The 60948-nt window shown below is 44.7% G+C and overlaps 2 protein-coding genes and 1 long non-coding RNA gene across 3 annotated transcripts; 1 reads left to right on the top strand and 2 right to left on the bottom strand.

The window, feature by feature from the left end:
* Nucleotides 1-7982: 7982 nt before the first annotated feature.
* LOC141134637 (uncharacterized) lies at nucleotides 7983-9076 on the bottom strand. The gene is made up of 3 exons (XR_012243250.1): nucleotides 8654-9076; nucleotides 8176-8617; nucleotides 7983-8138 (listed from the first exon to the last, which is right to left on the bottom strand). It is a non-coding gene; the product is annotated as an uncharacterized lncRNA (long non-coding RNA).
* Nucleotides 9077-9305: 229 nt separating this feature from the next.
* MANSC4 (MANSC domain containing 4) lies at nucleotides 9306-24816 on the top strand. The gene is made up of 4 exons (XM_073621686.1): nucleotides 9306-10245; nucleotides 15238-15501; nucleotides 18832-18966; nucleotides 22756-24816. The coding sequence occupies exons 2-4, from the start codon at nucleotides 15264-15266 to the stop codon at nucleotides 23472-23474; spliced, it is 1092 nt and encodes a 363-aa protein (XP_073477787.1). The 5' UTR covers nucleotides 9306-10245; nucleotides 15238-15263; the 3' UTR covers nucleotides 23475-24816.
* Nucleotides 24817-42519: 17703 nt separating this feature from the next.
* On the bottom strand, nucleotides 42520-59749 carry MRPS35 (mitochondrial ribosomal protein S35). The gene is made up of 8 exons (XM_073621685.1): nucleotides 59575-59749; nucleotides 58075-58121; nucleotides 56007-56174; nucleotides 54923-54983; nucleotides 50188-50327; nucleotides 48056-48165; nucleotides 47872-47941; nucleotides 42520-43402 (listed from the first exon to the last, which is right to left on the bottom strand). The coding sequence occupies exons 1-8, from the start codon at nucleotides 59687-59689 to the stop codon at nucleotides 43151-43153; spliced, it is 963 nt and encodes a 320-aa protein (XP_073477786.1). The 5' UTR covers nucleotides 59690-59749; the 3' UTR covers nucleotides 42520-43150.
* Between the last annotated feature and the right edge of the window lie 1199 nt (nucleotides 59750-60948).

Raw genomic sequence — 60948 nt, 5'->3', positions numbered from 1 at the left:
AATGAAGTACCTCCGTCCTAACATTGAATAGAAAGATTGGCAATTGAGGAGGCAATATGGACTTTCATGGTACAGTATAGATTTGCACAATGGAAATACAAAAATATTAATTTAGTGTACAAAACATAATTATTAAAACATAGGCAGATATACAATATACAAAGGATGCTACTCAAGGGAGGCATCCAATTTTCTGACACAATCTGGAAAAGAGAAGATCGAAAAAATTCCGCAATATATTTATGGACACAATTATCCAGTTGCAATCTCCACATGTTTCGCAGTGACCCGCGTCCTCGGGAGTATACTTTCAGAGAATATTAAATCTAAGAAGGAAAATATATATAATAAGCCAACATGTACACATCAAAAGAAATATATAGTCAGACAGCAGAAAACTGAGGCAAATCACAAATCCTTTGTATATCTGCCTATGTTTTTTACAATACATTTATATTTTTGTATTTCTGTTGTGTAAGTCTATACTGTACCATGAAAGTCTATATTGCCTCCTCAATTGCCAATCTTTCTACATCACACCAATGCCCAACATGATGTGAACCAGACCTTAGGATGGCCATACACTATATCATTTTCTTGTTCAATTTTCTTTAGATTTACCTTCAACTATGTAGTACAAGAGCCTGTCTGATTGCATACAAATTGAAAGTGTTTGGGTCTGACCTCAAATTACATGGTTTTTGTAAATCTAAAAGAAAATTGAATAAGAACATTGTAGAATGTATGGCCAGCCTTGGGGTCCATTTAGATTTGTGTGTTACTGTTACATACATTTCCTAGATTGTAAGCTCTAATGAGCAGGGCCCTCTGATTCCTCCTGTATTGAATTGTATTGTAAGTGTACTGTCTGCCCTCATGTTGTAAAGTGCTGCGCAAACTGTTGGTGCTATATAAATCCTGGATAATAAATAGTAATATATACACCAGAGACATGCAGTCACCTGCCATGAACATAAAAAAATAAATAATAATAAAAAAAAAATAAAAATTATTCTGCTTCAAGGGTCATAGCTCGGCAACCTGGTTTTCACAGAGACCCCAGGTCCTACCCCACCAAAATTTGGGGCTCCTGTCACCTATAGTTTACCGGAGATACGGGCCTCCTTGCGCAGCCTGTCAGAAGCTACATACAGTTTAAATACAAGCTTGCATACTCTGTTTCCAGCAGACTGAGAGGATGAGCTCACAGTGCCTCTCACTTCTTGTCAGATGCACTGAGCTTAATGGACACTGAGCTTAATGGCAGAGCCTTGGACCAATGGAAAAGCGCGCTGTCACTGCTGACAGGACTTCCATCTTCACCCAGTCTTCCTTCCAGGTTTGCATCCTCCGGTTGTCTGATTGGCCACGCCGCGATGACATCACTCCTTTGAATGCGCGTGGGAGTCACGGACCACGGCACGGTGCTCTGAAGGGATGGCATGGGTATGCCATTCTTTTGTGGCACACGCACCGGTGACATCACTGGCTGCATGCAGTGTGAATATCTAAACTGTGCAAGTTTAGGAGGTATTCACTGTACCTACAGGTTAGCCTTATTATAGCCTATTATAAAAAAATTGTTTACTACCACTTTGACTCTCCAGGTTAGGAATGTAATATAGACAAAGGGTATTTCCCTTAAATAAGAAACCTTTCATGAGTAAGACAAAGAAAATAAAAAACCTTGAAACTGAGCATTTATAATCTTGCAGGAGCGTAATCATAACTGGTTCATTGAAAGCCCATTGCGTTTATAATATAACGATAATATTGTTAGCATTCTTTGAAATGCAACAAAGCAATCAGTGATTAGCCTTCTTTTCTCACAGTGCTGGGGTCCAGTATTCAGCTTCCAGCTGGTCTCTGCATGAAGTATTTATATATACCATATATATATATATATATATATATATATATATATATATATATATATATATATATATATATATATATATATATATATTGTATATACATTCACCGGCCACTTTATTAGGTACACCTTGCTAGTACTGGGTTGGACCCCCTTTTGCCTTCAGAACTCTTTGTGGCATAGATTCAACAAGGTGTTGGAAACATTCCTCATTGATTTTGGTCCGTATTGACATGATAGCATCACGTAGTTGCTGCACATTCATGATGAGAATCTCCCATTCCACCACATCACAAAGGTGCTCTATTGGATTGAGGTCTGGTGACTGTGGAGGCCCTTTGGAGTACAGTGATCTCATTGTCATGTTCAAGAAACCAGTGGTGAGATGATTTGAGCTTTGTGATATGGTGCATTATCCTGCTGGAAGGAGCCATTAGAAGATGGGTACACTGTAGTCATAAAGGGATGAATGAATGAATGAATGAATGAAAGAATGAATGATTTGTATAGCGCTGCAAATGCGAACTGAATCGCCTCAAGGCGCTAGATCTGTCCTGTGTTGTCCAGCTTCTTAGAAGAGGTAGGTCTTTCTTCCTGAAGGCCTGATGGTTTTCTTCTAGGTAGAGCGTTCCATAACCGTGGTCTTTGGACTGCGAATCTTCGTTCTCCTTTTGTTTTGTAGCGGGTTTTTGGAAAAAGGAGGAGGTTTTGGTTAGAAGATCGTAGACTGCGATTGGGTGTGTAGTGCTTTATTTTCTCAGATAGGTATTGAGGAGCGTTTCCTTGTATACATTTGTGGGTGAGGCAGAGGGTCTTGAAAGTGATTCAGTTCTTTACGGTTAGCCAATGTAGGCTCCTCAGGGAATGGGAGATGGATTCCCAGGGTTTTTTTCCTGTTAACAGTCTTGCCGCCGTGTTTTGGATGAGTTGCAAGCGCGCAAGCTGATATTGGGGTAGTCCTATGTAGAGGGAGTTTGCATAGTCGAGTCTGGAATTGTTGATTGTTCCAACTACTGCTGCTTTGTCCTCTTCTGGGACGAAGGGGATGAGTCTACGTAGCAGGCAGAGGAGATGGTGAGATCGGCTGACTACTGATCCTATTTGTGCATCCATTGACATTTCTGAGTCAAAGATGACTCTGAGACTCTTGGCTTTGGTGCTTGGAGAGATGGTCTGTCCAAAGGTGGTGGGTGGTGTCCATGGGGGTCTTAGTTTTGGAATTTTGGTTTGTGTGTAGGAGGAGAAGCTCTGTTTTTGATCCGTTGAGTTTAAGAGAGCTAGTGGTCATCCAGTCGTCTATCAAAGTGAGGCATTTTTCTAGTTGCTGATGATGGTCTTTTTCTCCGGGGATGCAAAGGTAGAGTTGGGTATCATCAGCGTATGAGTGGAAGCAGAGGTCCGATTTTCTGATGATTTTGAGGAGTGGGCGGATGTAGATGTTGAAGAGCGCTGGTGACAAGGGTGAACCTTGAGAGACTCCACAAGAGATTGCGCGGGTTTCAGAGGTGAAAGCTCCTAGTTTCACTGTCTGAGAACGATTTCCTAAGAAGGACATGGTCAGCAACAATAGTCAGGTAGACTGTGGCGTTTAAACGATGCTCAATTGGTACTAAGGGGCCCAAAGTGTACCAAGAAAGCATCGCCCCACACCATTACACCACCAGCCTTAACCGTTGATACAATGCAGGATGGATCCATGCTTTCATGTTGTTTACACCAAATTCTGATCTAAATATCTGAATGTTACAACTGAAATTGAGACTCATCAGACCAGGCAACGTCTTTCCAATCTTCTATTGTCCAATTTTGGTGAGCCTGTGCGAATTGTAGCCTCAGTTTCCTGTTCTTAGCTGACAGGAGTGGCACCCGGTGTGGTCTTCTACTGCTGTAGCCCATCTGTTTCAAGGTTTGATGTGTTGTGCTTTCAGATATGGTATTCTGCATAACTTGGTTGTAACGAGTGGTTATTTGAGTTACTGTTGCCTTTCTATCATCTCTAACCAGTCTGCCCATTCTCCTCTGACCTCTGACATCAGCAAGGCATTTTCCTCCACACAACTGCCACTCACTGGATATTTTCTCTTTTTTGGACCATTCTCTGTAAACCAGAGAGATGGTTGTGTGTGAAAATCCCAATAGATCAGCAGTTTTTGAAATTCTCAGACCAGCCCATTTGGCACCAACAACCATGCCATGTTCAAAGTCACTTTCTTCCCAATTTTGATGCTTGGTTTAAACTTCAGAAAGTCCTCTTCACCACATCTAGATGCCTAAATGCATTGAGTTGCTGTCATGTGATTGGCTGATTAGCAATTTGTGTTACTACGTAGTTGAACCGCTGTACCTAATAAAGTGGCCGGTGAGTATATATTTGTCTGTTTGTGCTGATTTCTCCCATGTTCTGCAGTCTCTTCCTGTAATCCCAAATCACACTGGTGGGTAATTACCAAAAGAGGGCCTTAAGTGATTTGGTTTATACACTCTTATCAATATTACTATTGCACAAGGCTCATAAAATGGTGGGTGCTGCAGCAATTACCAGTTGGGTAGGGTTAACATCCAAAGGTTTCTTTTTTGCAATGTGAACACATCACCGAGATAAGTGCAACGTTTCAGAGCTGCGTAGGGCCCCTAAACCATGCCTGACGAAGGGGCCCTGCGTGGCTTTGAAGCGTTGCACTTATCTCTGTGATGTGATCACACTGCAATAAAGAAACCTTTGGACGGTGATTCTTGATCCATGGGGTGCTGGTGAATGTGTACACTGGGTTTCTACACTGACATATGGCATATATACTGTATATTTGCAACAGCTCAAGCCTTTGAAGGCACTTATAGTGTAACACCTTCACCTCATATACGCTTTAACACATTATTATAAAATTCCAGAAATAAATTCCACTATATTTAAATCTGCAGCTTTTATTAACCACTTGCTTACTGGGCACCTAAACCCCCCTCCTGCCCAGACCAATTTTCAGCTTTCAGTGCTGACGCACTTTGAATGACAATTGCGTGGTCATACAACACTGTGCAGATATAAAGTTTTTTATCATTTTTTTCCGAAAAATAGAGCTTTGTTTTGGTGGTATTTGATCACCTCTGGGTTTTTTATTTTTTGTTAAAAAAAATGTAAAAAAGACAGAAAAAAAAATACAAAACTATTTTATATTTTCTTAATAAATTTTGAAAACAGGTAATTTTTCTCCTTCATTGATGTACGCTGATGAGGCAGCACTGATAGGCTGCACTGATGGGAACTGATAAGGCGGCATTGATGGGCACTAATAGGCGGCACTGGTGGGCACTGATGAGGTGGTATTGGTGAGCACTGAGAGGTGGCACTGAAGGGCATTGATAGGTGGCTCTGATGGGCACTGATAGCTGGCTCTGATGGGCACTGATATGTGGCAGTAATGGGCACTGATGGGTGGCAGTGATGGGCACTGATTGGCACTGGTAGGTGACACTGATAGGCAGCACCGCTAGGTGACACTAATAAGGCATTGATAGGTGGCACTCGCGGGCATTAATAAGTGGCACTGATTCCTGGCACTGTGTGCACCGGTAGGTGGCACTGGCAGGCGGTACTGGTTGGCACAGATGAGGCGGCTTCGCCTCTTTCTCTTCGGGACCGAAGAACAAATCCCTTGCACAGAAGCTGGTGATCGGCTGACAGCATGAGGAGAAAAAAAAACGATTACCGATCTTCTGTTTACATCATGTGATCAGCTGTCATTGGCTGACAGCTGATCACGTGGTAAGGAGCCGGGATCGACCCCTTACTCCGTTCTGTGATCGAGTCTCTTCAGTGGATATATGTAAGGGTTTACAATCACTTTAAAATAATCCCTGCTGATCCTCCATGAAGGTCCTTGTTCAGGGACTCCCTGTCATGGGATGACAACGTCTACCAGTTTATTTATTTATTTCAGGTACTTATATAGCGCTGTCAATTTACGCAGCGCTTTACATATATATTGTACATTCACATCAGTCCCCACCCTCAAGCTTACAATCTAAGGTCCCTAACTCACATTCTTACATACTAGGGACAATTTAGACAGGATCCAATTAACCTACCAGCATGTCTTTGGAGTGTGGGAGGAAACCGGAGTACCCGGAGGAAACCCACGCAGGCACAGGGAGAACATGCAAACTCCAGGCAGGTAGTGTCGTGGTTGGGATTTGAACCAGCGACGCTTCTTACTGCTAGGTGAACGTGCTATCCACTACACCACTGTGCCGCCAGTTGTGCGCCTATATTGTCACAAGGGCTTCTGATGAAGGCTACAAGTGGCTGTTTTAAAACACATTACACAGTCGTGGTCCAATGTTGTGATTATTAGAAAAAAAAATGCATAACATTAATGCCATGCAGCCATCCCTGGAGTGTATATGCACAGGAAGTGGCTGCAGGGGGGATCCAAGGGACCAAAATGATTATGAAATCAGGATTTTATTTAAACCTTCACTTTGGGATTAGCAAATATTGTGTTAATACAAGACGTGGCTGTTTACTAAAATTAGTTATCTGATAAACAGGTTTTAAATTCATAGCAGCTCACAAGATAAACATATAAGCATAGGCTGTGCAGGGGGTGTGCCAGGTGTGCCTGGGCACACCCTAATCACTCTGTGCGGTGCCGATTCCCGCTACTGCCCAGGCTTCCCCCCCGTGTTGAGAAGATCCTCCACCGCTGTGTCGCTGGCTTCACGCCTCTCCCTTTGGCTGCTGCGGGGGATGTTTCAGGATGGAGAGCGGGGGAAGGGGCTAATCAATATGTCATTTACCAGCCTCTTCCTTTTCTAAATGAACACAGTGAACACACTCGCTGTGTTCAATCATAACTGAAGCATAGTAAACTGTGGGGTTTATTTACTAAAGCTAGAGATGGGAAAATTAGTCACAATTCTGCAGAGAAACCAATCAGCTTCCAGGTTTTATTGCTAAAGCTTAATTAAACAAGCTGAGGTTAGAAGCTGATTGGTTTCTCTGCAGAATTGTGACGAATTTTGCCCGCTCTAGCTTTAGTAAATAAACCCCTGTGTTTACTATGCTTCAGTTTGTGAATGGACAGAAAGCCGCTCAGCACAGAGCACTTCCCATTCATTCACTGTGCAGTGCAGCTGAGGCTGCAGAGAAAGGCATATGTGTTTGAGCTTTGGGGTGCACCCTAATGCAATAGGCTGCCTACACCTATGCACATAAGTGTCTTCTACCTTGAATGTTGGTGTGCTTTGTGTATTTCTTTCCGATTTGTGCAATAATCGAGTGTAAAACTTTCCCTCCTGTAATAAAGACCGGTCACTGCTGCTCTCTTCTCCTTGTGCAGGGTGACTAGTCTTGTCTCCACCCCTTTCTGTTTTTTTCTGCAGGCAGCCTGTAGTGGGTGGGGCTTGCTTGGCTCCTCCCTCAGTTTTGCTCTCTGCACAGACTATGTACAGCATAGTGATGATGTCACCATTACTTTCACAAGGTGATATCTGGCTTTGCAAAAGCATTTAATTTACTGTATATCCTTTGTGGTTATTGGTGAATATGATTAAATGAATGCTTTTGTGCCTAGAGTCTAGATTTAAATTGGTTCTAAAGGCAGAGGGTTTTTTTTTAATCTTAATGCATTCTATGCATTAAGATAAAAAACTTTCTGTGTGTAGCAGCCCCCCTCAGCCCCCCTAGGGTTGCCACTTTTTCTTCAAGCCAAACCTGAACAGTTTAGTGGCACACATATGTATTTTTTTTAGCATACATTATAGGATTGTAACAGATCTGGGACACCTTTGGGCTATCCAAAGACAACAGTAATGTGGTGTGCATAGTGCCCCCTCACTCTCCTACCAGGCCCTGTTCTGAGACACATTCCTGTCTGAATATTGTGTATGGTCAGGGGCGGATCCAGAGTCTAGTCTCGGGAGGGGCACTGCCAGAAAATACGTTTTTTGGGGGGAATTTATCAGGGAAATGGCTGGTGTTGGCGCTTCAATCATCACAGCACCATGGTTGTTATGGTGTCAGGATGATTGAAGCGCATTTTTTCTATTATTACATTGTTATATAAAATGAAATAGTTCAACTCACCATAATGCAGAATCAGTGGGAGCCCCGTTGCCTGCCACCAGATGCGGATTGTCACTTGCCACTTCACCTGCCACACGTTGCAGATTGTCACTTGCCATGTCACCTGCCCCCAGATGTGGATTGTCACTTTCCTGCTACAATTGTCACTTGCCACATCGCCTGCCACCAGATGCAGATTGTCACCTTGCCACGTCACCTGCCACACATTGCGGATTGTCACTTGCCACATCCCCTGTCACACATTGCGGATTGTCACTTTCCACGTCACCTGTCACCAGATGCAGATTGTCACTTGCCTGCTACAATTGTCACTTGCCACGTCACCTGCCACCAGATGCGGATTGTCACTTGCCACGTCACCTGCCACCAGATGCGGATTGTCACTTGCCATGTCACCTGCCACCAGATGCGGTTTGTCACTTGCCACGTCACCTGCCACCAGATGCAGATTGTCACTTGCCTGCTACAATTGTCACTTGCCACGTCACCTGCCACCAGATGCGGATTGTCACTTGCCACGTCACCTGCCACCAGATGCGGATTGTCACTTGCCACGTCACCTTGCCACCAGATGCGGATTGTCACGTCGCCTGCCACACATTGCGGATTGTCACTTGCCACGTCGTCTGCCACCAGATGAAGATTGTCACTTGCCACGTCGCCTGCCACCAGATGAAGATTGTCACTTGCCACGTCACCTGCCACCAGATGCGGATTGTCACTTGCCAAGTCACCTTGCCACCAGATGCAGATTGTTACGTCACATGCCAAACATTGCGGATTGTCACTTGCCATGTCGCCTGCCACCAGATGAAGATTGTCACTTGCCTGCTACAGCTACAATTGTCACTTTCTGTATCCCAGAGGGTGAGGCAGCAGATTACCAGTCAGGCAACAGAGAGATGATGTAATCTCTCTGCTGCCCGTAGCTACCTGCACAGTGAGGGCGGAACTGCAGGGATGCAGGGCGGGTGGTGAGAGATGATGTCATCTCTCTGCTCCCCTGCCCGCCGGCTCCCTGATTGGCCAGCAGCCCGGCCGCTCTCTAAATGTCACCAGCGGCCAGCCCGGCCGTCCTCTCTCATCCGCCCACCCCACTGTCAGGCTTAGACTGTCACAAGCCCCCCCGGCCGTCCGCTCTCTCACCCACCCACTGTCAGTGACTGACAGTGGGCAGGTGAGAGAGCGGATGGCCGGGGGGGCTGGTGATAGTCTGAGACTGACCGTCAGTCTCAGACTGTCACCCGTCCGGCCGTCCGCTCTCTCTCTCCCGTGGACCCAGCTGCCTGCCCTCTCCCCCGCATTCTCGGAGGGGGCAATTGACCCATTGCCCCCCCCCTGGATCCGCCCCTGGATCCGCCCCTGGTATGGGTTTCAGGGGAACTGAAACCTAGACACATGATTCAAAACCCACACTGTCCGCAGCCCCCTAATACTTACCTGAGCCCCATATCGATCCAGCGATGTTGCATAAGAATCTCAGCTGTCCGGGACTCTCCCTCCTGATTGGCTGAGACAGCAGCGAGTGCTATTGGCTCCCACTGCTGTCAATCAAAGTAAGTGAACCAATGAGGAGAGAGAAGGGCGGGGCCAAGATGTGGCTCCGTGTCTGAATGGACACAAAGAGCAGTGGCTCAGCTCTGGTGCCCCCATAGTAAGCTGATTGTTGTGGGAGCACTCGGCAGGAGGGATAAGCCAAGAGCGCCAGAAAGGGACTCAGAGAGAGGGGGATGGGGGCTGCTCTGTGCAAAACCACTGCACAGAGCAGGTAAGTAAAACATGTTTATTAGTTTAAACAAAAAAAAAAAAAAAAACTTTAATATCACTTTAATAATTTACACCTTCTTTAATGCAGGAAATAAATAAGTAGCAAGCAACAAGATATTAAATATCCAGATACTTACAAATTTGAAACATATGCACCCTGACATCCCATTGGCGCCCAGAAACACACACCCTTGTTTTTTTTTTTCATTACATCGGCATTAAAAGATTAATATAATAATTAAAAAAGGCAGCAGTACAGTTTCAAATTCCCTAGTCTGGTTTCTTTTAAAGTGGCAGCCAATCATCAGTCAGCTCCCCTCTCCCTGCCACCTGTCCCCCCCTTCTTCCCCCTTCCTTCCCAGGTATCAGTATTTCACCCTGTGCAGAGAAGAGGACAGGACTGTGTGATGGGGGGAGAGAGGAGACAGACGTGGGCAACTCTCAAGACAGAGAGACAGAAAACATTTTCCTGCAGCCGAGGGGCATCATGATCCACGGCAAGGAGAGCACCCTCTGGACACAGGTAAGTGAGGACATTCGGGTAGGGTTATACTGTACAGGTATAATTCAGTGTTTATGTGCCATCGTACAGCGTTGCTAGAAAGCTACTGAACAAGCGTAACACTGAAATCCAGTTTGCTCTTGCACAATAAAGCCAAGCTCTGATGAAGGGGGGATTTGTGCATGACCCCCAAAACTCATGGGCTGGTAACAAAAATTCATATCTGGACCCATCCTTACAGCTTGGTGCTGTAATCTTTACTCTCTGTAAAAATTGCACAAAGTCAGGAACATTGGTGTGACAGCCTATTGCATTAGGGTGTGCACCCCAGAGCACAAACACACATGTGTGTATATCAGCAGAGCAGAGATTGGTGTCAGTAGGGCAGTGGACGGTGTCAGTAGTTGTAATATTTATTATTTTTTTTACAATTATTTTTTTTTTAGGGGGGGTGTTGGTGAAATATCAAGGGTCTAAACAGAGAGAAAAGGACTGAGGACAGAGCTTCCCTGGTTTCTTTCTCTGCAGCCTCACCTGCACTGGACAGTGAACAAATGGGAAGTGCTCTTTGCTGAGCGGCTTTCTGTTCATTCACAAACTGAAGCATAGTAAACATTGTTTACTATGCTTTGGTTAAGAATGAATACAGGCGTGATCAGTACAGATCACTCATTGTGTTCATTCATCCATCCAACCTAAAACATCCCCGCAGCAGCCAGTGGTTGAGGGAAGCTGGTAGCACTACAGGGGAGAGACAGGGGATGCCAGGAAGCCAGGGGAATTGGCACCGCACAGGGTGATTAGGGAGTGCCCAGGCACACTCAGCACACCCTGTTCTCACGCCTATGGTCAGGAAATCCCACATGTACACCCAACAAACACAAAGCTATAGAACTCATTTACATGAGTAGAAAAAAAACACTGCCTTTGGATGTGTACAGCAGATCGTTTAGTACGGATCAAATTGTAATCAATGACCCCCAACACACAGCGGTGTTTACATACAAAAATGTGCGCTGCCTTTAGCTTGTACAATAAAAATTGGAAGACAGCTGCAGATTTTTACACATGAGTGCTTTAGGTGGGTCATTTACACAGGACCTTCTAGCTCTACCAGCAAGAACCTTTCTTTAATAACAGCTCATTCACTCTGGTATATGTGTATTTTCTGCATGAAAGAAAAGTCCTCCCTGACAAAGCTAGAAGATCCTGCGTAAAATACAAACCTGAAGTACTCATGTGTATGTGTCTAAAATCTGCAGATCTACGCACGTAAAATGTGTCCTACTTTTTTTTCTGCATGGATAAATGCAGGATACATTTTCGTATGTAGATGCAGCTGTGTGTACGGGCTCATTGATAGTGCTGCGTTTGGTTGTGTACAAATCTATCTGCGGTACGCATCTAAACGCAGCATTTTTTTTCTGCCCGTGTGAATGAGCCCTAATGCAGAAAATACACGTATACCTGTGTGAGTCAGCCCATACAATGATATAGGAACTTTGTAGCACTAAATGTTCACAACATTGTATTTCCCGTCTTTACCATAGCATGGAAAGACATCCTTCCACCTTCTCCTCCATTATGTTTTTGAAAAAAAACAAAATATATATATATATATATATATATATATATATATATATATATATATATATATATATATATATATATATATAGTGGGGATGATGGGGAAAAGTAACAACTTGCTGTATTCTTCTGCAAAATGTATTCTGAGCCCCAGATTGTTTCATCTTCAGAAACGCAGTTTGGTGCGTTGTGGGGCAGGACAGTTAGCTTCAGGCATCGATATTTTTGGCACAAGGTGCATTGTACGCTGATACTTAGTTTGAACAATTGGTTTGTAGTTGGGGTTGTCAGCCTTTAGCTTTAAGCTTCATGTACACATAGACTAGGTTGACCACCGGCCGTGGGAAAATGCAAAACGCTGCAAAATCGTGCCAAAATCGCAATGCGGTCAAAACTTTCCTATTTTGAACGCGATTCTTCCGTGATCAGGAGAGGGAGGTTAGGGGAGGTTGAACCTCTTCTTACCGCAGCAGCTTCTAAACACTTGTAAAAGCCTATAAGTACATCGACACATAGGGGTTTAATTACTAAGGGCAAATCCACTTTGCACTGAAAGTGCACTTGGAAGTGCAGTCGCTGTAGATCCGAGGGGAACATGCAAGGAAAGTAAAAAAAACTGCATTTTTGCTTGTACATGATTGAATAATAAAATCAGCAGAGCTTCCCCTGATTTCAGATCTGCCCCTCAGATTTACAGCAACTGCACTTCCAAGTGCATGTTCAAGTTTTTGCCTTTAGTAAATCAACCCCACAGGCTTTTATGGAGTTGAACTTAGGAGCTTTGGTAAAAAAAAATGGGAAAAGCTACTAAACTCAAGTTTAGAAGCTGCAGTGTACATGAGGTCTTGGATGGAGGGTAGATTATTTACCACCAACACTTATTCACACCAAGCAGTATTTCCCCAAGAACAAGGCAATTTGTCCTAAGGTTTTTATTTCACCCCAACACGTTGCAGCATTTTTGCACTGTGCGTTCCACATCTCAATGTGCCTCAGCACATAAAATTACATAGCCGCAGGGGCGTTACTAGGTCTGCAAAAGATCTGGGGCTAGAGCCCATAGCACTGCTCACCAACCTTTTTCTAGGCCCGGGGTGGGGGGCAATGGCTGCTGTTGGGGCTTTAATCATCATGGCACTATGGTTGATATGGTGTCAGGGTGATTGAAGCGCATTGTTTCTATTGTTACATTCTAATATATAATGAAGTGGTTCAACTCGCCATAATGCAGAATCAGTGGGAGCCCTGGGCGTGTCACTTGCTACATCACCTGCCACCAGATGCCGCGTGTCACATGCCATCGTCGCCTGTCACCAGATGCAGCTTGTTACTTGCTACTGTCACCTGCCACTATATGTGGATTGTCACTTGTCACTGTCACTTGCCACCAGATGAGGATTGTCACTTGCCACCTGATGTGAATTGTCACCTGCCACCAGATGTGGATTGTCACTTGCCACATCACCTGCCACCATTTGCAGATTGCCACGTCACCTGTCACCATTTGCAGATTGTCACTTGCCACATCACCTGCCACCATTTGCAGATTGTCACTTGCTACGTCGCCTGGCGCCAGAAGTGGATTGTCACCTGCCAACTGATGTGGATTGTCACTTGCCATGCCAGCCAGTGCCACCAAATGTGCATTGTCACTGTATTAGTGACAGGCTGGCAGCACTGGTCCATTTAGTGAGGGCATGATAGCGGTCATGCGGGGCGGACAGTGAGAGATGATGTGATCTCGCTGCTCCCCGCCGCACCTCCGACATTAAAGAGGCCCGCACTGTGAGGGCGGAAGAACACTGATCTGTGGTAGGCAGTGAGAAATTATGTAATCTCTCTGCTCCCCGCCGTGCCTTGCTCCCACATTGAAGAGGCCCAGCTGTGAGGGCAGAAGAGTGGTGATGTGGAGCGGGCGGAGAGAGATGATGTCATCTCTGCTCGTCCACCCGCTCACTTCTCTCCTCTTATCCACCTCTCTCATGCAGCCCGTCTGCCACAGCCATGGCATACTGTCCAGGCAGGGATCCTGCAACAAGAGACTCGGGGCTATGGGCCCTAGATTTGGGGCTATAGTCCCAATAGTCACCCCCTAGAGACGCCACTGGTAGTGGAAGTGTCATGGTCTGGGGCTGCATAAGTGCTGCCTGGCACCGGGGAGCTAGAGTTCATTGAGGGAACCATGAATGCCAACATGTACTGTGACATACTGAAGCAGAGCATGATCCCCTCCCTTCAGAGAATGGGCTGCAGGCAGTATTCCAACATGAGAACGACCCCAAACACACCTCCATGATGACCACTGCCTTGCTAAAGAAGCTGAGGGTAAAGGTGATGGACTGGCCATTGCCAAGCATGTCTCCAGACCCAAACCCTATTGAGCATCTGTGGGGCATCCTCAAATGGAAGGTGGAGCAGCACAAGGTCATCCACCAGCTCCGTAATGTCGTCATGGAGGAGTGGAAGAGGACTGGCAACCTGTGAAGCTCTGGTGAACTCCATGCCCAAGAGGGTTAGGGCAGTGCTGGAAAATAATGGTGGCCACACAACATATTGACACTTTGGGCCCAGTTTGGACATTTTCACTTAGGGGTGTACTCACTTTTGTTTCCAGCGGTTTAGACATTAATGGCTGTGTGTTGAGGTATTTTGAGGGGAAAGCAAATTTACACTGTTATACAAGCTGTACACTCACTACTTTACATTGTAGCAAAGTGTCATTTCTTCAGTGTTGTCACATGAAAAGATCTAATAAAATATTTACAAAAATGTGAGGGTGTATTCACTTTTGTGAGATACTGTATATTCACTTTATTTTATCGAATCATGAAAAAAGTAAACCTGAATTTACATTTTACCTGACTGAATAATTGAAGGGAATATTTACCTAATTTATTGAGTAAACATTTCTAATTAGTTTAGTAAAATCATACTACATACACAGATTAAATACATATACCAAGGCTGTTTTACCTGCCAAAGGATTTGAATTTCTGTCTATCCAGTCCTGAGATTTACACAGCCCTGCCACCTAGCACAGCCCTGTCTAGCAGGGCAGGAGACCTGATTTTTCTCTGCTGCAGTTCAGTAACACAAGTCAGCCTGTGAATGGAGAAGTGGCAGACTGATGACCAAATCTTTCTGTCACTGCTGCTAATCCCTCCCTCAGTCTGAGCTCTGCTGTACATGGATTGCATAAGACTGATGCCAGGTCAAATTCAGGTATTTATGCTGCTTGCATTGAAAATAACAACTATTAATGATGTATTAATGAACAAAGAGCTGCAATAATCTGTGTCTTTTATATCTGCCAGGAGTTTAGCTTTAAAACAATTTAGGTTCTCTTGGTAGCTATGTTATGAGCCTGTGGTTTAGACCGCTGATTGTCTGTTAAGGCTGAATCTCCCCTCTTATGTCCCTCTTTAGGACCTTGTCTCTTGTACCCTTTGGACATGGCAATGAATCTGGAGTCTTCCCTCTTTCTGATCTTTTACCTGCTGGATTTCTTACCCGAGCTGTGTCTATCCAGCGCCCTGTGCCCACACACCACCTTCTACCATGACTGCTGGATCAGACGGTTCCCTGGCCTCTTTCTCAGCTTCTCTGTCTCTGAGCAGCGAGGTGCCCGGGTACTTCAGAGGCACCCAGAACCCTCTGCCCACCTCTGCAGCCGCAAGTGCTGCGACCAAGGTGAGAAGCCTGCTGTGTTGATAAGTGAAATGTGATTGGCTGTTAAGGTTGACCTATCCACTGCTCCAACCTAAAGGCATTGTAAACATTCCTACCCACACCTTGTGTTTTTCACCTGCATAAGCTGTGCATTGATCGTGTAGTTTTATGGTGTCATTTGGTGTCACGCAACCTATAGTAGAATAAATCATCACATTCCTTTGTCAGCAGTTTCAGTTTGTGTTGAATGTATGTGGCATGGCACTGCACAGGTTAATGCATAACCTCTGTCTGTAGTGTGAGACCTGATACTTCCTGTGAAGAAACTATATATCTCACAATCCCCGGGTCTCTCAGTCTAGCACTAGTGCAGGTGAGTGCTGCACAGTAATTGGATCTGACACAGACACAGGCAGGCACAGAATTCACAGACACACAGAGAACTCATTTGTATGTTGGAGCTGATCTGAATGCAACACAGAGTGGATAGTGAGGCATGCATTGAGTGCTGTGTAACCCAAGAAAAGGAAGTTGTCTTGTCCCATTGGTGCATAGGGACAAGCAAGCTGAATCAATGCCTAGACATAGAGGGATTGATCAGCCATGACACTACAAACTGCAGCCACAACATGGAAGCCCATTATTACATAGTAAGGCAAACAAACAACATGGGGAGTATAACTATATTCATATTTCAATGAAAACATTTAAAAGTGTACAATCCACAGTTTAGGAGCAGGTTAACTGCAGGTCAGATGAAAGTAAATTGCAGGTCAAGATGTGATCAAATGCAGGTCATGAGCACCTGTGATGGAACTCTAAAGCATCTCAAACACGAGCTGAATGCACACTGCATGTGACCATCTACACAAGCCTTTATGCCTAATATACATAAACATAAAATACTTCAATCTTTGTTCCATTTCAGATCCCTTCTGAAAGAAACAGGAAATTAAATTGCAGTAAAAGAAAGGTCTTTTTTCCATATGAGTGTTAACGGTACATGTTCAAACTGCAACATGCTGCTGGATTCAGTCTCTCCACTTCAATACAGGGCTCTTTAACCCCTTCCTGCCCAGGACAATTTTCAGCGCTGTCGCACTTTGAATGACAATTGCGCGGTCATGCTACACTGTACCCAAACTAAGTTTTTATCATTTTGTTCCCACAAATAGAGCTTTCTTTTGGTGGCATTTGATCACCTCTGCGTTTTTTTTTATTTTTTGCTAAACAAACTAAAAAAGAACTAAATGTTTGAAAAAAAAAGTTTTTCTTTGTTTCGGTTTTAAAATTTTGTTTTCTCCTTCACTGACGGGCACTGATGAGGTGGCACTAATGAGTTGGCACTGATGGGCACTGATGAGGATGCACTGATATGTAGAATTGATAGGCACTGATATGCAGCACTGATGGGCACCAATAGGCGGCACTGATATGCAGCACTGATGGGCACTGATAGGCAGCACTGATGGGCACTGACTGGCGGCACTGATGGGCACTGACAAACGACTGTGATGGGCACTGACAGGCAGCTGTGATGGGCACTGGCAGGCGGCACTGATTGGCAGATAGGCGGCACTGATTGGCACTGATGGGCAGCACTGATGTTGAGGTACTGACAGATTTTACTGCTGGGCACTCAGATGGTTACTGACTGGCACTGTGGTGGGCACTGATATGGGCACTGATTGGCACTTTGATGGGCACTGTGAGCTGTGTTTTTATGGGGCACTGACTGACAGCTTATGGGCACATTTTAAAAGGTGTTGGGGCACATCTGAGGGGGCTGTGCTGATAATCAAAAAACGTTAAAAAAAAGCCTTCTCTGATGTAGATGGCTCAGATGTTAATGTATGATAGGGTTGCTACCTTTTCTTCACGCCAAACCCGAAACACTTTAGCGGCGCACAGCAATTTTGTTTTGTAATTTACACCATGAGATTGTAAAAGACATGGGACATCTTTGAGTGCCCCAAGGAAAGTAGCAATGCGGCGCACTAAGCACGCTGCAGTGAACAGTGGCTAAGGTTAAATTGTGTTAACAGTTTGTCCCCCAGTACAAAATGTCAGGTCAGTCTGTCCCCAATACAATCCCTTCAGGTCAGTCTGTCCCCAATACAAACCCCCCAGGTCAGTCTGTCCCCAGTACAATCCCTTAGGTCAGTCTGTCCCCAATACAATCCCCCCAGGTCAGTCTGTCCCAAATATAACCCCCCCCCAGGTCAGTCTGTCCAAAATATAATCCCCCCAGGTCAGTCTGTCCCCAATACAATCCCCCCAGGTCAGTCTGTCTCCAATACAATCCTCCCAACTCATTCTGTCCCCAATACAATTCCCCCAGGTCAGTCTGTCCCCAGTACAATCCCTCTGGTCAGTCTGTCCCAATACAATCCCCCCAGGTCAGTCTGTCCCCAGTACAATCCCTCTGGTCAGTCTGTCCCAATACAATCCCCCCAGGTCAGTCTGTCCCCAGTACAATCCCTCTGGTCAGTCTGTCCCAATACAATCCCCCCAGGTCAGTCTGTCCCCAGTACAATCCCTCTGGTCAGTCTGTCCCAATACAATCCCCCAGGTCAGTCTGTCCCCAGTACAATCCCTCTGGTCAGTCTGTCCCAATACAATCCCCCAGGTCAGTCTGTCCCCAGTACAATCCCTCAGGTCAGTCTGTCAAAAATACAATCCCCTCCAGGTCAGTCTCTCCCAAATACAATCCCTTCCAGGTCAGTCTGTCCCTTATATAATCCCCCCAGGTGAGTCTGTCCCAAATATAATCCGCCCCAGGTCAGTCTGTCACAAATACAATCCCCTCCAGGTCAGTCTGTCCCAAATACAATCCCCTCCAGGTCAGTCTGTCCCCAGTAAAATCCACCCCCAGCTCGGTCTGTCAGGATGGCATGGGCCCAGGGGTCCCCGTTGTCATTGGGGCAGTGCAGAGAGAGGAGGGACAAATGGACATTCAGGCAGCGAGGAGCCTCTGGCATGATGGATATTGAGTTTCCAGGGCCCGTCTGCCTTCCTCACTTCCTCCTACACTTTTCGCCATCGTCTTCATTTCTCTCTTTTACCTCAGAACACCTATGTTCTCTATCACTGTTAGTGTAGGTAAAGGCAGTACTATTCTGTTTGTTAGTACCCAGCATCTATTATTCAGTGAGGGAAAGTGCAGGCATGTTCAGTGTATTGTTTAATGTGTCCAGGTTTGAGGTGGACAGAAACCCGGACACATGATTCCAAACCCGGGCTGTCCAGATGAATCCCGGACATGTGGCAACCCTACTATATGATCTAATATGTTTCTGAATACTGTATGTCAGCCTGGAAAGTTTTGACACCATTGTTCTGTCTCCACAGAGTCTTGTAATGTTGCTGTCTTCTACACAGAGTTGGGCGCTGGGACCGTCAACTGCCACCTAGTGCACTGCCCACACCCCGACAGCTGCCTGGTCCAGCTACATGAGCGTGGAATTCTGTTCACTGTCACAGCGGGTAAGCAAAGGGTGTTCTCACCCGCAATCGCTCATATATACCCAGGACTGCACTCCCCTGTTCCCTTTTAGGTTCGATGCACATCTTTGCATGTTGCTTTTGAGCATTTCTACAGTGCTTTTTGCTGTGCTTTCCACGTTCTTTTACTGCGATTTTATTGCTATTTTTTTAGAAAATTTGATGTTGGGCAGATTGCAAAACGCATATCGTGTCAAACTCGTGGTAAAAACGCACTACATGCTTTTCTGCAGCTTCTCCATGAAGTCTATTTAACCAAAAAAACGCAAAAAAGCACCCTGACCCTTTCCAAAAATGTAGAGGCACAAAAATACATTGATGTGAACAAGTTTCATAGGAACCCATGTTAAAAAAAATTCCTGATTTTCTGCAAAAAACATGAAAAAATGCATTGGTGTGAATGGAGCCTTCCACAGGCATTGAAAGTGTATGTAAACCCCAAAAATTAGAGATGAGCTTAAAGTTCATCTCCAACACAAGTTCAGACCAAACGTTGGCTGTTTGGGCGATTGTCCAAATGCCGAATTTTTACATGTTAGGTGGGAACTAAACATCATATATGGAAGCAGCATTTCTACCACTATTATCTATGACAGCGTCCTATCAATGGTTGCTAAGGAGCATCTACCGCATCCTTAGCAACCAGTGACGTCACTTTGCCCCATTTATTTACTTACCGGGAATACCCAGCCCTGTAAACAACGGGGCGGGAATTATTCTAATATCGCTGACAAAACATGACCACATGGCCATATTTGGGCAATAACGGTGACCAAAAATAGTTACGGGCAGATTTACTTAACGACATCACCCAGGAGCATCAGGCCTCTTTGTTCACTTTTAGTGATGGAGCCTGGACGATGTCGAGATCGGTCATATCCATCGGTCGGTGGGATTTTTTCTTTCCAGTGGGAGTGTTTCATCTTGATGGGCGTGAATCAACATCACTGGTCAACACGATTGATGATGGATATACAACATGGGACATTTTGGGTTTTTTAATTTTTTATTTAATAAATACCTTGTCAATAACTGTGTTTTTACTTACACTTTATAATTTTTTTTAAACTATGTACCCCTTTCCATTCACATAGGGAGGGACCCCAATACCCCCAGACCCCCCACAACCACCGAGCCAGGGTTGTGGGGAAGAGGCCCTTGTCCTCAATATGGGGACAGGGTGCTTTGCCAGAGGCATCCCTCCCTTGGCACAATACCCCCCTCCCCATTTTGAGGGCATGCACCCTGGTATGGTTCCGGATAGAGGAGGCACACACTCCCCCCCCCCCCCCCCCATTGGTATAAATTTTTGGGGAGAACCCCACATTTTGTGTTTTTTTTTGTGTGTGTGGGGGGGGGGTCCCCATTAAAATTCATACCAGACCTACAAGTATTTTGTTATATCTGTTCAGTAATTGCAAAAATAACTACTGTATTTATTGGCGTATAACACTCACTTTTTCAACATGAAAATCGGGTGCAAATAGCGGGTGCGTGTTATACGCAAATACTTCAATTTTAGCTGCCTCGGAGGGGACAGGGAGGGGGTGGGACAAGCGCCGTCAGGTTACATACAGTGAGAATCTTCTGTTTACTTGGCGGCCTCTGTAATAAGAAGTCCCGTCTCCTGGGCTGCCATTGGACTACTGTTCTGTCTATCATAGGAGATTCTCACTGTATGTAATCTGTCGGCGCTCGTCCTGCCCCCCTCCCTGTATCCTCTAGGCTGCAGATGGGCATCGATCAGTCTGCACTGATGGCATTGGCGAGACTGCTGCATTGAAGGTAATGGTGAGGCTGCTGCATTGATGGCAATGGTGAGGCTGCTACATTGATGGCAATGGTGAGGCTGCAGATGGGCATTGATCAGGCTGCATTGATGGCAATGGTGAGGCTGCAGATGGGCACTGACCCTTATTTTGCTTCAAAGTTCCTTATTTCAAATTTAAGTTTTTTTCCTGAAACTTCCCTCTTAAAATGAATGTGCGTGTTATACGCCTGTGCGTGTTGTTATACGCCGATAAATACGGTATTCATCCAGAAATGCTGCTAGAAATCTTGAGTTTGTTCAATTGACTATAGAACACCTTCCCCTACGTTATGCAAATGAGGAGAGGAGGAGGTGTTTTAAATTGCCCTGTTGTATGGTAACAACACTTCTTATCTTTACTGTGTAAATGCAGTACATTGAGCATTGTCACCCTAGGGCAAGAAGTGCGTTAAGCCCCGTACACACGATCAGAAAATCGTACAGAAAATACCACTTTTGAAGTGATCGTACGATAATGGGATCGTTAGTACAGAGCTTTAGAGAGCAGATCAGGACAGTTCATCCGATATTATTCTATAGGATATGCAGGAAAGTTTCTTTTGTACGATGTCAGATCGTACGATTTTCGTTTAATCAGTACAGCTATCGTTTCGAAAATGCAATACAAATGCATTACAACACATGACATCACTTCCAAATTTTATTTCTGTCGTGCGGGAATTTTCGTGACTTTAGTAAACTCATCAGATTCGATCTGATATCAACATGCAATAAAAAACGGACGATCATTCGTCCGATAATTTCATCGTGTGTATGGGGCATTACTAACAGGATTACCAGATCAAGATAAAGGAAAAAAGCCATCAGTAATGCTCTGTACACACGGTCGGATTTTCCGATGGAAAATGTGTGATAGGACCTTGTTGTCAGAAATTCCGACCGTGTGTGGGCTCCATCGGACATTTTCCATAGGAATTTCCGACACACAAAGTTTGAGAGCTTGCTATAAAATTTTCCGACAACAAAATCCGTTGTCGGAAATTCCGATCGTGTGTACACAAATCCGACGCACAAAGTGCCACACATGCTCAGAATAAATTAAGAAACAAAAGCTATTGGCTACTGCCCCGTTTATAGTCCCGACATATGTGTTTTACGTCACCGCGTTCAGAACGATCGGATTTTCCGACAACTTTGTGTGACCGTGTGTATGCAAGACAAATTTGAGCCAACATCCATTGGGAAAAATCCTAGGATTTTGTTGTCGGAATGTCCTTTCAATGTCCAATTGTGTGTAGAGGGCATTAGAGTTAGATGCGCACAGACTCAGTAACAAGACATAGGCTACGTATATAATACCTAAATGTAATTTTTTCTTATTTGCTCCCTTGTGATCTGGTAAATATATGGTTGGAAGAGTTTTGTTATATTTGGTTGATAAGTGCAAAAAGTACCTGTTGATCTTGTGAGCTGAACACTTTCTGTGTTCCCTGCCTTTGCAGACACATTATTCCCAGATATCTTGGTGGACTACAGAACGTCTCCAATGTGTGTTATGGAGGGGAGAAGGTGTTCTGTAGTCTTCCTCTTGAGTGATAACACTGCTCCTCCATAAATACAGTACAGTGAGTGAATGATGTCACCCTAACACAAGAAGTGTGTTACTGGCAGGATTACCAGGTGAAAATCAAGGAGAATAAGCCAGAAAATATAAAATGAATGTGGTCGCTACATCTATAGACTGGTAGATGCAATATACTAAATTTGGTCTGCTTAAAAAAAAATAATGCCTTAGGCAATAAACAGCCTTGATTATAAAGAGAGAAAAAAAAAAAGAAAGAGAAAGGAAAAGGAAAAAAAAAAATAATGCGTGGATGTAACTCTTTTTATATTGACTGAGATATAAACATATTTCTTTAAGTTCCTAAAATGTGAACATATTTTTAAACACTTTAGCCCACACTTACTGGTCCTTTAATTTTCCAAGTCTTGGCTTACAGGTGTCGATCCAGACCTGTTGGTGTTTGAAAAATTGGGTCAAGTGGATTTTAACCTGCGGTCGTCTCTGAAATGGAATCCAGTGAACATATCACGGACACAGGACTCCTCCACTCCCACCTCTCCACAGGTCCATCCAACGGAGGAACACCACACAAACCAAGCACCTTCTTTGCCGCAAATTTTCCCCTCTGATTCTCCTGCTGAGACCTCCCCCCAGGAATCACCTCCCCCACTGCCCTCCCCTGCGGACTCTCCCCTCCGATCCCTCCCCCCAACTCTCACTCCACCCCAGACTCCTGACCTTCTTGTGTCCGAGAGCTCTCAGATCTCCCCATCAGGGGACAGGTCACATGCCGAAGAGGAATTTGGCACCAAAGATTTCCTACCCTCATCTACACCTCTGGGCCAGCCAATGTCAGATGCTGAAAACCCAGCCCACCTGGACAGCAGCAAACAACATCTCAATGAGACCAAGGGCCACATTGGGAGGAACCACAGCTCTGAAACAGAAGGGGAGGATGCCGGAGACCCTTCAGCTAAGCTCTGGGCTCTTCCGGCCCTTATTGGTTCTACAGTGACTTTATTATGCTGTTGCTCAGGAATACTGGCACTTGGGTGTTGTCGAAGAAGACGTAGAGGGCGGTACAAGCCTGGTAGGGCTTCTAGCACTGCCAGGGGGACTCTAATCAGGTGGACTCTACTTAAGGACAAGGACTGAGCCCATTGCCAAAAAAATGAGCACTGGCTCTTGGCTCCAGATCTCCCCCTGCTGGAAAAGTCTGCTTCTGTTACTGCAAATTATCAACTGTACGGTACATATTAGGTATTTAAAGTGGTATTAAACCCAAAACCATAAATTTTATATATTGCAGTTTACCAATCCTTAGATGTAGTGGCTGCATTAGTTTTCTTTTTTAGGCTTTTTTTCACTCTGTTTTTACCTGGCGATCTGGCCAGTAACACACCTCCTGTATTATGCCCTGTACACACGGTCGGATTTTCTGACGGAAAATGTGTGATAGGACCTTGTTGTCGGAAATTCCGACCGTGTGTGGGCTCCATCACACATTTTCCATCGGATTTTCCGACACACAAAGTTTGAGAGCAGGCTATAAAATTTTCCGACAACAAAATCCGTTGTCGGAATTTCCGATTGTTTGTAGACAAATCCGACACACAAAGTGCCACGCATGCTCAGAATAAATAAAGAGATGAAAGCTATTGGCTACTGCCCCGTTTTATAGTCCCGACATACGTGTTTTACGTCACCACGTTCAGAAGGATCGGATTTTCCGACAACTTTGTGTGACCGTGTGTATGCAAGACAAGTTTGAGCCAACATCCGTCGGAAAAAATCCTAGGATTTTGTTGTCGGAATGTCCGATCAATGTCCGACCGTGTGTATAGGGCATTAGAGTGACCCCACTCTGGATGAAGGCACCTTTGGACAGCAGTATTTCAGTCTGGGGGGGAGGAATTAGATGCACTAGCAGATTTAGATACACTAACAAATTGAAGCCAAACTCCATCTTACACTGCAGTTACTCAAGCAGTTACAGCAAACCGTTTTCTTCCCTTTGGGATAAAAGCTGATTATCGTAAGCACCCCAGTCAGTGGTAAATGGTGGACAGCTTGTTCTTTTGAAAAACAACAGACTTACTGGCTGGATCACCAGGTGAAAATAGACAAATAGAAAACAAATGCAGACATCACATTTAAGACGTGGTAAGCTTCAATATGACAAAAATACTTGCTTTTATGTTTAATACTGCTTTAAATAAGCTTGGGCGTCCTCCAAACTCATCTGTAGCTGAACTCTGAACTTGTGCTCTTTTTTCACTCCAATGAGCTGCAGGGGTCCGGGTCATTTCTGCCCCTCAGCTCACATAAACAAAGAGACGGGTTGAGAACAAGCTGCTCATTAAAGTAAAAAAAGAGCATGAGTTCAGAGTTCAGCTAGAGGGGAGTTCAGAGAATGCCAGAACTCATCTCTATTGTTCATACATTTACAAAATGCTTCGTATTTATTTGTAGATCTCAGATGTGTAGTCAGACCCTCAGTGTTATTTAAAAAACTTGTTTAAATCGGTTATAAAAGTCATTTTATGCTACTAAATTCTTCTCTATGCAGACAGTTCTTATTGTTATCAGTGCCCATAACTTGCCTACTTTACTTTGAAAATCAAGACTTTCTAATCCCGAAATTACTTCTTTGCATCACAACCTCTTATTGACACCAGGCTGAACTCTGCGTGCTGTATGAAACTCCCAGGGATCAATCAGGAAAAACCTGGCAGGCTGGTTGTACAAATGTCAGTTTGGTAGATCGACTTCTGTACAACCAGCCTGCCCATACATGGATCGAAATTCATCTGGTCCCTGCTGAAATTTGATCCATGTATGGCCGGCTTGAAGCGGTGTTCTGCCCCATTCCAAAAATTAAGAGTCAGCAGCTACACATACTGTAGCTGCTGACTTTTATTTTTAGGACGTTTACCTGTCCTGGAATACAGGGATGTCATCACCCCAGGCTGATGCTTCCATTGGCTATCGGGTGCCGCCGCCATTGCCGGGAAGGGAACCCGGCAGTGAAGCTTTGCGGCTTCACAGCCGGATCCCTACTGAGAATGCACGAAGCACGCAGCGCTCCCTTACTGGCCCAGCAGCAGGGGAAGGAGGAGGAAGGGAGCTGGTCTTCCGACGTACCTCGCGAGGTCTGACGGAAGTGGGGATGGGGTACCTGTCATAAACAGGTACCTGCTCCCCCCCCCCCCCCCGAAAGGTGCCAAACTTGGCACCGGAGGGAGGGGAGGAATCCGATAAGTGGAAGTTCCACTTTTGGGTGGAACTCCGCTTTAAGGCATAGATTGACCGATTGCCTGGCAAACAGGTTCTACAGGGAGCATTGGTGTGTGCAGCCTATTGCATTAGGGTGCAAAAACACACATGGGTAATTATCAGCAGAGCACTGGACGTGTCAGTAGAGCAGAGATTGGTGTCAGTAGGGCAGTGGATGGTGTCAGTAGTTGTTATTATTTTTATTTTTTTTTTCACAATTTTTTTAGGAATTTCGTTGGGGGGTGTTGGTGAAATATCAAGGGTCTAAACAGAGAGAATGAGGACAGAGCTTCCCTGGTTCCTTTCTCTGCAGTCTCAGCTGCACTAAACAGTGAACGAATGGGAAGTGCTCTTTGCTGAGTGGGTTCCTGTTCATTCACAAACTGAAGCATACTAAACATTGTTTAGTATGCTTCAGTTATGAACGAACACAGGAGTGATCGGTACAGAACACTCATTTCGCTCATTCTTTCATCCATCCTGAAACATCCCGCAGCAGCCAGCCGGAGAGGGAAACTGGAAGCACTGCAGGGGAGAGATGGGATGCCAGGAAGCTGGGGAAATTGGCACCGCACAGGGTGATTAGGGTGTGCCCAGGCACACTCAGCACACACGCCTATAACAGGGAGGATAAAGTAAATGCAGAAATTGGGAAGCACTGTAGCAAACCCACACCTAATTTGTTTCCCTCCGTGATGCCTCTGTTGCCTAGAACAGGCAGGGGGGTGGAAACATCTCTTCTGAGGCTCTAGAATTACTGTATTTTTTTTTTTTTTTAAAGCACAAACACGTACACGTTAGACTAAAAATAATATAATGGATTCTAAAGATACTGAGCGATGAGAGAACTTCACAGGCTGCCATTGCAAACCTTCTTCTGAAAATACTAGGCGCCTGGCTGTCTCGGGAGTCAGTAGTTTCCGAATCATTGACATGTAACCAACATTCTAGATGCAAGATGATATTGTCTTTGTATTGGAGGGTCTAGATGAAGTTTTTTCGACGCGCATAACCATCTGCCGCGTCCTGAGATGGATAAATAAGGCTGTCGCGCAGGTAACAGATCCCCCCTCCGCCTCTTAGTGAGGGGGGCTCTCTTATCTTTTGTCCCGGCCTCATTCAATGCCTCCATTCTTCTCTAATGCAGTGTTTGTGTTCCCAGCTCCTGGGACCGGCTGGTGAAGGTCACCACGGCTGGAGCCAGCCCAAGAAAAGGGATTTCTCCTCCTCAGATTAGCGGGAGGTCACTAAATGAGGCATGAATGACTCAACAGCACAAATAATAGCGCATGCCGCGTCACTACGGTGACCCCCGCGCGACCGAGAGATTACGCCAATCAGGCACCAGGCCGGACACCTGTCTTCATAGGTTTGGTGCCTGAGGAGTCAATAAGGGAGGCCGTAACCAGGCATAGGTGGCACAGGTCAGGGGAATTAGAGGATTACATACCCTAATTGAAAAAAAAAAATCCATCTTTAAGTGTAAGGAGCGACTTTGTAGCACCAAAAAAATCGCTACTACAGATCACTAATGCGAATGATTAACAGCGTTTTCTAAATAGTGATTGAAATCGCTATACTCGGTGGTGATTTGTCGCAAAGAACGATTTGTTACTGCTACAATTTAAACTAGTGCTACATCATTGGGTTGTGTGCTTTCATGCAAATTGCTCTTTTTTAACAGTATGTAGCTAAGCCATAGAGGGTTTAATCTATTGTCGCTGGTGAGTTGAAATGCTGCTCAAGCTGAAGCTGAGTGATTGAGCTACAAATCACTATACAATTACTGAGTTAGCGTTTCAATAGAAAACAACTATGTTTTCACTTCTGCTGAGTTAGGCACGTAGTACAGCCTGCCAAACGTGACCCGTTCCAGTGAAAGGGGACAACCGCTCAGCATCCATAGTTTCAGCACAATGGTGCAGGCTTATAGTGTCATACAGGTGGTAATGCTTACCATATTCTGAAAAGTCATCTGTGGTTTTCAGAGGGCGGTATAGCAGCATCTGGCAGGCATTTCTAAGTTTTTTTTTTGTTTGTTTTTTTTTAATTCCCAAATGGCAATTTTACAATGCAGGACTTTGACTTTGCAACTGTGAGCCAAGTGTGAGCCAAGCAGGATCTTGATTGGCAAGCTGGACAAGCGATGGCCACATATCAAACTCAGAACCTGCAAATTGTGGCAGCAGCATGTGTACAGCCTTCTTAGGCTATAATGTTAGAATTCAAATGAGCAGCTGGGGGGGCTGTAAAATCAAGGCTCAACCAACTGCCTTTACTACCCCCCTGGCCGCCAGTTAGGGATAAATCCATGGATCATTTTTCAGAGAGCAACGCTAGTATAAATGAGTCCTTACAGCAGGCAACCTTTTTCCACGTAAGGGCCAGATTCAATGTATGTGAATGCATGGAAGGCCGCATTCACCCACTAATAAATGAAGATAATAATAATCCTAACATTCTCTGGACCCCTTTACATTACACAGCCCCCTGCACCTCTGGACCCCTTTACATTACATAGCCCTGCACCTCTGGTTGCCTTTACATTACACAGCCCCCACACCTCTGGACCCCTTTACATTACACAACCCCGCACTTCTGGACCCCTTTACATTACACAGCCCCCGCACCTCTGGACCCCTTTACATTACACAGCCCCCGCACCTCTGGACCCCTTTACATTACACAGCCCCCGCACCTCTGGATCCCTTTACATTACACAGGCCCCGTACCTCTGGACCCCTTTACATTACACAGCCCCCCTACACCCCCCTCCCGCCCGCAGCTCTGCCCTTTCCTACCTTGCCCCATGCAGAGAGGGAGACAGAGCGGAGCAGGGAGCAGGAAGCTGAATGAGAACACAGGAGAGACACACAGCAGCACTGATAAGACAGCGGAAGCTTCCGGAGTTAATTTCTCATTTTAACAAACTGGTGATTGGTTGCTTGGACCACCTAGCAACCAATCACCTGGAAAATTAACTCTGGAAGCTCCTGCCATCTTATCAGCGCTGCTGTGTCTCTCTCCCGTGTTTTCATTCAGCTTCCTGCTCCCTGCTTTTACTTAAAATGTCCGTGGGGTGGGTGCCCTACAGTATTTTGTAATGGGACGAGGGAATCTGCCAGGGTTCAGTTAGCAAACAGTTTTGTGAATCTTGCTTTAAGTTTGTAAACTTTGAGGAAAACCACATTTAAGTCTACAGTATGGGGAGTGAATCTTGTTTTAGAACTTTGGCAATTTATAGGGGTTAATAAGCAAGTTATTGTCAAACAAAGGATATGGAAAGCTGTACACTGCCATGGGGGAAATGCTGTATACCTGTGGTCTCCAACCTGCTGGCCTTTGCTTGATTTTATCTGGCCCTTGGGGTGCTATTTTAGTCACTGACACCACCGCACAGTTCCTCCCAATGACCCCAACAATGGGGCCCACTGACACCAACGATGAGGCACAGTTCCTCCTAATGACCCTAACAATGGGGCCCAGTTCCTCTCAATGACCCCAACGACGGTGCACAATTCCTCCCACTGACACCAACGATGGGGCACATTTTCACCCACTGCCACCAATGAAGGAGCACAATTCCTGCCACTGACACCAATGATGGGGGATTGATTAGTCCTACTGACGCTGGGACATTTTGTACTCCCGATGGATACAGTCCTGCCCCTTTAAAGTCTGAAAGACCGTAAACTGGCCCTAGGTTTAGAAAGTTTGGAGACCCCTGCTGTATACCAATGCCTAAATTAAAAAAAAAAAAAAAAAACACAAAGAAAACCAGGATTTACACAGAGCTGTCATCTCTAACATTTCCAACACACACAGACAACATGGCTGCGGTGAGCCTATTCTTTTATATTAGGGGGTCTGGGTTATCCATTCTTTCAAATCATTGGCTTTTATGACTCAGCTGACCAAGGAAAAGGCTATGCCCTGCGTTATAGGTTATTCCCTATTTCTGCAAACTTTTGGCTGAAAATTTTGACAAAAATAAGGAACAGCCTAGAATGCAGGGCATAGCCTTTTCCTTGGTCAGCTGAGTCATAAAAGCCAATGATTTTGTGAAATTTGTGAAACCTGGGGATTTTCCCTGAAACTGTGGTACTGGCGAACCTTAGCCTCACCACTAGTGTTGTAGCTCTGTATTGACATTACTTTATAAGAAAATTGCCCAAAATTCTCTGCTTCCGTAACTTTAGGCCGCTTACACACTGGGTGTTTATTCCTGGTGCATGGGGCTCTGGTAATAAAGAAAGGACTCCCTGAAAACGCACATCTGTGCTGTCCCTATACTAGGTGTATGAATAGCAACCTCAGCCTGGACTCTGACCAGGCCATGCTCCAACATGCTCCAACGTGCTTTGCTCTGCCTCTTGGAGCTTAGTCATGAGCGAAACACGTTGGTGGCGTGGCCTGGTCGGAGTCCAGGCTGAGGTTTTCATCCATACACCTAGTATAGGGACAGCACAGATGTGCGGCTTCAGGGAGTCCTTTCTTTAGTGACAGTGATTATAGGAGCTGAGACAAGCTCCCTCCCTTGCCGGCATTCCCAGCGGCGGATGCTTGGGATTCACACCCCGTTCCGGTGAGCTTGAGCGGCTCACAAAGCAGTCCAGGATAGCATAGGGCTCTGGTGTTTAGCTGCAAGCAGAGGGAAGAGGTGTTCCCCCTGTATCTGGATGGAGCACCTAGTAGTATGCACTTGAGACGAATGCCTGGAATGCAGACTTCTTTTTTGTTCCAATTAGGTCCGTTACATATACAGTTAAATGCATTTTGTTATATAGGTTTGATAAAGAAAGATAAAGTTTGAAAAAGAAATAACTGTTGATCCTGCCAGAAATCTTGTCAGCTGATAAGAAAGAAAAGCACAGGAAGTTATCAGTTACATTGTTCTCAGTAGACTACAGACCCCCCCCCCCCCCCATCCTATCTATGTTATAGAAAAGAGAAGAGGGAAGGTGTGCTGTAGTCCCGTCCTAGTGTGACAACGCTGTCCCTATACTAGGTGTATAAATAGCTTTGCTTTCTTATCAGTTACATTGTTCTCAGTTATTTCTGTAGACTACAGAACCCCCCATCCTATCTATGTCATAGAAAAAGAGGCGAGGGAAGGTGTGTTGTAGTCCTGTCCTAGTGCGACAACGCTGTAGCTACTGTAGATACAGTATGGTAAATTCGTTTTGTCACCCTAGGACAGGAAATGTGGCACTGGCAGGAAAAAACAAGGATAAAAATATTGAAAAAAGAATACTAATGCAGCCAACTAATCCGAGGACTGGTAAACTGCAATATATTACATTGTTATTTTTGAGTTTAATCTTAGCGCAGGGACGTGGATGGAAGAACCGAGCGAACAAACCAGGGGCTTAACGCTGATGCCATACAGCACTTTGTTCCTGTTTAAATTGGCCCGGGGTGTGTGTATGTGAGATAGGGACCTTAGATTTATGCTCCTTGAGGACGGTGACTGATGTGAATGTTCAGCATGTAAAGAGGACACTAAATAGTAAATGCATACCCTATGGTAAATAAACTACAGCAAAAAAACTGTTGACAGGAACAATTTGTGTGCATTTCATTCTGAATTGGAAGACAAAATCCCAATTGACAACAAACATATAAAGCAGACAGCAGAGTCCAACAATATCAAAATGAAATGTATAAAAAAAAACAACAACAAACAGCAGGTTGCAAGCAATAGCAGAAAGATTTTTTTTTAACCACGTGTATGCTCTAGGAAAAACAAAAACCAGGAAAGCCAAATATTTAAATTAAGTTTATATAGTGTACAGAGTATGTGATGGTAAAAGAACTGACGCAATTGGATGAGCCAGACAATAAGCATTTTTTAGGAGTCCAGCAACGCCTACCTGATTTTCTTAATGGAAGGTGTGCTTTAAAGTTGGAACTACACAATGCAGTGTCTTTGAAGGGGAGTCTTTGAAAGTAAAATGAAGAAATTGGAGCTGCCAGGAATCTGGTACTTTATTGTGGCGGGTGCAAGTTGCAGCCCCCATACAGCCCCTTATCTCCTCTTCCATCAGATGTGATCTGCGCAGCCCATCTGTGTAGGCAACTACACAATCACTGCTGCTATCAATGCTCCCCCTTGTAAAGGAACATGTAGCAGCAGCGTGGGGGGGGGGGGGCATCATGTACCGCATACACTGTTCTGAGAGAAACTGAGACATGGTTTCCAAACAGTAATAGTGTATGTAAACCCCAACAATGATCTTCTCTTATTTCCCTTTGGGTCCATTAAACATACCATTGAAAGCGTAAAAGACTTTTTTCCGTGTCCTTGGCAGTGTAAATGTTGATTCTTATGGTATGCCTATAGATGTACTTTAAAGTGTATCTAAACCCCAAACAAAAATGTTATATAGTGTATTGTACCACTCCTTTTTCTTCAACAGGTTATCCTGCCAGTAACATACTTCCTGTCCTAGGATGGCAACACTCACTCATTCACTGTGCTGTAATTATGGAGAAGCAGCGTTGTCACCCTAGAATAGAAATTTTTTGGGGACTGCAAACGTCCACCCCCACCTTAAAGTTGGGATCCCTGCAGAGCCTAGAATGGCTCTGTGACGTCAGCAGACAGCGGACTTTAGCCCACTGTTGGGCTGAATCTGGGTCACAGGAGTGAAGGAGTAGGTGCATTCCTGTGACCCAGAAGAGAAGTATTACAAAAAAAAAAAGTTCTGGCCATGCCGCTCTTAAAAAAAAAAAAAAAAAAAAAAAAAACCTAAACTTTCACTTTAAGGCCTCTTGCACACTGCAGCTTAAAAAAGCTCAATACAGCTTTTTTTTTTTTTACTGAGCTAAAACACGCCCATTAATTGTAATGTGCCTATGCACACAGGTGCACAAACAAGTGCTGTGCATTCTTCAGTAAAAAAAAAAAAATATATATATATAGAAAAATTTGCTTTTTTGGTCAGTAATTTACACCTCATACACACAAATGCTAAGTTATATATTGTGCAGAAAGAGAACGCAAGAATAAGTATGCGCACATTTGCGCAAACACGTATATGTGAAGATGCGTATAAATACACGCAACTACATACCAAAAAACACATCTGAAAAGGTAGATGTCCATACAGGAGTATCATGTGCAAGAAGCCTTACAGACCAAAAGGAAGCAGATAAGAGAAGTTCCTTGCTAGGGTTGAATACAGTTAGGTCCATTCATATTTGGACACAGGCACAATTTTAGTTTTTTCAGGTATTTACTAAACATATACAAAGGTATAGTTATATAATGGATATGGGCTGAGAGTGCACACTCTCAGGTTTAATTTGAGGCTATGTACATCCAAATCGGAGGAAGGGTTTAGGAATTACAACCCTTCAGAATAGCTATCCCCCTTTTTCAAGGGACCAAAAGTAATTGGACAATTGAATCAAGAGCTGTTTCATGGCCAGGTTTGGACTACTTCTTCGTTATTTCTTCATCAATAAAGCAGGTAAAAGGTCTGGAGTGGATTCTAAAGGCCCCATACACAATATTAGATTGTCTGCAGATTTTTGTCTTCAGATTTACCAAAATCATATAATATGAGGTCAAAGCTTAAGGCTCCGTTAACACTGAAACCGGCTGCAAAACGCACAGGAACACTGTGCACCCATTCTCCATTTCAGGGCGGAATCTTTGCCTGATCTTGGCCCTGAAACTGAGCCAAAGACGCACAGTTTCTGTGCAGTGCGCTCCGCAGCCCCCCGCACCCCCCCCCCCCCCCCCCCGGAGATATGTGAACCAGCTTCATAGAGAGCTGGTCACAATCTCTCACAATCTCCTGCTATGCAAATTGGATGCGGAGGAAGCCGCATCCAATTTGCATAGGTGTGAACCCAGCCTAAGAGTTTCAATTTGTATGCAATCAGGCAGGCCTGTGCACTACATGGTTTTGGTAAATCTGAAGACAACAATCTGCAAATCTAATAGTGTGTATGGGGTCTTAGTGTGGTATTTGCATTTGGAATCTATTGCTGTGAACCTACATCATGCATTCAAACGGAGTTGTCCATGCAAGTGAAACAGGCCATTGTAAGGCTTCAAAAACTAAAACCCATCAGAGAGATAGCAACAGCATTAGGAGTGGCTAAATCAACAGTTTGGTACATTCTGAGGAAAGAAGAACGCACTGGGGAGCTCAACATAAAAAGGCCTGGACGTCCACAGAAGACAACAGTGGTGGATGATCGCAAGGTCCTCTATGGTATAGGAAACCCCATTTACAACATCCAGACAAGTGAAGGACACTCTCCAGGAGGTTGGCGTATCATTGTCAAAGCCTACAATCAAAAAAAAAAAAAAAAAAAGAGAGCAAATAAAGAGGGTTCATCGCAAGGTGCAAACCATAAGGCTGAAGAATAGAAAAGCCAGATTAGACTTTGCCAAAAAAAATCATCTAAAAATGCCAGACCAGTTCTGGAAAAGAATTCTTTGGACGGATGAAACTAAGATTAATCTGTACCAGAATGACGGGGAAAAAAAAAAAAAAGTATGGAGGAGGCTTGGAACAGCTCATGATCCAAAGCAGTGTGCTGGCATGGGCATGCATTGCTTCACAGTACAGATGGACAATGATCCAAAACACACTGCAAAAGCAACACAGGAGCTTTTGAAGGAAAAGAAGTGGAATATTCTGCCATGGCCGAGTCAATCACCTGATTGAGCATGCATTTCACTTGCTGAAGGCAAAAATAAGAAAGGCAGAAAGACCCACAAACAAAAAACAACTGAAGACAGCTGCAGTTAGAGCCTGGCAAAGCATCAGAAAGGAGGAAACCCAGTTTTTGGTAACGTCCATGGGTTCCAGACTTCAGGCAGTCATTGCCAGTAAAGGATTCTTTACATGGTTGCAGCTTCTAAAATTTGTACTTTATATTTATGTTCAACCCCTTGAATTAAAGCTGAAAGTCTGCACTTTAAATTCATTTGGATCGTTTCATTTTATTCTGGTGGCATACAGAGACAAAATATGAAAATTGTGCCTGTGTCTAAATATATATGGACCCAACTGTATATGATGCTTTTTGAAAGCATATTTCTTGTTAAATACGCTAATGACATCTAACGTGAAAAGGGGGACCTCAGATTTGATGTCGGCTTCTAAAGTAAAGTAAAGCAAAGCACGTCTTCATTAATTTAAAATGTTATTCATACTGAAAAGTTTAGTGATTAATGGAAGTATGTGTCCTGTACTATAGGACTGAGAAGCAAGTATTTTTTACCTACTTGTAAAATCCTTTTTTTGTACCACCTACTTCTGTAGTGAAGATCCACCCAAAACTATACATTTTCTGTATTGTCGGCTGTAGATTGGTCATCAGGGCCTGGGTGGAGTATTCCTTCAAGAGTTCATACAGATATCCAATAATATGGATTCCCTGAGTATGCAAACACCTTGGTGAAGACCTGGCAGACCATGCACAGGCCAAAAAGGATGAGACACAAACTTAAAAAGTGCTGTTCACCCACTGTGAACCACAGGAACTGCTGCCGCAGGGGAAAAAATGGAAACTTGTAAATATGCATCCTTAAAGTCCACTGATGTTAGAAAATCCCCTTTTGGAAGCAATACAATTACAGATCAGGCAGATTCCATCCAGAAATTTCAGACCTGCAAGAAGGTGTTGAGAACCTTCAAGTCTAGGATGGGAAAAAGGCCACAGTGGGCTTCAGGTTTGAACAAAATCCATGAAATCATTCCTCCGAGGGAGCTGGGCAAAGAGCGGAGGAGGCAGGGAGTGAAATTCTGTAGCCTGTATCCCTGGAACACCATCCCAGACCAAAAGGAAAGACTTGATGATGTGGGATCCTCCGCTCAAAGAGGGGCTTAAACCAGAGTGCTTGTGTCTCATTACCTCCAGGAAGAGAAGAGCCCTAGGTGCTGACTAAATGCTGATGCAAGTAGAAGAGAACAAGAAGACCTGGACAGCCACACACCGGGATGGATATGAGTAAGCACTTGGTTAAGTGCAAAACGCATCAGCTATTTTTGTACCACCCCAGTCGTGTTTTGTGTACCCCATGATCCTGTATTTTGAATAAAAAGACGGATTTATCCATTCCGGTGTGCAGCTGTCCAGGTCTTCTTGTTCTCTTCTACTTGCAAAAGGAAAGACTCGCCTAGGTCCAGGTGGCTGAAAAGGCAAAAAGACTCCCTCCAACTTGCAAAAGTAAGGGGCGCACCTTCACTGAGAATGGACTTGATGCTAGACTTGGCTGGTTTGGATATCCAGAACAGAACTGAGTGGAGGACTTGGCTTTAGAAGTCTGGAGGAGACCTGGGTACTCTTCTCCTAGGAGATGCCCAACCCAGAAACTGCAACAATTTTAACACAGGGACTGTAGATGCAGTTGGGTAAAAAAAAAAAAAAAAAACAACTCAGGATTGCTTGGAATGGGAAAGGTTATATGGGTAGTCCTAACAACTGAAGATGGAACCACCATAGATTAACTGAGCAGCCAATCTGAGCACTCCTGTTAGGGAAGGTGGGGTTAGATCTATGCAAATGAATGCCAACGTTGATACTTTCAATGACAGCAAATCGTGCTAGTAACGGAGGATATTATGGTGTATCAGAGTAAAGCCTTGTACACACGATGAGAATATCGGACGAAAAATACTGCTTTCAAAGTGATCATATGACAATCCGATCATTAGTACACACCTTTCGAGAGCCGATCACAACAATTCATGCCAAATTATCCCAAGGGACAAACATGAAAATGTTATCGTACTATACCAGAAAGAACGATTTTTGTTTAATCAGTACAGTATTCGCTGAGAAAAAAAAATTAGAGTTACGTACCGGTAACGTCTTTTCCAGTAGTCTTTCAGGACAGCCACCATGAGAGATAATCTCCTCCTCTTCCTCTAGGAAACACTGCGCCAGCCCATAAATTCTTACTTCCCCCTGCCAGACCTCAGTACATTCCAAGATTACCTCCGGTCAGCTGGGGAGACACAAGAACACATTAATAACATACTATCCCATATCATTATCATGCTGCATTCTGGTCTTTTATAAGACACCCAAAAATCTCGGGTGGGTAACTAGGGCTGTCCTGAAAGACTACTGGAAAAGACGTTACCGGTACGTAACTCTAATTTTCCCCCTTCGTCTTTCAGGACAGCCACCATGAGAGGATGAACGAGCACTTACCAGTTAGGGTGGGACTACAGCTTGCAATACCTTTCGCCCAAAGGCTTGCTCACTAGCCGACACCAGGTCCACTCTGTAGTGCTTTACGAAAGTGGAATAGCTGGACCATGTTGCAGCCCTGCATATTTGCTCTGGCGTTGCTCCAGCCTTTTCTGCCTGAGAAGCTGCCATAGCTCTGGTAGAGTGTGCCCTTATACCCATTGGGATTTCTTTCCCTGCTAATGTATAGGCCTGGCCAATGGTTACTCTGAGCCATCTGGCAATAGTGCGTCGAGACGCTTTGCATCCTTTTCTGGCCCCAGAAAACAAAACAAATAAAGAGTCTGACTTTCTAAACCTCTTGGTCAGCTCTAGGTACTTAAGGATACATCTCCTTACGTCCAAAGAATGAAATTTTAATTCCCTTTCCCCCGAGGGGTTGGGACAAAATGAGGGTAGAACTACCTCCTGACTTCTGTGGAAACCAGAAGCCACCTTAGGTAAAAATGCTGGATCAGTCTTGAAGATGATCCGATCTGAAAAAATAACGCAAAAAGGAGGTCTAACTGATAAGGCCTCAATCTCACTGACTCTCCTGGCAGTAGTCACTGCTACCAAAAAAACAGTTTTTAACGTAAGATCCTTTAGTAGACATTCCTCTAAAGGTTCAAAGGGGGTTCCCGTCAGGCCCTGTAACACTAAAGATAGGTCCCACTTGGGAAAGGGAGGGCCCTGAACCGGTCTTTGTCTAGACAGAGCCTTAAAGAATCTGACCACCCAAGGGTTGGTGGCCAGATGCTTTTCTAAATAAGCACTGAGTGCTGACACCTGACCTTTAAGGGTACTTATGGATAAACCCCTATCTGCCCCGCACTGAAGGAATTCCAACACCGTTGTTGGACTGTGTACCGCAAAAGGAGCCTTCTGCACACCATTCATTGAAACGTACCCAGACCTTTTTATAAATCTGGCGTGTTTCCTTTTTCCTGCTGTTGAGGAGGGTGGAGATTAATTTCTCGGAAAAACCTCTTGCTCTTAGCATACCCTCCTCAGTAGCCAGGCCGCTAACTGCCATTGGTGAACCTGTGGACAGAGGACTGGGCCCTGTGAGAGGAGATCCTCTCGAGGTGGCAGGAATAAGGGAGGTTCGACCGCTAGCTGCTTGAGTACTGAGAACCAAGCCCTCTTTGGCCAATGTGGTGCTACTAGAATCAGGGACGTGTTTTCCATCTGGAACTTCCTGAGAACTGCCGGTAATAACGCTGGGGGCGGGAAGGCATAGCAGATTCTGAAATGCCAGTTCTGGATCAATGCGTCGACCCCTCGCGCTCCCTCCCCTCTGTTTAGGGAGAAAAAACAAGGGGCTTTCGCGTTGCTTCTTGACGCGAACAGATCTACTTCTGGAGGACCCCATTTCTCTGAAATGAGATTGAAAACCTCCTGGTTGAGGATCCAATCGCCCTCTCTCAGTTTGGTTCGGCTGAGAAAATCTGCTATCACATTCTTTTCTCCTCTCAGGAAGACTGCTGAGAGTGAGAGAGTGTGAGTCTCGGCCCAGTTCAGAATGCCTGATGCTAAGGCCGACAGGACTCCGCTTCTTGTGCCGCCCTGTTTGTTTACATAGGCCACAGCGGACGAGTTGTCCGACCGCACCTGCACATGGTGGCCCTGTAGCTCCTCTTTGAAGAACCTGAGTGCTAGCCCGATTGCCCTCAGCTCCTTCCAATTGGACGACCTTCTTAGTTCGTCGCCCTCCCAGGTGCCCTGATGCGCCCCCCAACCCAAAGGGAACCCAGATGCGCCCCCCAACCCTTGCCGCTTGCGTCTGTGGTTACCACCTGAGAAACTGGGATGAACCACAGACGACCCTGCGACAAGTTTGAGACCCTCCTCCACCACCAGAGGGATCTCTTTACTTGGGGTGGAACCTGTACCAAGGTGTCCAGATCTTTCTGACTGTGATCCCACACCCTTAGGACAAAAGGACTGTAAGGGACGAAAGTGCAGACCTGCCCATTGCACTGCTGGGAGGGTAGCGGTTAATAGTCCTAGGACCGACATCAGAATTCTTATGGAGACCTGACTGCTGCACTGGAGAACAGCCACTGCCCTGTCCAGTTTTTGTACTTTTTCTGCTGGAAGAAACACTCTCAGTAGCGTTGAGTCCAACAGATAGCCTAAGTACGTGATGCGCTGAGAAGGAATCAAACTGGATTTCTCCAAGTTCATTAGCCACCCTAGACCTGTAAGAACCCGCTTTGTTAGTTCTAGATCTCTTACTAACTGCAGTGGACACGCTGCAAATAGGAGCAGGTCGTCCAGGTATGCTATCACTGATATACCCTGGAGCCGAAGAAAAGCCATCACCTCCGCCAAGACCTTGGTGAAAATGCGGGGCGAGGAGGATAGCCCGAAAGGCAGCGCCTGAAACTGTAGATGTACCGTTGTTCCACCTACATCTACCGCTAGCCGAAGAAACCTCTGCGAGGCTTCTGTTATAGGAACGTGTAGATACGCGTCCTTTAGGTCCAGAGATACCATAAAGCAGTTGCGGGGCAACAGGGCTCTGACTGTGAAAATTGTTTCCATACGGAATCTCCTGTATGTCACTGACCTGTTCAGGGGCTTTAGATTCAGAATCAGTCAGAATTTCCCTGTGGGTTTCTTTACTACGAAAATGTGTGAATAGAAACCCTCTCCCTCCTCGGCCTTTGGAACTCTGAGAACCACATTTTGATCTACCAGATCTCGTAATGCTTCCAACAGAGCCTCGGCTTTTGCCGTACACCTGGGTAGGTGCGTGACAAGAAATCTCCGTGGAGGAGGATTTGTGAATTCGATATGGTACCCCCTTCTTATAATCCCTAGGATAAAGCGATTGGGGGATATTGCCTCCCACTGTGGGAGGAAGGCCCCTAGTCTTCCCCCCACCCTGGTTGGGGAGTCATTGACTTTTACGGGGCTGTTCAGGAGGGCGAAAAATCGCCCCTCCCCTGCCCTTGCCTTTCTGACCCCAAAATTTCTTTTGCCCTTCCGGCTTTGGAGTCTCTTTACGCTTTTGCGGACGAAACCCCTTCTTTGTATGTGCAGGGGTTTTCCGCTTAACCGGGAAGGATTTCTTCCTGTCTGCTGTGCGGTCCAAGACGGTCTCTAACTCTGGGCCAAAGAGAAGGTCTCCCGTTAACGGTATGCTGCACAATTTGACTTTAGAGGCGCTATCGCCCGGCCAAGTTTTTAGCCAGAGGGCTCTCCTGGCCGAATTGGCCAGAGCCGCTGATCTGGCCGACATACGTACTGACTCTGCCGAGGCATCAGCTATGTAGGCGATACCTCGCAGAATCGTAGGGAAAGAAGACAGAATGGTTTCTTTTGCCGTTCCAGCTTCAATATGCTCTTGAATCTTAGAGAGCCAGTGCTCCAGATTGCGAGCCACTACTGTGACAGCCAACTCAGGTTTTAAGTTACTAATTGTTGAATCCCAAGTCTTTTTGAGGAGAGAGTCTATTCTTTTATCCATGACATCCACCAGGGCCCCCATGTCCTCAAATGCCAGGTCTGTGTGTCTGGAAACCTGGGAGAAGGCGGCATCTAACTTGGGATTTTTATTCCAGATAGATGTAGGATCATCCGAGAACGGAAATCTCCTCTTTAAGGATCTAGAAAAAAAGGGTTTCCTTTCGGGATCCTGCCACTCCTTTTTAATAGTTTCAACCAGTACCTCATGTACTGGAAAAACTTTCCTCCTTTGTTCCTCCAAGCCTTTGTACATTTGGTCATGAAGGGTCAGGGGTTTCCTGTCCTCCTGAATACCGAGGGTTGTATAAATAGCCCCTAAGAGGTCCTCTACCTCTTCCAGGGATAATTTATATCTGGAGGATTTCCTGGACTCCCCGTCCTGGTCCTCCCCCTCAGAACCATCCTGGGAATCGGAGGAGGAACTGTCTGGTTGTCTTTGTTCCACTCCGGAGGGCCCTGGAGCTTCCTCTGCCCTAACTGAAGTTGCAGGTTGGGCAGGAGCAGAGCCCTGAGCCTGAGGCGGGGTTGTATCCTGGGGAGCTGGACTAATGGGAGGCTGAAACCTTTCAAATAAGGCTTTAAATGAAGAAAAGGTGGACGAAAGCTCCTTAACCGAGGCTGCAAGTCCTGACTCCTGTTCAGAGTCCCTCTCCTTAACAAGGGAGTCTATGCACTCCCTACACAAGACCTTTGTCCATGCTTCCCCTAATGTGTCTTTGCAAGAGGCACACCTCTTCTTAGAGCTATGTGTAGACCTAGACTTCTCTGTAGGTTTCTGAAATACATGAAAGAAAAAAACATTTTGTCACTTTTTTTTTTTTTTTTTAAAAACAAGGATACAACCCTGGGAGTGCACTAGACCCTCCTTAATATGTGGGGATCTGAGCCTCCCTCCCCCTGACCACCCAGGGTGTCTGCCCCCCCATGACAGGAACTATACATGGAGGGACAATCCTAGATAAAGAGTACTCTTCCCCAGGGCACTCTTACCTTAGGAAGGCTGGAGGTAGTGTCCGTTGGCTGAGCATCTGCTTCCGACATGACTTTGCAGGTGGTTGCTACTACCGAGTCCTACGCTGCCTGTGCGCGTCCCAGACTCGTCTCCAGCCTGTGCCTGGCTTCCCTATCAGCGCCGCGACCCGGAACCGGAAGCCGCGGGTCAAAGACAAGCATTCGCCCTTCCGCCGGAAATGACGTCGCCCGTCGTCCGGCCCGCCTAGTTCCAAAAAGAAAAAAAAGAGAGCGGTCTGTATAGTACATAGGAAAGGCGAACGCCTGCATGCTGCAGCCCTGTGGCCGCGATAGGGAGCCCCCACAGCCTGAAGCCGCGCTCGGCTAGGAAGTGGTGGCAACAGAACGAGGGGTAAGTCCCCCCTCAAGCCCCTACTTCCATTATAGGCTCCAAAAAAATAAAAACAGCCATAGTCACCCTGACTGAGTGGCCAGGTTCCTTGCACAGTGTCTCCCCACCGGAGGAAACACTAATACTGAGGTCTGGCAGGGGTAAGTAAGAATTTATGGGCTGGCGCAGTGTTTCCTAGAGGAAGAGGAGGAGACTATCTCTCATGGTGGCTGTCCTGAAAGACGAAGGGGGAAAAAAAAAAAAAAATATAAAAACACAAAACAAACCAACAGAAGAAGACCAAGACCACACATGCTTAGAAACAAAAGAATCCATTACAATACGTTACATTATATCACATACAAAGCTGTATTTCATCATACGATAATTTTCGTAACTTCTTAAATTCTAGTAAACTCTTCATTTTTGAAATAAAAGAATAGCATGCCAAAAAAAATTAAATTAAAAGACAAACACGGATGATCATGCGTCCGATATTCTCATTGTGTGCACAAGGATTTACGAGGCTTTAGCTCTAGTAAAAGGCTTACTTGACAGCAAGCACTACAAGACTTGTAAACTTGAGACTGCCTGCAGACATATTTGTGTGATTTCATCAAGAGAGACAAGGACATGGTTGGAACCAGCCTATCAGGCATGGCTATGAAGATGGGCCCAGGTTCTCAGGCCATGTCTAACCGTATTTATATCCAGTAAGTGATTCAGCGACGATGCTGATTACATCGACATACATTTGGGGTTGCTCCTCTGTGTTAGATATAGTACACAAATATAGCACAGCAAGCATATAAATGTAAAAACGCCATCAAAATTTAGTTTCAAGTAAACGCTACAATAATGGTTCAAACTGTGTGAGAAGTTACAAAAAGTTTCACGGTAAAATATTAAGAAAGGTGAGGTTTATTTTTACTCCACTGTTCATAGATAAGAGCTAAAAGGGCAACTGACATTTCATTTTCATTACATTACAATGGGTTTTTACAGCTGGCGGGGTTTCAAATATGAGATGCCTGTGCAGAAGTCCGTGTCCCTGCTCCTACCACGATAGTGACATTTCCCTAATATATTTGATGTCTCCACCCCTCCCACAACTGATAAATTATCTTCCAGTGGTTGGCATCTCTTTTCTCACCATAGTGAGATTCCCTAGCAGTAGATGTCTTCGTCCCTCTAAACATGGCAAGATTTCCCTGTTTCACTGCGGTGCACGGTGTCTCTGCCCTTTCCAACGTGGCAAAATTTCCCTGCAGTGGATGGCATCTCACCCCTCCCACCATGGCAAAATTTCCCTCTATTGGAAGAATAAACACTGCAGAACAATTTCAATATACAGATATGAGAAATCGTGGCACCACAGTCCCAAGGAACCAACATGTGATTAAACCCACACAAAAATTTAGTGTGGAGTTCATTTAAAAAAAAAAAAAAAAAAAAAGGGGGGGGGGGGGAAGAGAAGGAAGGTCGATTTTTGGGAAATGTAGCAGTGGCACAGTCTGGAGATTTAGGGGGAAGCCTAAGCAATGTTCAGCATTTTCTTCACACTTTCCTTGTAGGTGCTGATACTGTCCTCTGTCTCGCCTTCATTGTGCAGGTTCAGCATGGCGCTGCGGTATTCCTGAACACTGGGAGATTGGAGGATTTCCTCACTGGATGTGGCACAAGACATGGAAAGAGTCTGTAGAGCATTCTTTTCTGACATGCTGCCCTCCCAGATGTACTCGTCCATATCTCCCTCCTCCTTCTCACTCTCCCACGCTTCAGTTTTCTGAAAAAAAAAAAAAAAAAAAAAGTCAGAAATGCCTCAAAATTACACAAAAATATTCCAGTTGTAGCTAAATTAACATGATTGTGTCATCCACGAGCCACCATCTTAGTCCAGAATGTAGATGATGACCCTGGATGATACCAAAACAAAGTTGGTGCTGTCTTTCTGGAGAGATGGGCAGATGAATGCAATGTCAGGGAGGATGTGACCTGTTGTTACACTGACACAATACTTAGTGGAACTTAATCAGATATATTAATAAGTCTCATCTGCAAATCTCCGAATTGATGATGCACATGAAAAATTCCAGATTGCAAAAGGCAGCCAACAATGTCCCATATATGCAGGTCGTGCAAATGCATGTGGACGTTGTGGGTACAGCAGCCCATTCATTTGAATGGGTTGAGGTACCCGTGAGAAACACGGGGAAAAAAGTCCCCAACCCTATAAAAGAAATAAATAATTGGCCACATGGAACTGCATGGTGCTGCTAAAGAATTAAATGGTACCCCCGCATGTCTGCTAAGAAGCAGTGCATTTTCCCCGCAGGTTGGGAACTCGTTCGCTTAGGCAGCGCTCCAGACCCACACATGTGTGAACCTAGGCTTAATATGGGGAGCTTTGTATAGATGATGTTTATAAACATCAAGTATCAGTGTACCAGCTTACTGTATATAAAATGTATCCTATTGGGGCAATTGATGCTTTTTGCATGGAATAGGTTAGCAATCAAGCTTTGTAACTCACAAATCCTTTGCGGTGTGACCGATTTTGGGAATGTAGCACCCAGTTTGTGCTCTTTTCCTTTGTTGGATGTTTGAAACAGAACAGGGGTTTCACAAGGCCAATGCTGCTCGCCCTGGGATTCCCCCCAGTCCTGCCACTCAAAGTACACTTGCCGGGATCATGGAAAAATCACAAGTGTCACAGAGGCTCATAAAATATGCAGAGCAATCAAAGCCAATTCATCCGGTGAGGAGCTGCTGAATAATCCATCAGCCACTGAAAGGTAATGAAAGCAGCCCGGGGCTTGTGTGCAGGGGACGGCCTGGAATCAGATGGCACACAGCGAATTCTGGATCCCAGCAACACCAAAGACAACTTGTAAAGGCTCTGCCAAATCCACAGACTGGTGCCAAGCTCAGAAATTCTCCTGAACTGCAGGCCAGCTTCAGGGAAGCCCGTTCATATAAAAAACAAATGTATACCAACCAAACTGTTCATGTTTGTTTTTTAATAAGGGTAGAAAATGTTGTGTGACCCACTTTTCAGGCTGTGAAAGAACTATTTATTGGCATATGGTCACTAGAGCAACTGGTTTTGTGAAGCAAAAATAAAACTATAAATTTTTTTACAGCTGAAGTTTAAAATGCTTATATTTTGTCTAGGGCTGCAACTAACGATTATTTTCATAATCGATTAGTTGGCCGATTATTGTTTCGATTAATCGAATAATCGGTTAATAACCTTAAAAAAAGTTAGGTGTATGATTTAGTTAAAATGTAAAGTTTAACAAAAAGGCAAAGAGCAAAATCTCTTATCCACTCTGAGAATAACAGACAGAAGAGATATATACTGTATATACTATTAGGAGGAGATATACTGTATATACTATTAGGGGAGATATACTGTATATACTATTAGAGGAGATATATACTGTATATACTATTAGAGGAGATATACTGTATATAATATTAGAGGTTGAATCTGGTAAATATCATCAGACTAGGATCTTTTTTTAAAGAAAAAAAAAAAAGACGGTTTTGCAGATTTTCAAACAGAACTGTAATATATTATATGCTGGCCATACAAAAACAATGTCTTCCCTCAAAAAAAATTTCATTTTAAGAACGTTCGTTCGATTTTCGAATCATTAGTGGGGTCAAATCGACGCTCGTTTTCAACCACAGTGACAGAAAAATTTAGAAATAATAGAAAATTTCTTGGTCAAAGGAATTTTTCAGTGTATGTGATTTTCGTTTAGAAATTACATTCATTTTAAAACAGAATGTTAAAAGCAAGTGAAAATTTCAAACAACATTCTTTCATTCAGCAAATGTACAAAGATTTTTCATATGAATATTCTCATCTGAAAATTGATCCGTGTGGCCAGCATAAGGCTCAGTACATGCCTATGCAGTTTGCTTTTGATCTGTTTCTACACTGCTTTTTGCTGTGCGTTAGGTACAGTATAGAGTGCCCCAATAACAAGGTAAAGAAAACTTCTGCCTTTAGAACCACTCACTTCCTGCCCAGGACTACAAGTCCCATGGGGCATTGCTCCTCACACATTCACAAGTTCTCAGGCACTTACTGACATGTGTGCTGTATGTGTGCTGCACTGTATTTCCTGATATGTAAACAAATAATGCATTCTGTATGCAGGCAGCTGGCCGATTAATCGATTATGAAAATAATAATCGATTAATTTCATAATCGATTAGTTGTTTCAGCCCTAATTTTGTCTCCCCTGCAATCAACATGTTGAAAGGAATAAATAGTAAAATTAAATAAAATCTTTTGGTTAACATTACATAATGAATGTTATGCCCCGTACACACGAGCGGAATTTCCGTCAAAAAAGTGCAATGGGAGCTTTTGGTTGGATATTCCGACCGTGTGTATGCTCCATCCAACTTTTTCTGAATTTCCACCAGCAAAAGATTGAGAGCTGCGTGCAAAAAACCATGCATGCTCGGAAACCATTTGACGCATGCTCGGAAGCATCGAACTTCATTTTCTCGGCTTGTCGTAGTGTTGTACATCACCGCATTCTTGACAGTCGAAAGTTCAGAGAACTTTTGTGTGATCGTGTGTATGCAAGGCAAGCTTGTGCGGAATTCAGTCAGAAAAACCATCCAAGATTTTTCTGACGGAAATTCCGCTTGTGTGTACGGGTGACATCTTACATTATCACAGCTCACAGTGTGCAGTGAAATCAGAGTAAACAATTTCACTACAGGAGAGGAGCATGGACAACTGTGCAAAACAGGAAGGAAGGGTAGAGAACAGATTTAAAAACATATTTTAAAGCAGAACATTACCACTTCTAGGGTGGGGAAAATTATATATATATATATATATATACATACATATACATACACATATACACACACACACTTGCACTTTATGACACACTGGGGTTGATTTACTAAAACTGGAGCATGCAAAATCTGGTGCAGCTGTGCATGGTAGCCAGCTTCTAGCTTCAGCTTGAACAATTAAGCTTTGACAATAAAACCTGGAAGCCGATTGGTTTACATGCAGAGCTTCACCAGATTTTACATTCTCCAGGGTTTAATCAATCCCGCTGATATCCTTGTGAGTTATCCTGTAGTGGCGTTCATGCTCCCCCTTAATCGCTGCTGACATCTGCTGGTCTTCTTCCGGTGCTGCCATTGGGCAGTGGATGATGATGAATCTCCCACGTATGTACAGTATCTCACAAATATAAGTACACCCCTCACATTTTGGTAAATATTTTATTATATCTTTTCATGTGACAACACTGAAGAAAGGACACTTTGCTACAATGTAAAGTAGTGAGTGTACAACTTGTATAACAGTGTACATTTGCTGTCCCGTCCACATAACTCAACACACAGCCATTAATGTCTAAACCGCTGGCAACAAAAGTGAGTATACCCCAAGTGAAAATGTACAAATTGGGCCCAATTAGCCATTTTCCCTCCCCGGGGTCATGTGACTCGTTAGTGTTACAAGGTCTCAGGTGTGAATGGGGAGGTGTTTTAAATTTGGTGTTATCGCTCTCACTCTCTCATACTGGTCACTAGAAGTTCAACATGGCACCTCATGGCAAAAAAAAAAAAAAAAAAAAAAAAAAAAAAAGAATTGTTGCTCTACATAAAGATGGCCTAGGCTATAAGAAGATTGCCAAGACCCTGAAACTGAGCTGCAGCACAGTGTCCAAGACCATACAGCGGTTTAACACTGACAGATATACAGGTGTTAGAGGCGCTGACAAATAAACAGGTGTGAGGGGGGCCGACATATATACACAGGGTTGAGGGGGGGGGGGCGGCTGATGTGCGGATTCGGTAGGCAAACCCTGGGTAATGTTGGTGGTTAGGCTTGGGGGGGGGGGGGGCCAGGCCTAAAGCTGTGTAAGGGGCCAACCAAAAAAAAAAATTTCTGATGGATGCCCTGTGTGCGCTCGGTGTATAGTGTACAGCATGTCCTCTGTGTATAATATACAATGTGTTCTCTGTGTATAGTGTGTCCGGGTATTGGGAGCCGTGACAGCTGAGGATGGGCAGGTAAAAACCTGGAGGAGTTTGCGCCTCCCCCCAAAAAAATTTTATCACCAGCCGCCACTGTAGCAGGCACTAAGGTGTAGATGCAGCTTTTCAAGTGAGATGGGAGCCCCTCCATTTTTCTACCAAGAGGAGTCGCAAACAAATATGGAAACCTAATTTTTCATGGAGTAAACCTTTAAAAGAAACACTTACGCAGGACTCATGGTAGAGCACTGTCAACAAGTACATGGCGTAATCCTCATTCTGCATCCTTAAAGGACACCTGAATAACAGAAAGAAGAAGAAATGGTCACAACCATACTGCTGCCTTCAGACTGACACAATGTCCAGTACCTGGATAAGAGAATGAGACATAAATAAGAACACTTTCAGTCACCTGTCTGTCTGGATTGTCAAAGTATCTCTTTCTGCATTGTACCGAGACCCTGCAAGTTTAATCAGCTTTTTCCTGCCGTGTTTATCAAGATTCAAACTGGAGAGCTTTATCTATAAGAGAAAAAAAAAAAAATTTATAATATATATATATATATATATATTTTTTAGTAGCAATTCTTAGCAAAAATAACAAATGTATGTAACTATTAGAACTACTTATTTCATACAAGCAATAAAGACCTTAACTGGCCATAAATCATATAACTTCACTAAACACTTTTTATTGCCTCTTATTTTTTGATCATATGATGAAGCCCATGTACCTCTGCTCCTCACTGTGAGAAGTTTCAATGTGTGACAAAGCTCTGAGCCCAAGTAATATATGAAAGAACACATTCCTGGCAATCCTTTAGACATGCATGCCTCCTTGCTGGCCAATGGGTGGTATAGAATTCCTGGGGTTGTTTCACTAAAGGTAAATAGACTGTGCACTTTTACAAGTGCAGTTGATCCAGAGCTTAGTAAATGAGGAAGAGTTCTGCGGATTTCCGTCATCCATACACGTGCAAGAAAAAATGCGTTTTTTTTTTGTTTTTGTATTTTACTTGCATGTGATTGAGTGTTCTTTGTAAAGTGAAGCCTTACCTCATTTACTAAGCTCTGGAGCAATTGCACACAGAGTGCAACTACACGTACAAAAGTGCAGTTTATTTGCCTTTAGTAAATCAACTCCTAAGTGTCCAATCTGCTGATCAGTTGCTTGATTACATACCATCAGCCCTGCTTCTGGGAAAAAAAGTACAACTAATATCTACAACACCCAGCAGGAAGAAACATGCACATCTAAAAATGGATGTCAGAAAGGTGTTCTTACATAACATTTGGGCAAGGCAATGAGTGTCACATGGGGTGGATTCATGGGGAGAAAAGAGAAAAAGTGAAGCCCTTCGTGCCAGGGGAAAAAAGCGCACTACTGAGTGGCAATGCTGAATATGGAGTATCCGCTGGAATAGCATTGCCACACAGCACGAGCAATGAATTCTAGAGCCAAAAGACACTTAGATGCAAATCTGTTGACACCAGAGGGGTATTGGTAAATGCAACTTGGTGGGAAAGAAACAGTTCTATGAAACACAATTTCAATAAAGTGTCTGAAAGCATGAATTTAAAAGGAATGTTCAGAGGGCAAGCAAAAGAGAAAACAGAGAATGTTGACCAGTGTTGTATAAAATGAGCCACCACCAGGATACCTTTTAGTGAGCATGCCCCTTATTTGTCAATGCCATCCGGTCACAAGCTAGCCTAGGCATACAATCATGAGGCAAGAAACTTTCCCCAATGTAACCAAGGATGACATTATCAGGAAATGAAACAAAAAAACTGGAATGATCATCTTCGTAATTAGTTAGGAATAGAACTAAGGTGTTTTACAAGCATGCTTTCTTTACAGCTTGAGTTGCTGCCTGCATGTGTTAAAGAATGTTCAATAACTTACTAGACAGGGCCAAAATAAACAATTAGAGCTGAGTCAGAACATTTACAAGACTTGCCTTGCTGTAGTCAGAGCATCAGGACATTTAGCACCATCACATAGACATATTACTTAGACACTGAGGAATTCTTCAACCCAAGATTTGTGATGTGGTGCATTTTGCAGGGGGAATACTACAGATCAGACATATTCTTCATTAGAATTGGTCACTCTGCCAAAAACTGCCACTGAAGCTTTTGGCAGATGCTGAGGAATGAAACCATCCGCAGTCTTTCATCTCTCAGGGTTTCAACTTCTGAGTCCCCAGGTCTGCATACCTGTTGTGTCCATTATGGGAGGCTCCCACCATCCCTGCACAGTGTACCCCAGACCTGAGCACCCGCTAGGGAGGAAACACCCAAAACTCCCAGGTGGACAGGAAAAGAGCTAAAAATGATGGCAGGGAGATATAACTGCCAGACACTTCAACAGATTTAAAATGCCTGGGGGGTGAATCGGCCCACCAATTCCATTTGTATCAAAAATACCACTTTAGAGTGGACTGGCCCTCTAAAAATCTGTACAGCAATCAAGTGTCCTGTTGTGCTTTTGATACAGTTCTCAGCTTTGGATAACCTAAATGAACAGGCTGTTTCACTCACCTGCAAGGTCACTACCCTGGCTTTTGGGTTGCGGATTGACGGCCCAGCGAACACATAATCCATAGACTTTAACTCTATTGGGAAATGCTGCTTGCACTGGTCATCATCGGAGAGCGCAGCTGGCCACTCAGTGCAGAACTCTATAAAATATACAAACATATCATGTCTGCCTATACCCAAAAAGCCACTGCATCATTGGAAGCCAATCTGCTCAGCTTCAATCAAAAGGACTTTCATATTTGTCATTATAAAATCGGTATGTTGATTAAATATGTGTTGTCTTAAAAAAAAATAAAATAAAGTCTGTCCCTGCATCGAAAACCTGAATAATCTATGACCCTTGAGGCCCCTTGCACACGGGGAAGGTTCAGTTGGAGTCCACCTTCTCAGCAGGAAATCTGTCCGCTGATTCCTGCTAAACAGGCGGATGGCTGGTCCATGTCCACTTTGCTTATGCAGAGCGGACACAGCTTGCTGTCCTATGGGACGTCGGACGGAAACAGATCACCTGTCTGTTTACCCCTGACTGCCATCCAATCCAGTTCACCATAGGGATGGGGAACGGATCCCCATCCATCTGTTTTTAGTGGACAGGACTGGATCAGATGTCAAACACGTCCATTGACAACCGCCACGCCGTAGAGGAGACTGGAGGGTCCCTTGAAAAACGGACAGGCAGGCCCAATTGGTCCGCTCTTTTGAAAGGGCCCTAAAAATTAAAATTGCACATCACTAGTTTAAAATGCATCTCAACCCAGGAACAAATCTGGTAATGTATTACAACTTGCACAACACATTTGTTTTTCACTTCATGGTCCTGCCGGAATCACAATTTCTCTCCTTGGGTGACAACAGTCACTTACTGTATCCATGGAAGAGCAGTGTTCTCACCCTAGGACAGGACTACAGTAACAGTCCCTCTTTTCTCTATAAAAAAGAGGAAAGTTGTTCTGTAGTTCTCAGAGCTGGGAATTCTGATAAGAATTCAGTACAGACAGAAAACAAAAAGGAAGTTATCAGCTGACAAGGTCAACAGTTTTTTTTTGTAAACTTATGCTTGTCTATAATAAAATGGTATATTTAACAGACCAAAATAAGAGATGTTAATTGTTGGGGTTTACATACATTTCAAAGGGTTAATATACCCACTACTGACTGTATAGTGGGTGGGTGAATTCAACAAGGGATTGGGTTAAATAGCAGCCTGTTCCAGGAATTCCAGGAACCCCCCAGCAAAGCGATTTCCCAAGATCTCAGTTCCACTCCCTCACTGTGGAAAAACAAAATCTGCTTTTTTTGCTTGGACCCTGAAGAAGGGGACATACCCCGAAAGCTTGTCCTGAAAAATTGTATGTTAGTGCAAATAAAAAAAGTATCACGGACAGTACTCAATTTTCTCTGTCACAATTGCACTAATACGGCTACAATCAAATCAAGTTTGCTGAGAAGTCTAATGTAATTATTCATGGAATCCAGCAGGGGGCAGATGACTTCATTGATTAGGATTTTTTACCATCTTCTATCCAGCCAACGGATGACATTCTAGTCCCATAGTATCCTTCTCAGCAGTGCTGAAAGGTAGACCCCCCCCCCCCCCCCCCCCATTTATAAAACTCATTAAGTCCCCACAGCAGAAACCCCTCCCTTACAAGAGGAGGAGTTCACCAAGGACCAAATTTTCAATAAGACAAGGAGAGCCTCGGAGCAAGCTGTGTTTGCCGTCTCTTTAGCTACCTCCATAGGATAACTTTTTTCATGTATTGATGTAAATAAAGCGTATGTAAAAACCAAACCATTACAGCGATTCCCCTACATACGAACATTCAACTTGCGAACTTTCAAAGATGCGAACATGTGTTTGCATGTCCAATCATATAAAGCCTGGTAGACACACTCAGTTTTTTTTTCGTTCAACTCAGGGGGCTGAACGAAAAAAAAAAAAAAAAAAATCCGACAGATCGGCGTACTAACACAAGCAGTGTTGGTGCAGTGATCTCCCCTGCTGTGCTATTGTGTTCTGACAGGGGGACTCCCCTTAACTAGAACACACTGATCAGCGCTCACAAACTTTGTCTGCGAGCGCTGATCTTTGTTGGACTTATGAACAAGCTCTTGTAATGGAATGCATTCGTAAATAAGGGACTTACTGTAAAATCACTTTTATCAGCAAAAATACATAAATAAAAATACCCCTTGATCCTGTCAGAAATCCAGGGATCACACTCCCATTATAAGGAATAAGTTGGCTCTAGAGGGTCCCAATGTGAGGTACAAGCCATCCTCCACAGCGCAAGCATAAAATGAACCAAATTCTGATACTGATGCATCCAGCACCGCTACATAAAAGCACTGATAAAAACTCCCATTCATTACTGCACCAGTTGCAGTCTTCTTGAGTAAAAGCAAGTTTTGCACAGCAAATGAATGGTAACTGACACGTATGCACATTTGAAGTTGAAGCAAGCACAATAAATCATGGTAGACATAGTATTTGTAGTGTAGTGCATGCAACTGTAAAACTAAAACTGGAAGTTTGGGGGAAAGCTCTTCCAGAATGCTCAGTTCACACCTATGTGTAAGTGCTGGCTGCATTTGCTCGGGCACAGCAGCCTATTCATTTGAATGGGCCACAGCACCTGCCTTTCCGGTAGAAAAAGGTGCATGCACCTTCTCCAAAATGTGGCCCGCAGGGAAATCCCTTGTAGTTCCTGCACCTGTGCTGCGTTTTTGCATGTGTGGGAGTGTCATTCAGAATGAATGGCAGCTCCGTACATTTTCTTACAGCAGCACATTTTCACTGCAGGTGGTTGAGGGAATTGCTGCGATGCCTGCACCCAAAGCCACTCCGCATAGATGTGTACAGAGCCTGACAGCGCACTGCAGGGACAATTATCTTGGTTCACACTGATGCGGAGCGGGATTCGCAGCGTTTCGGCTCCATTCACACTAGCGCGTTTTTTGATGCATTTTGCATTTTGCAGAAATGCACGGGAATTTTTTAACATGGGTTCCTATGGAACATGTTCACATCAATGCTTTTGTTTCTCTGCATTTTTGGAAAGGGTCAGGGACTTTTTTTCATGCAAAATGCAGCTTTTTGCATGTAATAGAATTCAATGGACAAGCATCAAAAACGCAAGTGCACCGTTTTTGCCGTTTTTTTTTTATTTTATTTAAGACTGTAAAAAAAAAAAAAAAAAAAAAAAAAAAAAAAAAGCAAAACGCAAATCGTGGCAAAAACGCTGCAAGCATGAAAAAAAAAAAAACCTCCAAAAACGCTCAAAAGCAACATGCATAGGTGTGAATCGAGCCTTCATGTGCATTTCCCACACCGCATTATAATTGCACTCAGTTAATGCAAACCACTGTGAGTGTCAATTTTAACTTGACAACACCCCCAAAGAAAGGTTGCAAAACGCAGTGCGATTGGCTGAATTGGATCGCATGGGTGTGCACACACATACCATCTGATTCCAGTGCGGCAAAAAAAAAAAAAAAAAAAAAAAAAAAAAAAGATGCAAGCACCTTTTTCGGGCGGTGCAATTTGAGCCTACAAAAGGAATGGGCTCAAAAAAAACGGACTGCAAAGAATTGCATGTCATTTGAACAGGAATGTGGTGTGATTCCTGTCTGAATCACATGCGTTTCCGCACCGTAGTGTGACCAGCATTCAAAGTTTTTCTTTATTCACAATACTGAATTCAAAACTTTTTTTTTTTTTTTTTTTTTTTTCTTCATAGTTAATGTATAACTAAACCCCTGTTAAAAAAAAAAAAAAAAAAAAAAAAAGAGGATTCATTTTCTTTAAAACCACAGCAATTGTATTTAGTTTGTAGGCAACTTTCCCATATTCCTCTTCCCCCCTTGTTGCTACATTTGGACCCCTGTCATTTCAAACGTTTGCTGTGGAAGGGGGGTATTTCACCTTAAATTTTGTACAATGTACTGCAGGTTTCAGATATGATTGCAAAGAGTCATGGATGTCTAAAAGACTTCGGATAGAAAGGGGTACTATTCTGCCAAACTCTGTACATCACAACAGGCAGGTGCTCACTCTCAGCCCGACTTTTAAAAGATTTTTGTGAGGGTGCTGGCTTGGCCTATGTCAATATCTTCAGAACTAAAAGAGAACAAGGAGAGGTACTGCAATTTATATTTTTATAAACCAGCATGTTCTTTTATACATGAGCTCCAAAATTCTCTGAACTGAATTGTAAAAAGAGCCCCTCCAGTTCCCAGCGAATTGCCATGGCCAAATAAGGGAGGGTCTACTTTTGGCTCACATCACACAGTCTACAATGTCTGAAACCAACACCCAAAACCCCCCACGTCGCGCACACGCCAGTGGCGGTGCATCCATTAAGGCGCACAGGGGCTGCCCCCTCTCTATGTAGATGGATAGATTCATGCATTGCATGAATTTATCCATGGCCGCCACCCCCTATTCAGGCGTCCGGCCCCTTTCGGACGCTGGCGCCTGAATTACAGCAGCTTATTAGAGCCATAGGCTCCAAAAAAGGTGAACTGAGGCTGCAATTGATGTTTTTTTTCCTGAATTTGCGCCCCCCAAAAATTTTGATCACCAGCCGCCACTGGCACATGCCTTTCGGGCCACAGTAGGTCGATGTCTGATGTAAAATAAAGGGAGGAAAATCTCCATAATGAAATACAGATTTGAGTGACCTGCAAGTTCCCCTCTGCTAAGTTTCTACTGACCAAAAAGCAGATCACTTACCTTTCAGAACAGCACAGTGCTTCTTAATAGCCAGGGGGGTTAGGTGCAAGAAGTTAGGAACCTGGAAAGGCATCAAGGAAAAACAGCTTACCGCAAAGGCAGAATTTTCTTTTTTTTTTTTTTTTTTTTTTTAGGGTAGAGGTGAAATAAAAATGTACTTACTCAGAAATATTTAGCCAGCAGATTAATGATGTAAAAATAAAACACCACATCTTCACAGATAAATTGGTTAGAAAAAAAGCCAGATCCCACTCTGTTCTATGGGCGGCTGCAAGTAAATGAACTACGCTGTCCGTTTACAGCCAGCTGCCTCCGATCTGGTCCAGCCAAATGGAAGACGATGCAGTCCTCCTCCATTTTTTTGTACCGGGTCTGACTGGACCCAGAGGTAGGCGGCTGTAAATGGACTTGAGCTTCTGATAACGTCCGTCTGAAAAACTGACAGGCGGACCTGATTGGATCACCCATATGAAAAGGCCCTTGATCTACAGATGAATGAAACAGTAGATACAAAATCTAACAACGTAACTTTGCATCTCTTGGTCTCATGTCTGAACAATGTTTATAAACACTGCATCAGACAGTGAGAAGCAGCCAGGGTTAGAGTAGGTTCACATTACTGCAGGTCAGGACCATTGTATGCATTTCTGACCAGCAGCAAAACGTACATTGCATCCGCAAACCCAGCACAAAATTTGCACGCACCATGCGGCTCAGTATGGCACAAGTTAAAGAAAGTGGTCTGGGACTCCCCCCCCCCCCCACACATCTGAAATTAATGGGCTGCTTACATGCATAACGTGGGTCACAATACTGTGAAGCTAGCCTTAGGGCCAAGTTAATCCTTGGCAAGAAAAGTCAACATCTGCATAGCTTTATTGCCTCCGGTATCGTACTGACTGGCAATTATCACCAAAGGTAACCCCTGCTTACCATATTTCACCAGATGCTCAGCTGAAACTACCTGGCTTTGTATCACATTAACATCAGTGGACACATAATGCAACTCAAATCATGATACAGCAATAAAGTTGTTTTTTTTTTTTTTGCAACTGCTTGACACATGCAAAGTAATACATTTTACCTTCATAAGTTCCAGATTACCATACTTGTCTGGGGGTGCCCCCCTCCTCAGGGGATTGCCCATCCGCACAGGAAGGGGCACAGCTGATGGCTTGAAAGTTGCCGCTGTCGGATACACGCTGGTCCAGTCTTGATCCAAAAGCATTCTTTCCGTACGTGGAGCAGGAACCTGAAGCAGAGCATTACAATTAAATTGTGTTAGGATCAGTTTTATGCAGAGACATATATAGCACCAACATCTTTCAGCAGCTACTGAACAATTACATTTTTTGGCTTGTTCAAATGGAAGCTGGATGAAAAGGAGATCAGAAATAAAACCGAACCAAAAAAAAATACTTTTGTTGCTTCCTTCCTCTCTTTTTGTCCAGGTAACCCCACATAAATAAAGGGAAATCTGTCCAAATCTTTATATAGTTGGAGGTTTATTGAAGTTTCCAAGAGAGATTACAGAGATCTGGGCCCCCTTCATCAGAGCTAATAGACATATGAAGTACAATTTATATTAATCTGCAAAAAAAAAAAAAAATATAAAAAATAAAAAAATAGCAGCAATCTGTTGCAGGGAGAGCCTGGACCGAGCCATTTCTGCTTTGTCCAAGCCTCCATTCTAGAGGTCCTTGCACATGGTCTGCTGAGACAGTTTAATGTGAATGCATACGTATGCACCCATATGCTATACTTGTTAATAGCACCACAGTATACCAAAGTACAGCAGCACACAGCAATTCATGTCTATGGCATTGGGGGTTATTTACTAAAGGCAAATCCACTTTGCACTACAAGTGCACTTGGAAGTGAAGTCGCTGTAGATCTGAGGGGGACATGCAAGCCAAATAAAAAACAGCATTTTAGCTTGTACATGATTGGATGATAAAATCAGCAGAGCTTCTCCTCATTTCAGAGCTTCCCCTCAGATTTACAGAGACTGCACTTCCAAGTGCACTTGTAGTGCAAAGTGGATTTGCCTTTTGTAAATAACCCCCATTGCGTTTACATTGTTTGCTGCTGGTGATTTGCCAAGAAAGTTCCCCCGGCGGATAAGGACCCACCTGTACTGCGCAAGCGCAGCGCTTGCGCAGTACGAACGACTAGGAGCCGCCGAAAATAGCCGAAGATGAAAAACTTCAATCATCTGTACACGGCGCCTGCGCCCTGGGTCCAGGTTGAAGCCCCACCATCTAAGTGGACCTAAAGGGAGAATAAAAAAGTGCAGAGCGAAGCCGTGCCCAAAGCGTGGCGAGCGAAGCGAGCCCGCAAGGGGCCCTCTTACAGGCGCCGTGTACAGCCGATTTCTATTCTATTCGGCTATTTCCCGCCGGCTCCTACTGCGCAAGCGCAGTAGAGGGGGGTCCTTATCCGCCGAGGGAAACTTTCTCGGCAGAACACCGGCACTCCTATAGAGCACTTGGTAGCAGGAGCAAAAACACAGGAGCTGATGGATTTAGCTCCTGAGCTTTGCACAGGACTGCGGCTGTTACTGACAACTGGTGGTTCCAGGGCTAATGGTTGCTGTCCGTCAGTATGCATCCCACTGTGCTCCAGACTGTATTAAAGGGCTAGAGCAGGGACGCTAAATGTCCCAAAGGCCGGATAAAAGCAAGCAAAGTGCCGCATCCGGCCCCCCGGGCCACAGTTTGGAGACCACTGCTCTAAGAGGTGAGAATATCACCCCAGTGTATTAGATGAAGTTAGGCTTTAAACATTTTTAAATTCAGTATATGTAATGCTTCAAAATGCACCTAATAAATAAATATGTTGTATTCTGATAAGTGTACATGGTTAATACCACATGGTAGTATTCAGTATATGGAATTGTTTGGAAAGTATCCATGGTATTTAGTAAGAGGCATGACGAGTTGTATTTTGTAAAATTAAGAGATAAAAAAAAAAAAAAAAAGGGGGGGGGGGGGGGGCTGGAGTGGGAAGAAGGACATACGGTGGTCATCAGTGAAGAGAAAAAAAAAAAAGAAAACCCTGTTTTGTCTATAGTTCTACTTCTTAATACGGAGACTGCATCACGTGCCATTTTGGTTTGGTCCATAGTTAGTTACACTTTAAAGGCATCTTACTATTTTGCTTCTTCCTGGTCTCTGTGGAAACCGCGGTCTGCTGCGGGCTGAAAATGAACACAAAAGTAAAAGAAGACAAAATTAAAAAACAATGCAATGCTACTTACGTGATTGGTTTGGCTATAAATAATTACTGCGAGTCACATACATTCTAATGCGTTTACATATCATCCACATATGACCTATCTGTAATCAGGAACAGCTGACCTTTTAGTAACTTTACTAAACAGTTTCCTGGCATTTCATATTAGGGTCCTTTCACACTGGGGCGGTTTGCAGGCGCTATTGCGCTAATAATAGCGCCTGCAAACCGACCCGAAAGTGCCGCTACTTTGATTCAGGGCTTTCACACTGGAGCGGTGCGCTAGCAGGACGGTAAAAAAAAGTCCTGCTAGCAGCATCTTCGGAGCGGAGTGTATACCGCTCCTGCCCATTGAAATCAATGGGACGGCGTGGCTATACCGCCGGCAAAGCGCCTCTGCAGAGGCGCTTTACGGTGGTTTTTAACCCTTTCTCGGCCACTAGTGGGGGGGTAAAACCGCCACGCTAGCAGCCGAATACCAACGGTAAAGCGCCGCTTACAATAGCGGTGCTTTACCGCCGACGCTGCCCCCGCCCCAGTGTGAAAGGGCCCTTATACAGCAGCATTCATCAGAAAAGATCCACCTTCTATCATTAAAAAGCCATCATGGAGTGCCAATCAGTGACTTTGCCTAGGCTGAGATGTCATCAGTAAGGATGAGCTCGGGTGTGTTCGCACACTTCAAGTGTAGAGCCAGCCAGGAAGTCGGCGCGGCGCTAATCACAGGCAGTGAGACATTTTTCCGATGTGCGGCTGCTGAGATCGGGAAATGTCTCACTGCCTGTGATTAGCGCCGCGCCGCCTTCCTGGCGGGCTCTACACTTGAAGTGTGCGAACACACCCAAGCTCATCCTTAGCCATCAGTCTGCTGCAGGCAGGAGGAAGCATTTCCTCAGTCTCCTCACCCCACTAATCAGACTGTACATTGTAACTTTGTAGTAGATCACAAGGTAAGGGGCTGATCTGTGTCAGACATTTGTGAACACAGCCAAGAACTGCAGACACCGGAATTTACATGAATTGTGTCATCTATGAGCTGAAATCTCAGTATAGGAAGTAGAAGGTGACCCTGGATGATGCCTGAACAAAGATGGTGCCTTGTGGGGAGAACATATGAAGGCATTATCGGGGGGAGTATGTGATCTCTGTGAGGGGTAATAAATATCACCATATCATAATCATATTACATAACATGCTGCACTTCACAAAAGAAGATACATCTGAAGACAGGTCCACCTAATATATTGAACTCACCCTGTGGGTTTTGGCGCCCCCTTATGGTATCCTATCTAGTCTCCCCCCAGTCAGAGACACTGTTATGCTGACATATAGAAGGCACACTGGGAGTTGTAAGCACCCTGCTGGAGGTAGAAAGAAGGCATGCTGGGAGTTGTAGTCCACATGGAAAGCACTCTTACCTGTTCCTGACACGGCCGGGCCATTAGTGTAGTGCTTCGCCCTCCCCGGGGCCACACCGCACAGCCCGGGGGTCCGAAGGGTCACACACACCCGGCTCAGCATGGACGCCGCCATCTTGCTGCACCCAGATTACGGAGAGCGGCCCAGGAAAACACCAGGAAGGGGCGGAGCAAAGACCCGCCTGCCAATCACAGGAGGGAGGAGGAATGTCAACGCCCGCTGCTGTCAGTGGTGCGCTGTGCTGTGTGTGCGGAGATCCAGCTCTAGCGCTCCATCACTGAGCGATCATCTGTCTGTGTATGCAAAACCAAAGAAAGTACATTGAAAGATAGTTAATAAGTCAGCCTGCTTTCTCCTGCTTTCTGTCCCCAGGCTGCAGTGCCGCCCTAGCAGCAGCAGTGATCAGAGGAGGGGAGAGAGCCGGGACAAGGAGCAGCCAGCCAGCCCGAAGGTGTGCATTAACATGGAACCGGCTGGGGCGGGTGGGTGAGAACAGAGGTGCTGGGGGGATACAGTGGAGAACAGGAGGGGGGGGGGGGATACAGTGGAGAACAGAGGTGGGGGGGGGATACAGTGGAGAAAAGAGGTGCGGGGGGGGGGATACAGTGGAGATCAGAGGGGGGGGGGAACAGTGGAGAACAGAGGTGCTGGGGGGATACAGTGGAGAACAGAGGTGCTGGGCGGATACAGTGCAGAACAGAGGTGCTGGGGGGGGGGATACAGTGGAGAACAGAGGTGCTGGGAGGGGATACAGTGGAGAACAGAGGTGCTGGGGGGGATACAGTGCAGAACAGAGGTGCTGGGGGGGGGAAACAGTGGAGAACAGAGGTGCTGGGGGGATACAGTGGAGAACAGAGGTGCTGGGGGGATACAGTGGAGAACAGAGGTGCTGGGGGGGATACATTGGAGAACAGAGGTGCTGGGGGGATACATTGGAGAACAGAGGTGCTCGGGGGATACAGTGGAGAACAGAGGTGCTGGGGGGGATACAGTGGAGAACAGAGGTGCTGGGGGGGATACAGTGGAGAACAGAGGTGCTCGGGGGATACAGTGGATAACAGAGGTGCTGTAAGGGATACAGTGGAGAACAGAGGTGCAGGGGGGATACAGTGGAGAACAGAGGTGGGGGGGATACAGTGGAGAACAGAGGTGCGGGGGGGGGGGTACAGTGGAGAACAGAGGTGGGGGGGGGATACAGTGGAGAACAGAGCTGGGGGGGATACAGTGGAGAACAGAGGTGCGGGGGGGGGATATAGTGGAGAACAGAGGTGGGGGGATACAGTGGAGAACAGAGGTGCGGGGGGGGGATACAGTGGAGAACAGAGGTGCGGGGGGGGGATACAGTGGAGATCAGAGGTGGGGGGGATACAGTG

The sequence above is a fragment of the Aquarana catesbeiana genome, linkage group LG03 (genome assembly GCF_042186555.1).
Source record: "Aquarana catesbeiana isolate 2022-GZ linkage group LG03, ASM4218655v1, whole genome shotgun sequence".
In the NCBI taxonomy this organism is placed as follows: domain Eukaryota; kingdom Metazoa; phylum Chordata; class Amphibia; order Anura; family Ranidae; genus Aquarana; species Aquarana catesbeiana.
This window is presented reverse-complemented; position numbering and strand designations above follow the sequence as displayed.

What these genes read in the sequence shown, in the direction of transcription:
- MANSC4 (XM_073621686.1), top strand. Translation starts at nt 15,264, where the DNA reads ATGGCAATGAATCTGGAGTCTTCCCTCTTTCTGATCTTTTACCTGCTG. An exon ending in CCGCAAGTGCTGCGACCAAG is followed by an intron (nt 15,502 to 18,831) that starts GTGAGAAGCCTG and finishes CTGTCTCCACAG; the next exon opens with AGTCTTGTAATGTTGCTGTC. An exon ending in TCTGTTCACTGTCACAGCGG is followed by an intron (nt 18,967 to 22,755) that starts GTAAGCAAAGGG and finishes CTTGGCTTACAG; the next exon opens with GTGTCGATCCAGACCTGTTG.
- MRPS35 (XM_073621685.1), bottom strand. Translation starts at nt 59,689, where the DNA reads ATGGCGGCGTCCATGCTGAGCCGGGTGTGTGTGACCCTTCGGACCCCC. An exon ending in GACCAGGAAGAAGCAAAATA is followed by an intron (nt 56,175 to 58,074) that starts GTAAGATGCCTT and finishes GCTCTGCTTCAG; the next exon opens with GTTCCTGCTCCACGTACGGA. An exon ending in CCAGGGTAGTGACCTTGCAG is followed by an intron (nt 48,166 to 50,187) that starts GTGAGTGAAACA and finishes TTTCTCTTATAG; the next exon opens with ATAAAGCTCTCCAGTTTGAA.